Below are 71,102 nucleotides of genomic sequence, written 5' to 3' on the forward strand. Positions count from 1 at the left end.
ATTTAGGTGTTGATCCTTCACCTGAGCCTTTAGATGCTAATAAACGTAAGCATAGTCTTGTGCATCAATGTTGTGCTTGTCATATAATTAATCTGATTATTAAATCTAGAATAAAGAGGTTGAAACCTTACCTAGAAAATTTTAGAACTGTAATTAATTTCTTGAATTCCTCTAATAAAAGAATTGCTATGTTCAAAAACTACTGTACTGCTAAGGGTGTGAGACCTAGAAAGTTTGGCTTAGATATAGATGTTAGATAGAATGCTACTTATTTTATGCTGAAACACCTGGTTCCATATAGTGAAGTATTTTTGTGTTCATTAATTCAAATTATGGAACTACACTGTTGTCTTCAAATCACTAGTATATTACTAAGAAGATATTGGAGTTCCTAGAACTCTTTGATGACTACATGTTGTTTTATCTGGTATTTATTATCCCACCAGTCCACTTGTTCTACACCATGCTTTCGAGATTGCATCTCATTTGCATGCATGTGAAAGAGATCATAATCTTAGAAATATTGTGTACCCTATGAAGCTTAAATTCCTTAAATACTGGCAGGACATACCTCTGTTATACTCATATGCACTCATTCTTGATCCTATAGCTAAGATAAGAGGTTTTCATAGGGTTCTCTAATTACTTGCTGAAGCCACTGGTACTCAATATAATTCATACTATGCTGATGTGAAAACTAAATTATATAAATTATTTAACAAATATGAGAGCATGTTTGGTGCAGTTAGACCTCAAAGGGTTACACAGCCATCAAACCATACAGGCAAGAGAAAACATGCTTAGGGAAGAATCTTTGGAGGAATAAGTGTTGTTGGTCCTTCCCCTGCCACCACTTCATATTCTTCTACCTCTGCTGCTTCTGAACTCTTAGGCTATTTAGACAGTGACAATGTCACTTCTTATGAGGATGATTTTGACATACTTCTTTGGTGGCGTAACCACAAACTAACCTATCAAATCCTATCTATAATGGCCAAAGATATCATGTCAATTCTAGTGTCTACTTGTTCTTCAGAATCTTGTTTCAGCTTGTCAGACATGATTATTGAAGAACGGCGCCGACGCTTGTTACCTGAAACTGTTGAGATACTAACATGCTTGAAGGACTAGGAGTTAGGAGAAAAGAGGAAACAACATGCAGCTGCCGACAATAAAGAGCTTGAAGAATCATTCAAGAATTTGCATTTCGATGAAGTTGAAGGTGGTGGTGCTGCTAGTGGTGACTGAGAGCGAGACTAAGGTTGAGAGTGGACTTCTGCTTTGGTGTGAGTTGAGAGTGGACTTGTGTCGGTGTTTCGTACGAGCACCAGCAAGTAAATTTATAGTAATGCGCATTGGGCTCGGATGGTGCGCTAAAGGACACAAGATTTATACTGGTTCAGGCCGAATGTCCCTACGTCCAGTTTGTTGCTGCTCGTGTTATTAGCACCGTAAATGGTCTGTAGTAAGGGGTACAAATGATCAAGAGAGGGACTGGTCCCAAGTCTCTGATGGAAAGGTCAAAAGGAGGTCAAGAGCTTCGTAGCCGCTTGACTATATGTATGTGTGTGTTCTTGTATTGTTCGATCAAAAGTTCCCCCCTTTGATGGGAGAAGCGCATCCCCTTTTATAGATGAAGGGGCTGGCTTTACATGGATGAGGGCTTTACCTAATCTTGTGGCTCACGTCTATCCAGCCTCGTTTTTCATCCTGATGAGTGCGAAGGAAGATAAGTGCCTACAATACTGTCGATGTCTCTGTAGAATGTCAGGTTGATTACAGAACGCTGCCCTACATAGGGTATGGGCTGTAGTACAGTGGTTTTGACTTATTAGCCTCTCCCGCCCTTGCTCCGCATGCCTTCTGGTTTCTATGAGTCTTCGTCAGAGGGACGAGGGGTCAGGGTCCGGCGTAACGCTGTGGTCAAGGCCTTCTGACTTGGCGGATCTGAGGGGTTGGGAAGCGGGCGCCGCTCCCTCGGGTCCATAGCATGGTGACAGAATATCCGTCGTTCGCGGAGATAGCAAATCCTTCTCTGGAGCATAGTGATTGTCATATATCTTCGTCGGGTTCCGTGTTCTAGGGCTCAAGGCGGCGCCTACAACTCTATAGGGTGAGGAGCACGCACCTGTACAACCTTTCGGGCTCTGCGGCGCCCGGAAGGGTCTAAAGCACCTGTCCCATCATCCCCTGGCAGTACTTTTCCTACTAGGGCGCAGGGTATGGTCCTTGGAGCCATAGTTGACCTGAACGTCTTGTCTCGCCTTGTACTTATCATCTTGAGGGAACGAGGAGAAGTTGTCAGGTAAGATGAATCCAGTCTTTAGATATGGAGCAGGGTGAGGCTCGTTCCTTGCCGTCGGGCGAAACGAAGACCAATCCCTATCTCTTGGGCAAGACCGACCCTGCCCCTCCGAGGTTGGGTGAGGCGGAATCTACCCCTCAGCCCTCGGGCGAGACCGAGCCTGCCCTAAAGGTGTCGGGCGAGACGGAGATTAGCCCTGAGCCCTCGGGCGAGGCAGAGCCACCTCAAAGGCATCGGGCAAGACGGAGTCTATCCCTCGGCCCTTGGGCAAGACCAAGCCTGCCCCAAAGGCGTCGGGCGAGACGGAGACTAACCTTGAGCCCTCGGGCGAGGCAGGGCTATCTCAAAAGGCGTCGGGCGAGGCGGAACAAAACTCCTGTCATTCGAACAAGAGATGAAACGGCGCTCTCATGCGTCCAGAAGTTTTTAACGTTTGGTGGTTATTGGTTCCACCTTCTGGGGTACCCCGGTATTAGGTCCTCGATAGTAGCCCCTGAGCCTCTAGGTGATTCGGGTAGAACCGCCTAGAGGGTGTTTTTTGATTTCGTCAAAGTTACTTTGTCGAAGGGTGCGCGTGAGCGCACCCGATGGGTGTAGCCCCCGAGCCCCTGGGTGATTCGAGTAGAGTCGCCCAGGGGGTTGTATCGGTCCCTTCGCGGATAAGGCTGAAGGACTTAGTTTTTCGTCAAGTGGATGTTTTCCCGAGGGGATCGTGGCATCCCGTTCGTGGGGAACTTATTCAGGGCTGACCTATTTGGTGCTTGCGCCCTTGATTTCGGATCGTTCGTGGACCCTTCCTTAGTTGGGCTGGCCACCGAGCTTCTGGGCCCTAGGTGGGCCAAAGAGAAAAAAGGTCTTCGTGGCTTGCGTTTCCTAGGTGGGTAGAGAGTATGGATTCACCTGGGGAAGGCGAACCGTCCACCGTGATTTTTGGGGTGAGAGGATAGGGACTGCACACGCGTGTCCCGTGATGTGACGCGGCAGGGCGCGTGGCAGGCCTGGAGATCGAGGCGGACGGTTGCCCTTCTTGCGTCCGTCGCCCCTATAAAACCATGGGGTTCGCCCCCATGGTTCCGTATTTCGCTCCCTTGTCCCTACGTCTCGAAACACCCACCGCCAATCGCCCCAGCCTCCTGTGCCCGTGCCGCCACCGTCAGCTGGCTTGCATCCATGTCACAGCCACCATCAAGCTTATGCCTACCCCACAGTCACCGTCGAGCTCGCGCCCACCTTTCTCCTCAATTGCTTTGATGGAGTTGTGGGGCAGATCTAGCATCACCCCACGGTGTTTGGAGGGCCTCATCCATCGCGGCCTTCTCCGCTCGCTGTCCATCGTCCAGGAGTGGCTGCTACCTGGCGACAAGGGTGAGTCGGTGCCACTTGAAGGGTATGTTGTTTCTTTCGCCATCTTCCATGAGCGGGGATTCGCGGTACCCGTGCATAGATTTCTTCGGAGGCTGCTAGATTATTATGAGGTGGAGCTATAGCATCTAACTCCCAACGGGGTTCAACACATGGTGGCATTTGTTGCCCTGTGCGAGGGTTTCCTAGGGATCAATCCCCATTTTGATTTGTGGCGGTATTTCTTTAACATTAGTTTGTCGAAGAGGAAGATTGGGGGGAAAGATGTGAACACGCCAATGGGATGTGCCAGCATTCATCTGCGCCATACCTAGTCGAGGGGTTATCCATACATGCGTCTGGCAACATCCAACAAGGGATGGCACTCGTAGTGGTTTTATGTTAGGGACAATGCGAGTGCCACCCTTCTGAGGTACACTGGACGCCTTATTCAAGATGCTCCGGAGTCGTGGAGCTGGGGCATCTAGTCCAAAGACAAGAAACACCTCTCCGACCTTCTTTCCGCTCTTCAAGCCCTGAAGGATCGGGGCGTAAAGGGGACGGGGATTATCGGCGCCTATCATGCGAGGAGGGTGGCGCCGCTGATGGCGCGCGTGGTCCCCTTGCATCGGATGACGCCTGGAATGTCGTTCGAGGGGACGGTGCTTGTTGATGAGGCACTCCCTTTTTCAGAAGTGGAGCAGTGCATTAAGGAGGCGACGGAGTCGATGAAGGATTCCAAAGGCAGCGTCCTCGACATTGTGTATCCGGTGCCCGGACATCCTCCAATGTGGCCAGAACCTGGGTTCTTTGAATTCGTAAGCCCTCTTCTCCCGTGCACTTTTCTTTCTCCTGAATCTCCATTTTTAATACTTGCTTTTGTGATGTTGGGACCAGCCGAGGGGGCTAGTCTTCAAGGATAGTCCAGTTCCACTATCGAAGGACAAGGCCGTGGCGGCGGCGAATCGACTCGCGGCCGAGCGGGAAAAGAAAGCAAGGAAGGAGATGAAGAAGGCGAAACGACTAAAGCAGGAGGCACGGGATCGGGGGGAGGACGTGAGCAGTGAGGATGATGATGACGACGACGATGAGGTAGCCATCGGTGTGGATTGGGACGCCCTAGAGGACGAGGACACGCTGACAAGTGGCCACCCGTCCATGTAGGGACCCTTCCCGTTCCACGCGGAGGGAAGTGAATCGGTGAGGTCGGTGGAGGCCAGCGAGTCCGCCGCTTCGCACGGCGTGCTAGCCAAGGACCGATGGATGGAGGAAAGCGGGCCTGCCACTGTCGACCCCAAAGCAACAGGGGAGGGGAGTGGCTCTGGTGCCACGCCCCATGAGACGATGGAGGGGAGCGGCTCTAGTGCCATGCCCCACGAGGTGAGCCCCCCCAGCCTCGGAGCAAGGGGTAGGCTCAAAACGGTCCTGCCTAGATGAGTCGAGGCAGGGATCTGGGGATCCATCCCCAAAATGCTTCCGCCGGCCGAGGACGTCAACGTGAGCTGCTGATTCCCCTGTTTTCATCCTTTTTCCATTTCTATTTTGATCTAATGATTAATACCTTTGTGTAGGTTCTTGCGGACGGGTCACCCCCTGGGGCTGGCGCCCAAGAAGAGTCTCGCCATTCAAGTGGGACAGATGGCGTCGCCTGGCGTCACCCCTGTTTCGGGCAGTAGTGGTGCCGATGTTGGATCTGCGTTGGCCAACCCGACGGCATCTATGGTGGCACCCACGCCCACATAGGTTACTGAGCAGGCGGCCTCCTCCATGGCGGACATGGTATAGCCGGCCGAGGGCCGCATACCACCGGTGGAGGTGGTCGTGATCGCGCCAAGCCAAGATCAGTCGGGCATGGTCGTGGTGGCGCTTGAGGGCATAGTGCAATCTGCGCCATCGGGGGCCCAGACGGAGGAGGGTCCAGTCAGAGGGTCATCAAGTGTGGCGGTGGTGCCGCATAGGGTCAGGAGGGAGCCACCCCTGGCCCCTTTGTCGAGAGGAAGCCGCTCTCCTGCATGGGGGGAGCCGCCACTTCAGTGGATGGCCGCTCGGGACCCGACATCGGCTCTTTTCTCGCTCGATGATCATTCCGAGAGTATGGAGCGGGAGGGTCTTGACATCGGAATTTCGACCATGCTGAAGGCCCTAGACCAGGCTAGAGGAGCCCTGCGTGAAATCGTTGTTCCTACTACCTAGGTATTCGCTTGATTTTCTTCTTTCTCCGCATGTTTTTGTGTTTTCGCATTTCTGATTATAGTCTTCTTCCTCTTCAGGTTCTTGTTGCTTATAGCCAGAATAAATCCCGATTCCTCCACGAGCAGAAGGTGGACTGGGATCGCCTCTCTAAGGAGGCCTGACTGTGAGCAGACATGGCCACACAGCTTGCTACCGCCTAGGAGCGGGAGGCCCAGCTGCGAGCTGGATGGGGAGGAGATCGCTAGGCTCCAAAAGGAGCGAGACGAGCTGCTGCAGAGGAATGCCACGGCTAATGAGAAGGCCGACGAAGTCCTGAAGGAGCTGAAGATGGAGCGGGATCTCTGGTGGAAGGCTGAGAGTAGGGCCATGGCCCTTCAGTAGATGGTGGACGAGTACATCGAGGTGGTCTGCTCTCTCTAGGCGGAGCTCAGTGACGCGGTGAGCCAAAGGTTGAGCGCCGAAAACGTCTCCTTTAAGCTGGAAAAAGAGACTGCCTATGCACGAAGGGCCCTTTAGGTTGAGAGCGATGAGCATGATCTTCTACAAGCTACGGTCAGGGTGGTCCTTAATGCCCTAAAGGTGGTGGAGCCGGTGGAGACCAGTCCGCTCGTGGCTCATGCCGCAGGTATCATGGCTCGGGTAGGCCAGCTTGAGGAGAGTGCTTTTCACACCAGGATTACCCAGGCCTTCACCATTGCCCATGCCCATTACGAGAAGGAAATCAACCTAAAGTTGATGAGCGAAGGTTCCCCTCCACCTATGAGGATGATGAGCTGGAGGAAATGGAGAAGATGGTTGCTCCCCTTGCGAAAAACCTGGTGGATAATCTGAAAGAGATGGTTCTCCCTTCGCAGGAGTAGTTAGTCAAATAATTTTGAGAACAACTTATATGTAATATGTGGACAAGTGTCGGTATTTTTTGAGTCTGGACGTGGTTTCATGATTTTGCGTCGTAATTTCGTTTTGTTTGATTTTTTGCGATCTTACCAATCTGTTCCCCCAAATCTTGTCGCTGGTCTTTGATGCAAGGAGATTGTTTTGAAAGAAAGAAAGAAGGTAGCCGTACCTTAACCAGCCCCTGAGTAAGGTCCGACCCCCTACATTTGCTGGGGTCAGGGGTTACTGGAGATCGGAACTATGGTTTTGGAGATAGGGTCGACGAAGTCCTTGGATGATATTGCAATATTCCTCGCCCTGTCTTCCAACAGAAATCCCCAACTGGGGACTCTATGGGCTCGGCAAGGTGGTGCCTTGGAACCTGTGTCCCTGGATTGATTGGCTCAAGCCCGCGGGCCTTGTTAGGGTCTGATAGGGGTCGGCCGTAATTTGCGTGTTACCCCGTCCTCGATTTTCGCAATCAGAGGGGCTGAGTAAACGACACTTGCCTTGATGGCTCGAGTATCGCGCTCAACGAGCTCACTAACGGGTACGTTCGTGTGGAATCCGGGTCCATCATTTGCTGATGGAGTCAGCAGAGCCCTCTGGTGGCACTCCACAACTTCTTAACCTACCTCCCCGTAGATGCCCGAGCCGTTCGATAGGCTCAGGCGGCCCGATGGCCTCTCCTCGATGGAGATTCTGTGGGTTTGGCTCGATGTTAGAATCGAACAAGAAAAGGTCGAGACGTCCCTTTCCGCTTCTGAGCGGGGTTGGGCAGGGCCGCTAGGGCTTGTCTCGGTTATTTCTCCCTAGCTCTATTCGGCATGAGGCGGCCTCAAGCCCTTCGCGGGCCGACCTTCGAACCTCGGCCTATGGTCGCCTATATCGAATGAGGCGACGGCCGTTTCATGATGCGACACGAAGCGTTGGGATGTTTTGCATATGTATAATATAATCGAAATGAAGGCGGGGTCGGTAACGTTACCTTGGCGGTATGAGTGACGAAAAGCTCCTACCAGATGTGTCCGTGCGGGGTTCGGACCCTGATGTTCGCGATGAGGTTGGAGTAACCTGCATAAGAATCGCTATTCTTTGTTTTTCGTATCTCGGTGGCGGTCCGAGCCATTTAATTAACTTGGGCAACCTGACAGCTTCTCCTTTGGGGAAGATTCTATAAGCGGACCCCTCCGAACCCTTCTTGAGAAGGTAGACGTTGAAGCTGGAGATGCGAGGGGCGTTGAGCATGATTTTTCTAGCGAACAGAAACACCGTAGCTACCGAGGTGTAGAGTCTACTTGTTTGTCCAGTTTTACTCAAAGTTTTATGCCTGTATTTCACGTCCTTAGTTTCAAGCGTACGGAGGGGGTCGGGTGAGGAGGATGTCTAGATTGGTAGACATCCTCGGTAGCCCCCGAGTGATGTTCGTGTTCCCGCCGTTTGACGGGGTCGGAAGCTCGAGAATGAATTTTAATGCGTAAAGTAAGAAGGCTGAGATGCTTATCTTTCTTTGGACGTTCGTTCGCTGTCTCTTCTGGGCCCAATGGCCGGCCCAAGAGATCCAAAAGGTCATGTCGTCGGATTGTCCCGTGGTCCTGCATGGGGAGGCGAAGGGTTGTCTGCCTATGTGGGGGCCTTAATTGCTGCGTCCGGAGCAGGTCAGTGGCGGGCCATACCCACGTAGTGTTCAGTTTGACCAAGGGGGGATGCCTCGTCGACCGGGGCGCGTCCTGTCAGTTCCGGTGCGTCCCCTCAGGTATTAATCAGCATTGATTCCATATTTAAAGAGGGGAAGAGAGAGGGTTTTTCGTCCAACCTTTCCCCTTTCCTTAGCTACAGCGCCTCCTCTTTAAATAGGGAGGGGGAGGGGAGTTCTCGTCCCACCTCCTCTTCTGCCTCTGAGCCGCTATTTCTCCTTCTCCTTCCTTTCCACCAAATGCGTCCGTGCGTCGCGGCGGTTCCTGAGTGAGGAAGAGTAATGCCAGAGAGAGAGAAAACTCACAGATTCGCTCGTGAATCTGGAGCGTGATGTCGAGCCGGAGGTTATCTAGTGTAGATGAGATGGTACATGCCGCCCTTGCTGAGGAGTCGCTGCTGTCGAAGGAGAAGAGGCGCCGATGGGCGTCGTACGTCGTCGACTGCGCCATCGTCCGCTGTGCTCCTCCTTTGGCGGGAGGCGTTTCCTGCCCTTACGCCGTTGTCAGGGTTGTGGCTGGTGATGGTGGCATAGTCGCCGGATGCCCTGGTGGAGGCATCACTGTCGGGGTTGCGGCTGATGACGATGGCATAGTCCCCAGACACCCTAGCGGAGGCGTCACTGTCGGGGTTGCGGCTGACGATGATGGCGTAGTCCCCGGACGCCCCGGTGGAGGCGTTGCAGATGGCGCCGCCATCGAGGATCCTACGAAGCGGCGGGATATCGGGATGTCGCTGATGGAGAGCGTGGCGCGGCGACCGCAGTTAACGAGCTGGCCCATGTACATGCCCCGGGCGTCGCCGATGGAGAGCGTGGCACAGCGACCGTAGTAGACGAGCTGGTCCATGTACACGCCCTGGGCGTCGCCGATGGAGAGCGTGGCGCGGCGACTGTAGTAGTACTTGTAGTAGAGCTAAGCAGAGACTATAATTGAATAACTTTGTGGGGAAGCCCCCGAGTAAATAGTCCTCTGAATTTACAAGTATATTGTTCCTTTTTGTAATGAAATCGCTTTATAAGTGACGAATTTGTGCAAAAAATGAACAAATTTACATCTTTTGCTTATGGCAAGCAATTTTTTATCTTTCTCCTTTTTGTAGAAAAGATTTTAGTGCTTTCCGACCCCTCTCACGGCCTAAGTCATAATAAACTAGGAACGTGGGTGAACTAATTCTGATTGAGCTGGTGAGCAAAGAGGTTGTAGCCGCTGGATCGTGGGTGTCCCGTAGTCCTACCAGTCGTATTCAGAATTGGTTCCCAAAATCTTAGCCCTTAGGACTCGTTTATGAGAGGAATGGAAAACTTAGAGAATGTTTATAAATATAACACAGGAGGTTTTTGCAAGCGTAATACTTGTATTACATATGTCACATGTTATGATCACATGCCAGCCCCCGAGTGAGGTCTAACCCCTTGTGACTTGCAGGGGTCGGAAGTCACTAAGGATCGGGGTTTTGCTATGACAAAATATGATAAGGAAGAGTGTATGCTTATTTTAAGGATAGAAACGACGTAGCTGCTCAATGTTCTAGGCGTTGGTGAAGACCTCGCCGTTGATGGTTTTCAACCAGTAGGCGCCTAGGCGAAGTACTTCTGTGACGACGTAGGGCCCTTCCCAGGGCGGGGAGAGTTTGTGGTGGTCCTTGTTGCTCTGCACAAGACAGAGGACGAGGTCTTCGACGTTGAAGGCACCCCACACCCATCAGCTGTGGTACCGTCGCAACACCTGCTGGTACTTGGCCGAATGGAGGAGGGCAACATTGCGGGCTTCTTCTAGCTGGTCCATGGCATCTTGGTGGGATGCCTCGGCTCCCTGTTCATCGTATGCTCTGATTCTTGGTGCTCCATAGTCAAGGTCTGTTGGAAGAACGATCTCGGAACCATAGACCAGGAAGAAGGGTGTGTAGCCGGTGGCCTGGCTAGGAGTTGTCCTTAGGCTCCAGAGCATGGCCGGGAGCTCAGCGAGCCAGCGCGCGTCGAACTTATTCAACCGGTCAAAAATTTTGGGTTTGAGGCCTTGAAGGAGCATGCCGTTTGTGTGCTCGACCTGCCCGTTTGTCCGGGGGGGTGTGACGGCTGCCCAGTCGATTCGGATGTGTTGTTCATCACAGAATCGAATGAATTTCCTACCAGTGAACTACGTGCTGTTGTTTGTGATGATGGAGTTCAGTACTTCAAAGCGATGGGTGATGTCGAGGAAGAACAGCACCGCTTGCTTGGATTTGATCGTGGATATTGGTCGAGCTTCAATCCATTTTGTAAACTTGTCTATGGTGACAAGCAGGTGGGTGAAGCCCCCAGGCACCTTTTTGAGTGGACTAACCAGGTTGAGCCCCTAGACCGTGAAGGGCCACGTGATGGGGATCATCTAGAGAGCCTGGGCCGGGAGGTGTTTTTGTCGAGCGTAGTACTGGCACCCTTCGCAGGTGCATACAATTTGCTTGGCATCGGCTACTACGGTGGGCCAGTAGAAACCTTGTCAGAATGCATTCCCAACCAAAGTTCTTAGTGCGGCATGATGACTGCAGACTCCACCATGGATGTTGCCCAGCAGGAGTTTTCCCTGTTCGCCAGGGATATAGAGTTGCAGAATCCCGATGTGACTCTGTTTGTAGAGTTTGCCCTCTACAAGAACAAAGGACTTGGCATGTTGTGCGAGCCATCGGGCTTCTGTCTTGTCTACCAGTAGTATGTCGTGGAGGAGGTAGTCAAGGTAAAGCGTTCTCCAGTCATCGGGAGGGTCGGACTCCGCTGCTGGGTCCTCTTCAAGCTCCATGACCTCGAGGTCGGGCAGAGCAGTTGGAGGATCGGCCCCTGGGGTCGGACTAGATGGCCATCGTTGGCTTGTTCTGACCCCGTGTAGCGTACTGAGGGTTTTTGTTGGTCGCTGGCAAAGATGCCTGCCGGGACTGGCTCTCGGCCGGATGCTGCTTTCGCAAGCGTGTCAGCTGCTTCGTTGAGGCGCCTTGGGATGTGATTGAGTTCGAGGCCGTCGAACTTGTCCTCCAGCCATTGGACTTCTTGATAGTATGCGTCCATCTTAGCATCGTGGCAGCATGACTCTTTCATGACCTGGTTGACGACCAGCTGAGAGTCGCCCCTAACATCGAGGCGTCGAATGCCCAGCTCGATGGCGATTCGTAGGCCATTGACGAGCGCTTTGTATTCTACAGTATTGTTTGATGAGGGGAAATGGAGCCAAACTATGTACCTCATGTGGACCCCGAGGGGAGATACAAAAACTAGTCCTATCCCAGCGCCCTTCTTCATCAGCGATCCGTCGAAGTACATTGTCCAGTACTCTTGATCGATGGCCGCCGGTGGCATTTGAACCTCGGTCCACTCCGCGATGAAGTCAGTTAGTACCTGGGATTTGATCGTTGTTCGAGGGGTATAAGAGATGCCCTGATCCATCAGCTCGAGTGCCCACTTTGTGGTTCTTCCCATAGCGTCATGGCTATGGACGACCTCGCTGAGGGGGAACGACATCACTACTGTCACGGGGTGTGACTCGAAGTAGTGGCGTAGCTTCCTTTTGGTGATGAGGACGGTGTAGAGGAGTTTCTGGATTTGGGAGTAGCGGGTTTTGGAGTCGGATAACACCTCGCTGATGAAATATACAGGGCGCTGCACCTTGAAGGCGTGCCCCTCTTCCTCTCGTTCTACCACTAAGGTAGAGCTGACCACTTGGGTGGTGGCCGATATATACAGTAGGAGGGATTCTCCGTTGCATGGAGGAACTAGGACTGGAGGTTTAGTTAAAAATCGTTTAACCATGTCAAGCGCCTCCTGAGCCTCGGTTGTCCACTCAAAGCGGTCATATTTCTTCAGGAGTCGATAAAGGGGGAGTCCTTGTTTGCCGAGGCGTCAAATGAATCGGCTGAGGGTGGCAAGGCACCCTGTGATTCGCTGAACCCCCTTTATGTTTTAAATCGGGCCCATCCTTGTGATGGCTGATATTTTCTCTGGGTTAGCTTTGATGCCACGCTCAGAGATGATGAAGCCGAGCAGCATGCCCCTCGGGACCCTGAAAACATATTTTTCGGGATTGATTTTGATGCCATTTGCCTGGAGTTTCGCAAAGGTTTGCTCAAGGTCAGCGACAAGGTGGTCAGCTCATTTGGATTTGACTACGATGTCATCGACATAGGCCTCAACAGTTCACCCGATGAGGTCTCCGAAGCAATTGAGCATACAGTGCTGGTACGTTGCCCTAGCATTCTTTAGACCAAAAGGTATCAAAATGTAGCAAAACGATCCGAAGGGGGTGATAAAAGATGTCGCGAGCTGGTCAGACTCTTTCATCGCAATTTGGTGGTAACCGGAGTATGCGTCAAGGAAGCAGATGGTTTCGCACCCTGAGGTGGAATCGACTATTTAGTCTATTCATGGCAAAGGAAACGGATCCTTTGGACACGCTTTGTTGAGGCTGGTATAATCGACACACATTCTTCATTTCCCGCTCTTTTTTCGCATAAGAACGGGATTCACCAACCACTCTGGGTGGTATACTTCCTTAATGAATCCTATGGCCAGCAGTTTGGCTATCTCCTCGCCGATGGCCCTACGTTTCTCCTCATCGAAGCAGCGTAGGCGTTGCTTTATCGGCTTGGAGCCCGGGAGGATCTGGAGAGTATGCTCGGTGACCTCCCTCGGGATGCCCGGCATATCCGAGGGTTTCCACGCAAAGATGTCTTTGTTGTCGCGGAGGAAGTCGATAAGCGCGCTTTCCTATTTGGAGGAGAGCGTGGTCCCGATACGAACTTTTTGCCCTCGGAGCTGCTGGGGTCCAAGAGGACCTCCCTAGAGCCTTCTGCTGATTCGAATGACCCGATTGATTTCTTCGCGTTGGGTGCCTCTTCAACGACCTCTTCCCTGAGGTGGTGAGTTCTTCGGAGGTGATGACTGCGGATGCGTGTCCGCAGCATTCGACCTTGCACTCATAAGCGCGCTAGAAGGAGGTGCTGATGGTGATGACCCCGCGGGGGCCCGGCATCTTCAGCTTAAGGTACGCATAATTGGGGACGGCCATGAACTTCGCGTAGCATGGTCGTCCTAGAATGGCATGGAAAGTCCCCGGGAACCCCACTACGTCGAAGGTGAGGGTCTCAGTCCGGTAATTGGATCGATCCCCGAAAGTGACGGGCAGGTCAATCTGCCCTAGTGGCACAGCTTGCCTACCAGGCACGACACCATGGAAAGGCACTTAGATGGGGTGGAGGTTCGTTCGATCGATGCCCATCTCGTCGAGAGTCTTGGCGTACATGATGTTGAGGCCACTACCTCCGTCCATTAGTACTTTTGTGAGCTGCTTTGGTCCGACGATCGGATCGACGACAAGCGGGTACCTTCTCAGATGTGGGATGGCATCCGGATGGTCGGTCCGGTCGAAGGTTATGGCAGATTCCGACCATCAGAGGAAGGCTAGCATGGCCGGTCCGGCTGTATCGACTTCGCAGCGCACGAGCTTTTGGCGACGCTTGGAGTCGTAGACCGTCGATCCTCCGAAGATCATGAGGGTGCCGATCGGCATTGGGAAGGCATCGTCCTTCTCCTCTACATCGTCTGTGGTGGGGAACAGGCTCCTTCCCCTGCTCCCCTTTGTTAAGGCCCCTAGCCAAGTATTTGCGCATGATGCCGCAATCCTTATATAGATGCTTGGCTGGGAAGGCGTGGTTTGGGCATGGCCCCTCGAGCATTTTCTCGAAGTGGTTCGGAGTGCCCTCCGCGGGCTTTTGGCCACCTTTGCGGTTGGCAGCGGCCACGAGCAAGTTGTCGCGCCGTTGCTTCTTATTTTTCCTTTTGGCAGGACGGTTGGAGGCGCCTTCGCCAGCGTACTCATCCTGCCTCATCTTTCCGTTGGAGCGATCAAAGATGGCTCCGACCGCCTCCTCTCCAGAGGCATGACTGGTGGCGATGTCTAGAAGTTCCTTGGTAGTCTACGGGCCCCTACGTCCTAGCTTGTGGACCAAGGATTCACAGGTTGTTCTAGACAGAAAGGCTCCTATCACATCAGCGTTGGCGATGTTAGGGAGCTCGTTGCACTACCGAGAGAAGCACCGAATGTACTCGTGAAGGGTTTCATCGGCCTTCTGGCGGTAGTTCTTGAGGTCCCATGGGTTTCTAGGGCGTTTGTACGTGCCCTAGAAGTTGCCCACAAAGATCTTCATCAGATCCGCCCAACTCTGAATAGCATTGGATGGTAGGTGCTCCAGCCATGCTCGCGCCGAATCGGCCAAGAACAGCGGGATATTGCGAATAATGAAATTGTCATCACTCGCACCACCGACCTGACATGCAAGCCGATAGTCTTCGAGCCAAAGCCCAGGATTTGTTTCGTCAGAATATTTAGGGATGTTGGTAGGCGATCGATACCTTTGGGGGAACGCGGTGTTGAGGATGTGCCGACCAAAGGCCTGAGGACCTGGCAGGCCGAGGCTCGGGCTTCGGTCTTTGTTGCTGTCGTAGCGTCCGCCATGTCGGGGATGGTAGCCGCAGCATGCTGCTTCTCCATCGTCGCCATGGGCACGTTTCCAAGCGTCGATGATGTTGCGTATGTCATGGCCATGGCCAAGGCGTTGATGTACTGGGACGGCGGAGGGTTGCCTGCCGGCTGGCGGTGTTTGGTGAACGGACGCGTCCCTGTTGGGACGCACTGAGGGCGTGCGCTGGCTAGTGTCGGGTTCGTGTCGCTGAGACAATGAACTTTCCACCTGCTACGCCGTCGCATGCTCAAGCAACATGCGAATCTCCCTATGGGCCCGGCGATCTTCGGCTATCGCGGCCTCCGAAAGGCCATGCAGCAAGGCGGTTGCTGCGGTGATGTTCTTGCTGGCTCAGGCAAAGTGAGGAAGGGTTCCATCATCGGTGAGGATCCTTTGGTGTACGGCACGGGCCGTGGCACGCGCACGCCCCCTGTTTTTGCGGCATTCAATCTCACGATTGATGTCCGCGTACTCCTAGACGAGCCCTTGCCCGGCCTCATTGATCTCTTGCTGACGGGCCCTCAGCTGTTGCATCCTGAGGCGAGATGGGGCTGTTGTCTCTTCCTCGGATCTGCCGTCAGGGTTGTTCGTAGGGGTGACCTCTTCCCTTGAGACACTTTCGACGTGACCCTCGGGGGTCTGCGTCATGAAGCATTCCCGGGAAGGGTGGTGGCTCCCCCTACTGGAATCCGAGCTGGAGAACGATCCTGGCTCCTTGTTGAGGAGCCCGTAGAGGGTCTCCGTATCATGCTCAATCGCCCTCACGAACTCGATGTCTGTGGGTGACTGAACTACACGTAGTGCTAGAAGGTGGCCAACGGTTGCCGTAGCGTTGCGGAGACCGAACGGAAATGCTGTCGGGGCGCTCCGTACGGGACCTTTCGGACATAGGGTGACGTTGTGCGAGGCCTCCCTTGATGACTGGGGTCCTAGGGAGTTGCTCGACGGGGCCTCAAGCCTAAGACGACTGGGGTCAATGGAAGAGAGAGACCGAGCCACTGTGTGAGTCAGCGCCAGCTCTCCTTCTAGTGTGATGATGAAATCTAGATCACCAAAACACACGTGTGCGCCCGGGGCCCAGCTGATTATGTGGGTGGTCATCCGAGGCCTTTTCTAGAACGCGCAAAGCCCCCTACCTGGTGCGCTAACTGTCGGTGTTTCGTTCGAGCACTGATAAGTAAATTTATAGTAATGCGCGTTGGACTCAGATGGTGTGCTAAAGGACACAAGATTTATACTGGTTCGGGCCGAATGTCTCTACGTCTAGTTTGTTGCTGCTCGTGTTATTAGCACCATAAACGGTCTATAGTAAGGGGTACAAACGATCGAGAGAGGGACTGGTCCCAAGTCTCTGATGGAAGGGTCGAAAGGAGGTCAAGAGCTTCATAGCCGCTTGACTGTGTGTATGTGTGTGTTCTTGTATTGTTTGGTCAAAAGTTCCCCCCTTTGATGGGAGAAGCACATCCCCTTTTATAGATGAAGGGGCTGGCTTTGCAAGGATGAGGGCTTTACCTAATCTTGTGGCTCACGTCTACCCGGCCTCGTTTTTCATCCTGATGAGTGCGAAGGAAGATAAGTGCCTACAATACTATTGATGTCTCTGTAGAATGTCAAGTTGATTATAGAACGCTGCCCTGCGCAGGGTATGGGCTGTAGTACAGTGGTTTTGAATTATTAGCCTCTCTCGGCCTTGCTCCGCACGCCTTCTGGTTCCTGTGAGTCTTCGTCGGAGGGACGAGGGGTCGGGGTCCGGCGTAACGCCGTGGTCAAGGCCTTCTGACTTGGTGGACTTGAGGGGTCGGGAAGCGGGCGCCGCTCCCTCGGGTCCATAGCGTGGTGACGGAATATCTGTCGTTCGCGGAGATAACAAATCCTTCTCTAGAGCGTAGTGATTGTCGTATATCTTCGTCGGGTTCCGCGTCCCAGGGCTGAAGGCGGCGCCTACAACTCTATAGGGCGAGGAGCACGCACCTGTACAACCTTTCGGGCTCTGCGGCACCCGGAAGGGTCTAAAGCACCTGTCCCGTCATCCCCTGGTAGTACTTTTCCTGCCAGGGCACAGGGTATGGTCCTTGGAGCCATGGTTGACCCGAATATCTTGTCTCGCCCTGTACCTATCATTTTGAGGGAACGAGGAGAAGTTGTCAGGTAAGATAAATCCAGTCTTTAGATATGGAGCAGGGTGAGACTCGTTCTTTGCCGTCTAGCGAAACGGAGACCAATCCTTATCTCTTGGGCAAGACCGACCCTGCCCCTCCGGGGTCGGGCGAGGCGGAATCTACCCCTCAGCCCTCGGGCAAGACCGAGCCCGCCCTAAAGGCGTCGGGCGAGACGGAGATTAGCCCTGAGCCCTCGGGCGAGGCAGAGCCACCTCAAAGGTGTCGGGGAGACAGAGTCTATCCCTCGGCCCTCGGGCGAGACCGAGCCTGCCCCAAAGGCGTCGGCGCGAGACGGAGACTAACCCTGAGCCCTCGGGCGAGGCAGGGCTATCTCAAAAGGCGTCGGGCGAGGCGGAACCAAACTCCTGTCATTCGAACAAGAGATGAAACGACGCTCTCATGCGTCCAGAAGTTTTTAACGTTTGGTGGTTATTGGTTCCACCTTCTGTAGTATCCCGGTATTAGGTCCCCGACAACTTGTCAGTTGTCACTTACTTCTGTATCATTTGCATTTGAACAATGGTCTGTAATAACTTAATACAATTTATGAGCTGGTTGCACTTTTTTTTTCTAGAGTTTCTCACAAGGGTGGGCTTTATTTAGAAAGGTTTTCAATGAGGCAGCATTGCACAAACAACTAATTTTGTTATCTAAGTCTTCTATTATATAAGTCATTCTATGATATGTTCTTCTGTGAAACTGTGTTGATACTAGATAAGTTATTCAGTGAGTGTTGATTGAAATTTGAAATGTTCAAGTATTCGAGGACATGGGTTTTCTAAGATGTTTTATGTGAACCGGACCGTGGGCTGGCATGGCCCACCAATTTTGCCGTGCCTAACGGGCCGGCACAGCACGAAAAAGGCCCATAATACTGTGTCTGGGCCGAAGATCAGACGCACGTGCCTAATAAGGATGGCCCGTAGGGTACGGCATGTCTTGTCGGCCTGACACTCATCGGACTGTGCCGGCCGTGCCGGGCCGGGCCGGCACGTTGCCCATCTATACTCCAATGTAAATGGAGAAGGGATGTACCAGAGCCGGTCCGAATAAGCCGGAAGCGGGAACTCTGCCAAACTGGCGCTACAGAAGGCTTCTGCTCCGACGCGGCGCCACGGACCGCGGCAATGGAGTCCGACACCGAGCGAGACGTCCTCAACCTCCCCCCGTCCCTAACCCTAGCGGCCACCACCAGCAACCGCTTCGGCTAGTCAAGTCCACGGCGTTCAAGCGGGAGGAGCGCCGCAAGCGCAAGGACCGCAAGCGGCAGGAGCGCCTCGCTGACGAGCTCGCGCGGTGGCAACCTCTCGGCACCCCGCCGCCCCTCCCGGCCGCCACCGGATCCATGCCCCCCTCCAGAGCGCAGCCCGATACGCCTTGGCCGTGTGACCCGCCGCCGCCTCCGGACCCGGCGGAAACCGACTCCTGGAGCTGGGGCCCGCCCGCCATACCCTCGCCGCCGCCGCCACAGCCCACAGTCGAAGTGGCGGCCGCGGTCCCCTTGCACCCTCAGGCCGTCGCCGTAAGGTCCTGCCGCGCGTTCTTCGCATCGCAGATCGAAGATGACGACGAGGAGGAGAACGGGGGCAATGCGGCTCGATTCTTCAGCGAGCTGCTGGGCAGTGATACGGCGCTGAGGGGTTTCTACGAGGCGGAGCGGGACAAGGGGCAGTTCCTGTGCCTGGTGTGCGAGGGGAGCGGCGCCAGGGTGGGCAAGAGGTTTGCTGGATGCGCCGCGCTCGTGCAGCACGCCGGGTCGATCGCCCGGACCAAGAGGAGGCTGGCGCACCGCGCGTTCGCCGACGCCGTCGGCCTGCTGCTCGGATGGGGCGCAGGCCGGATCGCTCCTCCGCCGGTAAGCATCATGTTCCCTCGTGGTCCCGCCCCGCGCCCTTGGATATGTGCTCGTGTGCCACCAGTCTGCCCTATTGCTGAATGATTCGGTGTTAATTTTCTGAAATGCAGGCAGACTCTGACAGCGATGGCGCTTCTGATCAAGTTGATCACGTAGAAATGGAGCTGTCTTGACTCCTGATGACTGCAGTCTACTGCAACAAGCTTTGTTGTTTTCTGTTAACTACGCGTTGTTAGAGTGGAGACTGATCGGGATGGAAACGGTGTGTAGCATGGTTCAATCATCTTGACCTCAATAATCATCACATTGCTGCATATCTGATACTATCTCGACCGGATGGGTTGCTGGTTTGCTCCTAATCTATTTTGGTGTCCGGTTACGCTTGATACTTTCCGAAGCAGCAGGAACTCAGTGTCCACTTTATTATTCTTAGATTGCTAGTTTGCATTGTTAGAACTTTGTGAATTCTCATCAGCTTGAAAATGTATTTGCGTCTTTCGAAACAAATATGATCTATATTTGATATGGTTGATGGGTTGGCTAGGATAAGGCTCGGCCTCAAGAAGAGGCGAAGCGAACGGGGCCTATGCTACTAACCTGCAACAAAGTAATTCTTTCGCCACTTGTGGACGCCGCTTGTTCTCCTTGCTCTTTCATGGTACAGTGTTTTTCTCTCGCAACAAAACAGCATCAGCCGTCTTATCAGCCGCAGAAACCATCAGCCGAATAGGGCGAATATATACAAAGAATTTGTGACGCGCTTTCAAATGCCAACATCTGATTAAATAAACCTCAATATTCAGATCACTCTCTTGTCACAAGAGATGAACATGTTTGTCAAATAAAATGATGGAGAGGGTGGGAAATGATCACGGTCACTGTTTCCCTTTTCTCAGGAATGAGAAGATATGTACATGTTGATGGCCATCCCAGGGGGAATCAGAGGTCCTATAAAATACAGATACCTATTTCACGTGCCAGCTTTGGAGCCAAAACTGGCGAGGCAGATTGCAAATGCTTGGAATGCGGACAGAGGCTGCCGATAGTCCATCGTGAAAACATCATCCTCGATCTTTCCACACTGAAGTATAACAGTTTCATCATCCTGAATGCCCCATGGCTGCCCGGTGCCCGCTGGAGCAATAAGCTGGAAGTTCTTCACAGAGGCAACCATAACCCGACCATGAAAATCCAAACACCAGCACTGCAGATCCTCATGCCAACGTGGTGCTTTATTGTACAGAACCAATGAACTAGGGGTGCAGAGTTGCTTTGCCTCGTGCGGATCTATTGCAGTGTCCTCATTTACAGGGCACTGGATACTGCAGTGTATTCTTCTCGGTCCTCTTGATTTGAGAAGATTGTATTCATAGGTCTCTTCTCCGGTTTCAACATTGCCAGTGGAAACGGGCGGGTTTATCTGCTTCCTTGCAAGCCAGGGTCTGTATCTGCTGATTGGCACCTTAGCACCTTCATATTGTAGCTGCAGATCATAAATAGTGAACTTTGTTCTCGTGAAGTCAGACCTACAAGCACAGGTTGCTCTATCAATGAAGAATTTGGACAGTTTGATATGAAATCAAATTTTCCTATGCCGTAAGAGATATTTACATGTACTTTCTTTTAGTGTACACTGGACCTATCTTCACCCATGACTGATATTATGTTTGGGGTCATTTAGACAAAATGGAGTTGCATGCATCAAAAGGACCATGCTAAAAGTACATATGGCGGTTGGCGGATAAATTTGTAACTGAGGCAATTAGTAGCACTTACCTATGAAATGCATGGCGTGTCATATTTTTTCACACATAAAGGAACACTAGTGGAAATGCACGTGGGACATACACGTGTTTGATAAACAAATTCCCTTAGTGATGGTTGAATATTGGAAAAAAATATTTAGAAGATAGTTCCTATATAATATAAAAGACATTTTTATTAATAGTATATAAAGCCACATTTCAATCCATATCATAATTATAGAAGAAAAATGCCACATTGATATGATAGAATTAACCCAATAGTACATCTGGGCATGGTTTTTCAATGCTATGAAAATGAAATTAGATGGCTAGAACTATGAGAATATAGATATAAAGTTGAAAACTGTTTCTTGAAAATTGAAATATTTCACCAATGTTGCAGCAGTCAGAAGCCATTGAAATATTAGATTTAGGCCTCACTTTAGCTTTCCGACATGGCTTCCATGAGAGAGATCCTTGCGAATAAAGATAATATATTCCATACGGTATGCACACCTGTTCTTATGAGCTGCCAACAGAAACTTCCCTTGACCTGTTAATGCTGCTAAACGAAAATGTCAGCAAAAACATAGTACTACAGAGGTAGAGCCTAGAGGTGTCAATTTTTTTTTTTAAAAAAATGTATAGACACCTTACTATTGTGTGTATACAAATTTAGTTACTAGTGATATCAATAGATGAAATGGCTAAGAACCTAAACATGTAGGTTGAATTCACTGTGCAACAGTGCATCGTGTTGAATTTTATTTGTAACAACTAAGCTTTTGTCAGTCCTCATTGGCTCATTGCATCCTTACCAAAAGATAAAAATAGTTATAATCTTCTTAATTTGAAAAGAGGATGTACAGAACCCTTTGAAATTTATATCAACATGGAGGACCATGATCTAAGTGACTACTCCTTTTCTTATCTATGTAACAGTCTACCAGATCCTAAGTGAATACCGTTCCAATGCGACATGAAACCAACTAACCTTGTGTTAAGCTGAGATAAAGGTGAAAAGTCGAGTTTTTCTTGTTCCTCTTGATGAAACACTGTATCGGCGCTTCCTTAGGTCCAGGCTGTACAAAATCAGACGCATCCACCAAGTAACATAGAACATAATAATTCAAATATTAGTACATTCTCTTCAAAAAAAAATAGTACATTCTTCTAGGTGCTGTGGTAAACCAGCAAGAAGCCAAGAACTACCTAAACTGAATTTTATAACCAGCAGTTGCATCCTTCTACCCTAGTTGACTAATGTATTGCAAGTAATACTTCAGAAATAGTATAAGTTTATTAAACAAGAAACCATCTAGTTTTTTTGTCCATACAAATAAAAAGTGCTCCCTATCCCAAATTTAGGTCGTTTGAGGATTCTATCTGGTCATACTTTTTAAATTTGGACCATCAATATGAAAAGTTACATATATTCAAACACATGCTTCACATTACCAAATTCATCATCGAAAATGTTTTCATAATATAACTTTTCGCTATTTAACTGTACTGTATATTCTAACAGAAGTTGCGAGTCAAAGCTGTCATAACGGTGACATCTGGAATCAGAATATCAGTGTGGGCAATCAGCTCTATAAAAGGTATGAACACCTTAATCATGTGGCGATGTGTCAAAGAAATTGAAAGGTAGAGGAATCGCATCCATTAGAAGATATTTGGGCACTACGAGCATGCCCCTGACTACCGAGAGCAATGCCTCACTTTTTTTGTTTAAGGCAAAATAATTAAAGCAACAGATGCGGCACCAGAATCGCATGCTCCACACTCCACTCCACCAGCCTTTTCCATTTCTTTTAAAAGCGAAACAATCGTTGACTGACGACGCAGCTCCAATCAAGACAATGAAGATGGTATACGGTCAGGATTCGGTGGGGCCTCACCTGCTTGAGCGAGGAGAGGAAGGTGATTCCCCCGCACCGGAGCGGCGGCCGCACCAGGGCGACGGCCGCCTCGCGCCACCGGCGGCACACGGAGGCGAACACCACCACGTCGCGCCGATGTGGCCACCTCTCGGCGCCGGCGTCTACGCGCCGAAGGATGTCGTCGAGCAGCTCGGGCACCAGCGCCGACCACGTCCCCACGTCGCCCTCCTCCCCTTCATCATCCTGCTCCGCGGAGACCTCCGGCGAGACCCTCGCGTTGCCACCAGAGAGCGGACGCGCGGGCTCCGAGCAGGAGGCGCCGGGGGCGGCCCTGGAGGCGCGGCGCCGGGTTTGCATCATGGTTCAATGAGAAAATTGCATATCTAGGACTCTACTCGTCGTGCATAGTAGTTATAGAACTCGTTACTTCTTATAAATAACTCTCGAAACGTTGGACTCTTGATTTTCATGATTTCGTAGTTTTAGAACTTCAATAGTTGATTTCATAAAAATAACTCTTAAAACATTGGACTCTTGATTTTCATGACATTATGTGTATTTTTTTCTTTTTTTTATCTTTATACATGTATTTGCCGAGACCGTTTGATGGCTGAGACCGCTCCTTCTGTTTGTTCCTGTCGTACGTACGTCCATACTTGATGGCCGAGACTGCTGCCTGGGCAGGCTTCCTGGCCGCCGCCGCCCTTGCAGGCAGGCAGGCTGGCCGCCGTCGTCCTTGCTGCCTAGGTTGCCTGGAAGCCGCCGCCGTATAGATTTTTTGCTAAAATTTCTGGACATAGCAGTGCCCGGCGGTGGAGCTTCGCCATCCATGGAGCCCTCAGGCACGACCACGTCGTCAACGGCCGCTGCCAGCCCTTGAGCGATCGGCGCGGGCAGGCCTCGGGTGTCCGTCAGGGCCAGGTCATCTCGGGCGCGCGTGGCTAGCCCTGCCTGGCCTTCGGCGGCCACGGCCAGGGGAAGCGAAGGGCCGGCCATGGCGTCGGGAGGCTGGTCCTCCATAACCGTTGCGTCGGGAGCCTGACCCTCCATGGTCGCGGCGTCGGCAGGTTGTCCCTTGGCGATGGGAGGCTGGGCCTCCATGGCTGCTACCGCGGCGTTGGGATCACGGTTGGTAGAAACGTCGCGGCGTCGGGCGACGGCGATACGAACAGACGAAGGGTTAGGGCTTCTCAACGTCGGGCGGCTACGAAATGTCGGGCGGCTCGGACTTCCCTTTTCCAGGTACGTACGGTGCCAAATACATATATATGTGCAAGAAAAGCAAGAAAATACATATAATGTCATGAAAATCAAGAGTCCAATCTTTGGAGGGTTATTTTTACGAAGTCGACGATTAAAGTTCTAAAGCTACGAAGCACGACGATTAGATCGTCAAATATGCAATTTTCTCAGGTTCAAGAGTCGCCAGCGGGGATGGGAAAGAATGGAAAGCAGTAAAGGTGGAGTACACGAAACACGAATCAGGAGTGGGGATAGCGGAAACAAATGGACTGATGAGATGAAAGATTCTGTGGCGCCGCTAATATACCTTTTTTTTCGTTAATTAAATGTAGCGCACGTCGCTCGTCACGGCGCAGTAACGCCGGCCGCACACCGCACAATGCCTGTGGGCTGTGGCGTCCGCATCCCTCGGCATGCCTAGCCGCCTAGCCGTGCAGCCACCGCTGTACATGTATTTTATACCGATTCTTTGATCAATATTCAATACAGAAGTGTGTTGAGTCCCATCTTGTTTCAAGTACACGAATGCCCTTTTCGGTCCTTTTGAGCCGGTCACTTCAACCCAGGCGCTCAAATCAATCCATTTATGAAACTAGGGAAAATTTCATCAAGCCAGCAGACTAACACTCTGTATAGTCATCTATACCATTAAAAATTATAACTTCCTTTAATTACCATTTATTTATACTCTTTTATTTATGTTTTAAGGGTAAGGTTGTCTTTTTCGCTTTCACTTAACAGCTAAATTGATAATCTCCTACGACTAAAAAGAACAAAGCGTGGACACTTTTTGGTGCAACATTCGTCCATCGTCCTGCCTGCCGCCCCGCCCGTGCGATCTTTCTCCGCACCCCCTACGCCCATCTCCCTTCCAACTAAAGAAACGTCGCTCAGAAAACAAAACCTGCTCCCGTGGCCTCGCCGCCGCCGCGCCCCCATCGCGCCCACCCTGCGCCCGTGCCCGCTCGCAGCAGGTCGCGCCGCTGCCGCCCGCGCCCGCCACAGGTGCGACAAAAAAGCCACCGCGCGGCTGGCCCTGCTCCCCACGACCATGGTGGCGGCGCCCTTCCCCACCCCTCCAGACGGCGGCCACTGCGCCCCTTCCCCATCCCAACGGCCTTGCGTGCGTGGGTGTCGGTGACGGGCAGTCGCCCTCAGGCTCTGGATCCGTGCATGGCGGACACGACGGTGGCGGATTCCCTCGGCTACGTCCGCGTCGTCACCGCTTAATTAATCGCCCCATGAGGCCCTCGTCGCGCTTGTCCTCTCGCTGCCGTGTCGCGTTCGCCGTCGTCTCGCTGCGCCTCAGCACAGCAGCAGCCGGTGTGCCAGATCCGGTGCCACGTCGCGTGAGCCGATCGGAAGCCCGTTCCCTGTTGCACCAGAGCTCGGATTCAATGAATCGAGCGGCACGGCCAGGCGCGCGCATTCGGTCTCTGAGTCGCTGGGGCCTCGCTGTGCCGTCGCCTCGCCATCGTCGCCGCCCGCTCGAGCTTCCCGCGCCGGACCGCGCTTCTGCCCCCCCAGTGGTTCCCCGAGTCACGTACACGGTGGCACCCCCTCTGCTCTATTCGCTTCTTGCCGTCTCCTAGGTGAAGCAAGACCATCCCTCTCCTGTCTGTTGCTCCTATTGCGGTTTCCTTTGTGTTCCTCTTCTGATCTGTGCTGCAGGTTGATGGATTCATTCCATTTGTACAAGGAAAGCCAGGTGCTTACTCTTAATCTCCATTCACATCTATCCATCTATTACTCACTACTGCACATATCAATATATCTATTTATTTCCCTGCATTGGGAACACCTGTGTAACTTTGATTTATAGAGCTGCTCTTCATTTTCATGGCAGTACGCGTTATTTCCCCACTAATCCTCATCCCCATCCCCATCTCCATATTGTTCAGCATATCAGTAGATCTATGAGTGGGTAGCGCTAAATCTCCTTTGTCCTTTGCCGCTTGAGTTACTTATTTAATTAATGCACTTGGCAAAACTCATCTTCGCATCCATGGATGAAATAATTCTGTCTTTAATTAATCATGGATATGCAAGTTCCTTTCAGTTATCATTCTATCCCATGCGTTTTCCACCTTCACAGTGTTAGCTTGGTTGCGCTGCAGTTGCCATAGCAATGAGCCACAAAGTTTTGCCTTACATTTATTTCCTTCAATGTGTAGGTTTCGATGGGCATGGTTATAAAATAGTTGCATTTGTTCTAATGTAGATGGTTGTCGGCTTTTTGAAAGAAAAAAAAGGTATGCTTAGTTTCTGGGCCATCTTCCCATAATTATGGAGTTATAATCTATTTCTTTTAGTGACATACTTCTTATATTAATACTTGGAGTGCAATATAGACATGTATCTACGTGTACTCTAAATTATACCACCTCTAGAATACAAGCTTTTGAGTGCTATATACATTTACAATGTTATCCTGCAATTTCCATGTAGAGTCCATTCCAATTTAGTTAGGATTGTAAAAGATATCAGCAGAGTTGAACCTTGCATATGATATCTAACTTACATCCTGGATTGTAAAATAGATATGGAGGAGTACTTGGCGCGGGAAGACTGTGCCACGCAAATGAAATACTCCTCCTTCCTGCCTCAAAATCACAAGAAAATCACTATAAATTCTAGAAGCTGGCACAACATATCGCGCTATTTGGATGATTTCAGGACCTACTATTGGCTATCAAAAGTTTGTGCAGGTTGAGAGCTTCTCAATGGTCACTGAGTTTCTATATCGACTTGATTAAAAAAATATAGGTAAAAGACGATATTCAACAGGCTATTAAAGGTCTTGTCAGCAAATTCTAGAAGTTGTCTAGACTACATATTAAGGAAGATGCATAAGTAACAATTGCAATTATAGGTTCCTCAGTTGTTTGCTTACTGAATATGCCTTTACCATGTGCGTCGTCCTCTTTATGAACTTTTATTTAACCTTGTCTATTGATATATGCCCTCGCTAAAGAATATGTTCTTGGCATGTGTACATGTGACAATGAGATGTCCCGTGTAATATATTATGTCCATATTAGATTATTATATTATTAGTTGTTTTATGTAGTATGAATTCTCAGCTCTTTCAATACTGAATATTATCTATACAATTTCTCTTATTTTCTTATGTTCATTCATTTCTTTAAAATATTTGATTTATTGCAGGAAAATGCAGACCCATAGTCAACTCTCAATGACAAGTACCATGTATTATCTTCAATTCAATTCTGTTTTAACCATAGTCCTATATATGGATCACAAATTTATAAATTTTATATACGATGGTAGCGAATAGTATTAAAAGTTTTAATATTATTTTAATGAAATTCCACTGCTTGTATTGTCATTGTTATATTACAGGTTGCTGTGAGAAAGTAGTAATTGACAAGGACGATGTTGCCAAAGGGCTTCACGAGCTTGTCACCCACTACAGCATAGCCAAGCTTGTAGTGGGAGCAGCAGTAGATGAATACTACTCAAAGTATGTGTCACAATCTTGTATGCCACACTCTGTTTGTTTGTGCTGCTAGGCTCCAGATTCGCCATGATCCACCATTGCGGCAGCCTCATCTAGGCGTCGTCCAGGCAAAGCCCCATGTGAGACGTAGTACCAAATTTTCCCTTTTCTCCTTCTCCTAATCCATCTCCAAAATATTGGATTAGCGTATTCTAGATCCGCCTCATAGTCTGCCACCACAGATTTGATTGCCATATGTTAATAAATTGGATTAGCGTATTTTAGAGCCTCATAATATGCCACCACAAATTTGATTGTCATATGTTAGGGTCAGTCTGGCTCTGGGATTGATTTGTCATGTCCTATTTGGGGGCTACGACCATTGTACTAGACCCAGTGCATCCTTGCAAGGGTCCTCTGCATTGCTAGACATATAATGAGGTGACCATCCAATGTGAGGTCATGCTTACAATCTATGGAATTCGGTATGCCAAAAATTTTGGTTTACCGCCTCATTTTACCTCTGTGGTAGTAGCACTAAAGTAACGACGTTGTTTTTTTTACCAAATGAAATAGTCTACATGATTACATTTCACACATGATTTGCATCCAAAGATGATAGGTGTCTATGCATGTTACTCTTGATTTCCTTCGCCTTACACACCTATACCACAAAAAAGACTAAATTGAGCCATGCAATTTTAGCTCTCTGTGCTTAGTCGATCCTAAATATTGTTCGAACGATGCGCCTTACCTTCAGGCGCCTTAAATTGTCATGGTGTTTCTCATATTGCTAAACTAATTTTATGATACCTCATAACTGCCATCATATTTTACCAATTTGCGGCTACGGATTCCAGCGTTTAACTATTAACAAGTGTTTCTTCTATTGTACATCTTTGATGACCAGTACCATGACATGGGGATATATTTTAATCCCTTTGACCCTACAAGAGTTCTGTTTGTAAACTAAAGCTAGATGGTTTTAGTTGCCTGTTTCCTTTTTTTTTGCATTTCCTACCCTTTGCGATAATGGAAAATTGTAGTAATATATTTGCTTATGCACATAATATGTTTCTGGCATGTACCCCTACTATTAATTGGTTCTAATTTGGAAAGCACTTTACATATCTTTCTCCTCTGCCAGGGATCAGATATTTCATCTCTTGTGCAATGCTTTGCCCTTTATCTGACTTCCTTCCCTGTCCTTTGTAGGCATTAGATGCCATTTCCCTTTTTGTTTACAAAAATCCAAGTTCATTTTGATCCTACCCTTATATTATGCAGCATATTATGATATATTTCTGTTTCCATACAAAATCAGATCAAGACTGATTATGCTCAGGTACGCCATCTTTATCATTATATTGTCTGCCGCTGCCCTGCAATTCTAAAATTATTTTCCCCGGATTCAATCTGGTATATTACAGGAATTTGTAAACCTCATTTGCCTTCCTGATTATTTAGTGGACATGTTCAGATTTTTTGCCAGCCTATATAACATGGGAGTCAATATGCTAATATAATTGGTAAACTACGTTATTATGATCTATCCTTTTCCTTCAGCTCAGTTCATGAAGGTATTTGGTTTCCTTTCTGATTTTTTTTCTCATTACGATTGTGATTCGCCTGTTTATACATGGAATTATTCAGTTCAAGGGACATGGTTGCTTCAATCCTCTAAAGAATGTCCTTATTCAGTGTTCTGTCTGATTCCCTGAGAGTTGGAATTCTTAATTACCTGATCTAGACAGAGATCCATCTTGCGACATCAATCTACATGCCTGCAGGACTAGATGATCCAAACGAACCGTGGCATTTCGTATATCTTTTGCTAACTTGCTTTAGAGTTAGGTATTGGAAACTAAACAACAACCAGAAAATATTTTCCTTTCATTGTTTTCTGTATCAGGCAAATTTGTCCTTAGTTTTCTATTGAAGACTATTTTTAAATGACACCTTTTTGTTTATTGTGTGTATATTTAGTCTGTTCCTTCAATTAAGATATAGAGCATTGCCAAAATTTTATATAAGAGACTTTGCTTCTTCAGCCTGGGCACTGTGTCATATTTGCTTGCCCTTCTTAACATGTTTGCCTTAACTAATGGTGCATACCAATCTTTCCCAAAAGTCAACTTGGTTAGTTCTTTGATGCCCTGAGGTTGATTCCTATAGAACTGGTGATTCCTTTGTAGTTAGTAGTGTAAATTTGCTCTATTTTAGTGCTTCCATCATATTTGGATGTGATTATTTATAAGCTTCCATAAGGCCTATGGTACTAAAAAACAAGAGTAAATTGCACCCTGGGTACTTAAACTATTGGGGCATTACCATCTAGGTACTCGAACTGAAAAAGCTAACACCTGGGTACTTAAACTATGGGGGCATTACCATCTGGGTACTCGAACTAAAAAACCTCCCACTTGGGTACTTAAACTATTGGGCCATATCATCTGGGTACCGTCGCCGCCGCTGCAGAGTGAACAGGAGTGCGGGAAAATGAATTTTGATTCTTTTTTCTTTTTCTGAAAATGGATGAATAGTGCTGGAATTTGTTATTTTTGTAAAAAAATAATTAGAGCTCCAAACATTCTAAAAATTTTTGTGTATCCTCTATATGATGTACTCTACCTAGGAAAAATATGAAACTTGGAAAATGAATAGTTTTTGTATGTTTAAAAATTACCTCTTTTAATTAATAAATGAACTTCCATAAATTTTATAATTAAAATAAATAAATGTCAAAAAGAGGCGGCCTAACTGTGTGCGAGCGAGCAGGCGAGCACAGGTAGGCCGCCTCTTTTTGGATATTTATTTATTTTAATTATAAAATTTATGGAAGTTCATTTATTAATTAAAAGAGGTAATTTTTAAACATACAACAACTATTTATTTTCCAAGTTTCATATTTTTTTCTAGGTAGAGTACATCATATAGAGGCTACACAAAAATTTTTAGAATGTTTGGAGCTCTAATTATTTTTTTACAAAAATAACAAATTCCAGCACTATTCATCCATTTTCAGAAAAAGAAAAAGAATCAAAATTCATTTTCCCGCGCTCCTGTTCACTCTACAGCGGCGGCGACGGTACCCAGATGATATGGCCCAATAGTTTAAGTACCCAAGTGGGAGGTTTTTTAGTTCGAGTACCCAGATGGTAATGCCCCCATAGTTTAAGTACCCAGGTGTTAGCTTTTTCAGTTCGAGTAACTAGATGGTAATGCCCCAATAGTTTAAGTACCCAGGGTGCAATTTACTCAAAAAACAATATGGTGCTAATAACAGGTGCAAGTTTTCCTATGCCTTCTGAATGGTTCCCTATGCTATTGCATTGCTCAATAAGATGTTGTAGCTTCGCTGAAATTAACAGGTTCACAGATTAAAAAAAACAGGGACAAGGGTGCAACGGTACATTCATAAGTATGTCTAAGGTATTTTGCTATTTTCTTGCTTGTAAGCTGTTCTTGATTAGTGCTATGTGCTATGGACAGTACCATCACAGGCTGTGAGCTCGAATTTGTTCAGGTCGATTTATGCTATGGGCAGTACAATCACAGGTTGTGAGTTAGAGTTTGTGATAATACGAGAACTTGCCTGAATCCAGATATGGAAGCGTGATACCTCACTCTCCCCTGAATCGGCATTTGTAAGTATTGCTCATTAGAGTTCATAGCTCAGTTTAGTGTTTAGTGCTTGAATTTACCTTTTCTCACACAATGTCGGATGCTTTTGTCACTGATATGGGAGGATCTGCATAAATTCCTGCCAGAATACATGAATTGGGAGGAACTGCATAAATTCCCACCATCTATTAACCTGCATTGGAGAAGGAGGCCTCACTGGACTAGGAGAAGTACATGAAGGTGAACAGCAACATTCTCGGAGGTACAGATCTCAGTTTTCACTTGTGATAATGTAAAGTTACATGTTTATTGTGATAATCTGATGGTCCTTTCACCACTCCTGATTTTAGACAATACATTGGAATTTTGTTAGATGATCTTGCTCCATTTCTATGATATTAGAAAAGTAAAAATGGCATGCTGTCTGTGAAGTTTGTTGCATCCTAGAGTTAAAGCATTAGGCTAGAAAGACGGTCTAAAATAATCATTGATGTGATTTTTGTATGACTAAATCTAGGAAATCTTATCACAAAATAGAATAATGGATTTAGTGGACCAATTTTCATTGCTTGGTAGATTCAATTCTAATTTAGCAGTGTGCTATTGTATATTGAGTTAGCAAGCCCTAGATATGCATATTCACATCTATAAACCATTTTGCTCTTGCAGAAGTTGAGCGCCTTGATAATTCGCCGTTCAGATATTTTCTTGGAGAACTATATGGTGACAATGCACTAAGAACCATGCTCCCCTTTGGTCTGCCTAGCCCCGCCTGTGATGCTAATGTGCCGTCAAGTGGGCCCCCTTGTGTGACGCATTGTGGACTACTCCCTTGCACAACCGGTAACCGCGCTGCAGCCGCCTCTCTCTTCCTCCTGTAGTCCTGTTGCTCCCCTCTCGCAGCTGAAGTACCGGTACCAATCAAGAAGCAATTCAACATTAGATTCCTATACTTCAAATTTGAGATTTTGTTTCTGTATATCACGGAAAGGTCTGTAAAGTAGAGTGTGTAAGCCTATGACGCCGCGCTTTCCGTGACTGTTAATTTCATAAACTTTGTTTTTTAGATTAACTGTAACTTTAACATTGATATTTAATTTTTACAGTATCGTTATCTTATCGTGCGATCCATGTGTTTTTAGTATAAAATGTTAGATATCCCGTAGCAATGCACAGACACGCTACCTATAGTACAAAAGGGAAAAAAGAATCAGAATTAATGGCAGAATGTATAATTTTGGATGGCATGTAAGGGGTAGATATAGCTTTGAGCCTTCGATGATATATAGGAATTTTCTCAAGAAAATACTCTTCGTTGCCCTTGCAGCATTCCTGTGGGCTGTACGGCGCTCCACGCTCGGGAGTCGGGAAACATTTGCAATGATACCTTGTTAGCGTAGTGGTTGTTGAAACGACAGGCCCTTACGGTTTTAGTCACACCATTTTATCTCTTGAGGCTCCAAACAAAAGGTCTAGAGTGTTATATAAAGTTTAGACCATCTCATAAAACTTTAGACCACAAAAGTGAGTTAAAATGTCTAAAATTTTTAGTCCTTAACTTTAGCTTGTAAACTTTAGAATAGAGAATACAAGATCTTTTTTATTACTATGATTTTCTTGTGAAATTGAAACAATTCCCGTGAAATATATGTAGATCCTCATGAATTTTTTTGCATTTGAAATGAGCTCTAAAAGGTCAATAGGACTAAATTGTTGCTTTATTATTTCCTATTACCTCTCTCTAAAAAAAATGTCCTTATAATTTGTTCTAAGTTAAACGTTTTCAGTTTTATTAAATTTACACAGAAGATTGTCAGTATTTTTCTTTTGTGTTTTTTTTTTTTTTCTTGACAGGTCTGATTTCATGGTTGATTTCTGGGCCCAGCCTGAAAAATCGGAGCGAGCTAAGCTGTCAAGGCCAGTCTGCCAACAAACTGCACTGGTCCAAGAACCCCATCACGCACAGGCGCAAGCCAATCAGTGCAGTCCTTCGACTGTTTATGAGCCGCGGTACAGTGTTTTTCTTAACGAACAGCCGAACATTTATTATCGTCAGACCCGGTCATTCGGAAACGCATGGCGCCGCGCCGATCCTATGGTTGGATACACTACTAGCTCTGCAGCGACAACTCTTCTCCACTACCCAATCAGTGTAGGGGGTGATTGGTTGCTTCTGTGCTGGGAGCTGAGATAGAGAGCTGATTTAGGACGGTGAGATGTATGTTTAAACTGTGTATCCAGTTGTGTTTGGTTGTCTTTGTTATTGGTCCAGTACGAGATAAAATCTTGTTTTGTTACATGCATACACGAGAGTTTTAAGTGTATGACATATGGGTCTCTGTATTATGGGTGCATCACGTCGTCCTGTATCTAAAGGGAAATGAGAATTGAGAAAGACGGATTTATATGGGACGAGGAGTGAAGATGAATGAGACAAGGCATAAAAAGAATGCGAGGCATCGAGCGGTGGTGCTGGGATGAGGCTCAGCCAGACTTCCTGGGTGCAACCAATCACCCCGTAGTGTATGCGAGCCGTCGAATCTTGATCCTGGAACGCAAAATGCGTGCACGCACCTCGAGCTCGAATATCCCTAAAAAAAAAACTGGTGTGGGACTTTGGATGAGCAGCTCCAACTATTGGCGGTTAAGCTAGCTCTACGAATTTTTTTTCATATTTAATAGAAGAGAGAGAAAAACTAGCTCTTAATAAGAGCTAAGCTCTTATACCTATTCTAAAGTTATATAAAAGTGTCATGTGTAACTATCTAAGTTAAAAAATTATGTGCTAAAACTTAGTACAAGTTGGCTTAAAACTACTAAGGTAGTGTTTGGATTACTAGTCTTAGGACTAAAGTTTAGGCCCCGTTCACGTGCCTTTAAATCTAGCTTGATCCGTTTCTTTTTTTCATTCGAAACAATGTTGTTCTCTCACAAAGCATTACTCCAAATCATCCAAATTTCTTCAGAATTCCTCCAAGCGAACAGGCCCTTAGTCCCTAAAGTTTAGCCCCTGCTGGGCTGTTTGGATCTATAGGCTAAACTTTAGTCCTCTAATCTATAATGATTGATTTATGTTTAGTTATCCATGTACAGTCATGCATGCGAGCGGCATGAGGTATGGGGCGTCCAATGCCCGCCCCGAGGGAGTTTAGCTCAGTTTGGGGCTTCTTTAGGACCAAAAGATTTTAGCTCAGTTTTTAACTATTTACTCATTTTTAGCACTCCTGTTTTGATCTCCATAAAAAAACTAAAAATACTGGGCTAAAATTTTGCCACGACATCCCAGGCCTAACTCGCTCCAGCTATCGCGCGTGCCCGAAGAGCGTGGAAGGCGGGCCGTTTCGTCTCGGACTTTTGGCCTTTCGGTGTTTGGCACGAATGCACGATGGCAGGCGCGGTGTCCACCGCCTATATGATTCTGTTCTACGAATACACCGCGCTGGACTGCGCGTGGTTCATGCTAGCATGCCGAGAATGTGTTTTGTGACTTGTGAGAGATCCTGTCACATGCTAAATTCAATATACATAAATATAATTTTACTATTTAAATTCATTGATAACCAAAGTGAAAATAAAATAAAAAATACACTTCTAATAATCTCTAATATTGAAGTGAACTAAATTATAATATACTCCCTCTATCCCAATATATAAAATGTAATGGTTCAAAGACCAAGGAACACATTTAATTCTCTCTATCAACACTAGTACTACTAGCATCTATGTACACGTCTCTAGAGTAAGCACACCTTATATTATGGGATATGGATAAAAAATGGTTACGCCTTATATATTTTGGCCCATAGGAAGTAATATTTAATTAAATGATAGGTCAAGTGAAGAAATTCAACTAAAATGATAGATGTTGTTAAAAAAATTAAAAATGATAGGCAACAAATAACCATTTTGCTTTATCAATGTCTTTGTAATTACAAAATTATTACAAAATGTCACAAAATTATAAATTATATAGAGCAATTTATATCAGTAAATAAATAAATAAATAAATAACTGAAAGTATTAAATAATTTACAACAACAAATACATTAGGTCAACTAAATTAACTAATAATACTAAAAATTACCCACCTGGTATCTGAAAAACAAATACGAATATCTATATTACAAAGTTTAGTAGATTCCAATGTCAGACAATTCGAATATTTATTTTCATTTTTCTAGACAGTAGACACAAAGCTACTCCTACTGTGTTTGCGCAAACGAGCCACTGCACGCGCACGCAGGAACGACCGTACCTGCACTGGACTCGCCGGAAGCTCTCGGTGCACAAGGATGCACCGCCGCCGCCGTCATCGGATACAGATGCAGATAGAGATCCACATCAGATGGGCTCTACACGCACGCATGCATCTTCACGATATCGAAGCCTCGTTCAGTCGTTCTCCGTCGTCCCGGTTTACACATACCGCAGCGCAGAAACAATCAAGCAAAATCCGACGAACCATAGAGACGGATCAAGTCACAGGACCTGCCGAAAACTGAAACGAGGGAAAAGGTCAAAAGAGGCATGTGTACTACAAGAGTACAACAGCATATATAGTGGGAACACATAGGCCATGTGCTTACTCTCTCGTCAATAAGTCCAGTCTCCAGTCCCGGTCTCACTGCACAGAGACGAGTCGTGCTACCGGCACTGGATCGCCGGGCAGGAGGCGGACCTCGCCGAGCTGGAGGCGGCGTCGGCCAATGCCGCCGCGGCCCGGGCGACGGACGCCGAGCTGCGGGCCGTGGTGGAGCGGTGCATGCTCGGGTACCAGGACTACGCCACCCGCAGGCGCGCGCTGTCGCGGGAGGACGGCGCCGCCTTCTTCGCCCCGCCCTGGTGCACCGCCTTCGAGAACTCCGTGCTCTGGCTCGGGGGCTGCCGCCCTTCGCTCACCGTCCGCCTGCTCTACAACCTCTCCGGGGAAGGCCTGGAGGCGCAGGTGGAGGAGCTGCTGGGCGGCCTCCGCCACGGCATCATCCCGACGGGAGCGGAGGGGATCACGTCCACGCAGCTGCTGCTCATCAACGACCTCCACAGCCGGACGGTGCACCAGGAGAACGCCCTGTCGGATCGCCTCGCCACCCTGCAGGAGGACGTCGCCGACCGCCCGCTCCTGCCCATCGTGAAGCAGCGCGGCGAGCTCGCCTCGGCGGCGGCACGGCACGGCGCTCGCGCTGCCCGAGGAACCTGCGACGGCGCGGTACGGCGGCTAGGGGCGCCCGGGCCAGGAGGAGGCGCGGACGCCGAGGCGGTGGACGCGGCGCTGGACAGCTACGAGGCCGCGCTGTCGCGGCTGCTGGTGGAGGCCGACGAGCTGATGATGGCGACGGCGCGGGCGCTGGCGACGGAGATCCTGACGCCGCGGCAAGCGGTGGAGATGCTGGCGGCAGGCAAGCACCTGCACCTCTCCGTCCGCGACTGGACCCGCCGTAGGGAAGGAGCAGCTGGCGCACAGCAACAGCTTAACGGGCCGAGCGCCGGGATGGCCGACAGCACATCCGCCGCCGTCCGCCGGAACCCATGAAAGGCTTGCCATTCCTCACCCTTTGCCTGCAGCTAGCATCCCGTTCCCGTGTGTAGCGTGGACACCATCTCTCTAGTACCACCTGTATGTCTTTCTATAGACGGATCGATCACCGTAGTGCATTTCATGCCGTCCATTAATATGTACAAAGCTGGTGCATGCTTTTTTTTTTTGTTCTAAGAACCTAAATTAACCGCCGCAACTAAATATCCTATCTGTTATCTGTGTGCTAGCATGAGTAGCTGATCTCTCTTCTTCGTTTTGCCATTACCGTTTCTGCGTCTTTCGCGAACCACACACTGTCACACTCTTTATATACACGGCGTGTTTCCTTTCTTCATAGAAGAAGCCGTGGACGTCTCATCTTCTCTGTGTTTTTTTTACTCTTTGTTAATGGCTGCCACCTGCCTGCCTAGCGAGTGTGCGGCGTTGGCCTTTGAGGCACCGCACCGGCGCTCACCTTTCCCGTCCCTTTTCTGTATCCGGCGTAGCTACAGTGCTGCACGAGGCGGACGGGGCCGGGGATGGGTCCGGGCCGCGGCGGGACGTGAACACCCAGCGGCCAGCGCGCACGATGAGGCCTGGACACGCCGGAGGGGGCTCCGGGTCGTGTCTCGCGTCGCCTTCAGTGCCCCGTCATCACCGCCGAGCCCGGCGAAACGAGGCAGACTGGCGCACAGGCCAGCATGGTCATGGACCATCGCTCGGCGCTCTGCGTCATGCCGTTTGGCCGTGGACGGCGTGGCCGGCCAACGCATGGGCGATAGCCGAGACTACCGGGCCAGCCGCCAGCTTTCTGCAAAGCGCGCTTGCATGCGTGACGCGTGGAGCGTGCATCGTGACTCATGTAACTTTACTTTTGTTTGCGCTCTGGCTAATTTATTGGCCCTCTGTGAGACTGTGACCATCTTGACAGCAGTGAGGCAGAGCAGGCGAGCAAATGATCCTCGAGTGGTGTCAATAGGGACGATTGATGAGATGTGCAACGCAGGCATTTCACATTTTCACCGTCCGTAAATAAAGTCAGGCCCACGCGGCCTTGCTTTCTGGAAACAAGATTTTTCTGACGGTGGAATAGTTATTTTAGTGAGCTATTTGGGATTCTACAGGTAGCCCTGATCAGCACACTGCTTAGACGAAAACAATCTCGACGCCTTTCATCAACGCCACTGCAAACCCTTACACATCGCACAAGCAATAAAACTCATATAAACTGGAGGATATCATGTACCTACACCAGTATAAATATGTCCTGTGTGTAACCCATTTGATATGTCGTTCATGGTTTGTAGTTTACAAGTCGGAGGCAAGAAAACACCGATACCGTCTATTGAGCGGTGCTAGAAAGTGCAACACCTTGTTGACATGCAAGCTTTTCTTCCTAACTCATGCCAAGGATGCTAGTTCAACTATTAGTTTGGTGGGCATAAGGGTTGGGTGCCAAGGTATTGAAAACCAGCCAGATAGGCGGTGCTAAAAAGGGAAACTTCTCATTGATGTCCAAGCTTTCTTCCCAACTCATGCCACAAGAGACTAGTCTAGCCAGTGTGATGTTCGTCACAAGGGTGCAGAGGACCTGCTAGATTGGGAAGTGGTAAAAGTGAAACTCCTAATTGATTTGCAAGAATTTCTTCTCAACTCATATCACATGAAGTGGTCCGACATGCGTGACGATGGACACGAGGTGTTGGCATCAAGGATCTAAGAACCTGATGGATGGGACAGTGCTACAATGCATAACTCCTGGTTGAACTTATTACAAGCGAGGCTTTGTCTATCCAACGTGATAGTGGGCACGAGGGTTGAGTGACAGTACATCGTGAATATGTCAAATGTGCAATACTAAGTGAATAATTTGGTTTATGTGCATGTATTTCTTCCCAACTCATGCCACAAGTCTAGTTTATGTGCGATGCATAAGTCGCAAGTCCGGTGAGTAGGATGATGAGCATGAGGTTTAGGCGTCAATGCGCTAGGAACCATCCAGATTGTCGTTGCTAGAAAGTAAAACTCTTACTTGACGTTGAAGCATTTATTTGCATCATGTCATTGAAGGATAATCAAGACAGTGTGATGGTGGGGACAAGGTTTAGTCATCCATGTGCCAAGAACTTGTCGTATTTAGTCATCCATGCGCCAAGAACTTATCGTATTTAGTCATCCATGCGCCAAGAACTTGTCGTATTTAGTCATCCATGCGCCAAGAACTTATCGTATTTAGTCATCCATGCGCCAAGAACTTGTCGTATTTAGTCATCCATGCGCCAAGAACTTGTCGTATTTAGTCATCCATGTGCCAAGAACTTGTCGTATTGACAGTATTGTCATGTGTTGCTAACGTGTCTATCTGGCTGACACACTCCATCCTTGATCCATTCATCGTCCGTGGTCGCGCTCGCCCACGGCACCTATGTCGCGCTTATCGATTAGACGATCACTACTGTTGCCTGTGCTCGAGATCTAGGGGTGAGAGAGGGAGGGGTATGGCCAGTGCATGGACTCGAGATCTGCTAGACACTAGCCTCAAGATCTGCCAGACCTGCCTAGTCCGCTTGCGTGGGGGTGGAGGGATGACCATGAGTGGGTGAGAGGATGGTGGCTGGGAGAGGGGGCTTTGGTTGAGAGGGTGTTGAAGTTAGGGTTGTCTTTAAAGTGGGCGGGCTAGGCATCATGCCTTTTACACTAGTACAAACATTTTCACCAATGGTCCGTCGAACGAATAGGAACCGTTGGTGAACATGGCCCCTGTTTTTACCGTCGATTGTGTCACAAACCACCGGTGAAAACCGTTTTGTCTACGAGATCTATTATGAACCAGTAATGATATATTATTATTAATGTCTTGTCACTACTAGAGGGCCGTGCTTAATTCCTCCTATGTTGATCCTTCTAACAAAGTGGCAAATCATTTGTCACTCATCCTAAATAGTGGTAATATGTTAAATATTATGTTTTTTGTAAACCGTTAGTATCGAACCACCAATGATATATTATTACAAATGTTTTGCCACTTTTAGAGGGTCATGCTTAATCCCTCACGCATTGGCCCCTCTCACAAAGTGGCAAATCATTTGCCACTCACCCTCAATAGTGGCAATAGGTTAAATACTTTGTTTTTAGTGAACCCTTAGTATCAAAATGTCGCTGCAAAAATCTTTTATGCAGCAGTGGCAACTCAGGAACGTTGATTAGTAGCCTGCCTCGGCGCGAGCACCGGCACAGGAGCCGGAGGCGGCGAATCACCGCCCTGCCACGACCACACGATGTCACCTAACGACGGCTTCAGTTCCTGCTTGTAGAATTCACGGAACTCGAGCGAGTCACCGCCGGTCTTCCTCATCTCCACCACGTGCACCGATGGCGCCACCTCGAAGATCTCTGCCTCGATGGCGAGTGCACCTCTCCGACAGTCTTGGTTGCCCTCCATCTCGATTCTGCCCCCTTTGTTTAGCTTGACGCTGAGCTTCCACGTCTCAGCAATCTCCTCCAGCTTGGACACGATCGCCGCCGTGGTTTCTTTAGAAGAGAACCGTGCCTCCAACCTGTGCTCCTCATCGAACATCTTGGACAGGTCCAACCCGCTCGATCGTGAGATGATGTCAAAGGCGTTCATACTTGAAGGCCTCACGACGACGGTCGGCGAAGACATCGTCACCTTGGTCCGCTTCCTCTTCCGGGTGTCCTCATTGTCGTTGTCGCCGTCCTCACGCTGGTGGTGGCACTTGTAGGCTTCCTTGCCTAGCACCTCGGAGGTCTCGCTCAAGACGTTGGACTTGCCGGTGCGAGGGCAGAGTCCTTTCTGGAACCAGGGATTAGCCGTGATCTTGGAGATGGTGATCCTGGTCTTGGGGTTGGGGTCTAGCAGCCTGGCAAGAAGCTTGCGCGCATCGACGGAGAACCACGGCGGGCACTTGTAGTTGCTCTGTGTGATCTTCCGGTACAACAACATCAGGTTGGTGTCATTGAACGGAAGGTAGCCTGCCAGGAGCACAAAAAGGATCACGCCGCATGACCAGATGTCCGCCTTCGCACCGTCGTAGCCACTCTTCAAGAGAACCTGATGATTAATGGTAAACATGAAAACGCGTTGCACTTTTGTCAGCCTGTACCACTTATTGAAGAGAGAGGCATGCTATTAAGCTTCATGCACATGCACGCATGTTGTATCGGGTCCTGATAACCTCGGGGGCGACGTACGCCGGCGTGCCGCACGCTGTGTGCAAGAGGCCGTCACCGCGCAAGCGGGCGCCGCTGTCCTGCAGCGCACTGAGCCCAAAGTCGGAGACCTTGAGGTTGCCACGCACGTCAAGGAGCAGGTTCTCGGGCTTGAGGTCGCGGTGGTAGACACCGCGGCTGTGGCAGAACTCGACGGCCGTGATCAGCTGCTGGAAGTATCGGCGCGCCACCGGCTCTGGAAACCGTGTGCTCTGGGATAGGCGCGCGAAGAGGTCCCCGCCGCTGGCGTACTCCATGACGAAGTAGATCCTGGACCGCGTGGCCATCACCTCGTGGAGGCGGACGACGTTCGGGTGGCGCACGCGCCGCATCACGTCCACCTCGGTCTTCACTTTCTCTGCCATGCCGGAGCGGTGCACGGCATCCTTGTCCATCACCTTGACGGCCACGACCTCGCCGGTGGCCACCTTATGGGCCTTGTACACCTTGGCAAAGGTGCCGCAGCCGAGGAGGCGGCCCAGCCTGTACCGGCCCATGATTAACCGGGAGTCTTGGTTCTTCTCCATGGCCATGGGAAGCAAAGGAGGTTCTTGGTGTCAACATGGGTGAAGGTCCGGCCGGGCAAACGGCCGGACCGAGTCTGTATCGTCCCTCTGAGCAGCGGTTGAGATGGTGGACGACCATTGGCAGGAGAGGTCGGGGTCTGATATGTTCGGTGAGGTCTGAGGCTAGGAGGTGCTAGGCGATTACTGTCCAGTGGTGTTGGAGGGGAGGAAATGAGGAGTCCCGTTTCACTAATTTTAGAAGAGAGAAACTCTGTCGGAGGCGATGGTTGGGAGGGAAGTTCTTAACCTACCAGCCCGTGTTTGACGATTTCTTCTCTTAATGAGAAAGCTGACTAAACCTCATTCACTTTTTTCTTTTCTAATTTTAGAAGGTTGTTGGGGTCTCGGAGACTCAGTGGATTGATCATGGACTAAATTAGGAACTTTAGCTTTAAAGCAAAGAGAATAACAACAATTTCTAAGAGCATCTTGAAGAGACTCCTTATATCTTTCCTAATTTATAGGAATAGAGACATTTTAGTGAAAAAATACTCTCCAATAGCCTCTTCAATTGGATATCTAAATATAAACATCCTCTATTTTAGATTTCTCGCTAGCTGAAAATGGAGAGTGAGAATGGCTTTCTAGACTAGACTGTGCACACGATATAGAAAAGTTATTGGAGAGTACAAATATATAGAAAACGACTTTTACTTAAATGAGAGCATAATTTAAAAAGGCTCTTGGAGATGCTCTAACAAGGATAAAGTTCTGCGAGGAGCTCAAGAGTTAGTCCTTTACATCCTGAAAGTATTAAGAGGATGAGGCCACTTAATCTATACCTAATAATAAAAGAGACAATATTTTTTCTCTGATCTTTTTTTTTTTGTCCATCCTTCCTAACTAACTCCGTGAATGTGGACCTTTGTTAGGCTATGTACAACCTGTTTTATATGACATACTGGACACATGTTCTTAACGTAACCTAGATAGTTAGAAATTCTAATCCTAATCTAAACAGATCTCTCGATCTTGAGTACGCTAAATAGAAATCCTAAGCCAAATAGAAAAAGATATAAATAGAAATTAGGCCGATCCCGTGTGCAGCGCCGCCACCGCTCAGATGTAGCACTTTGTCGCCGTCTTTCCTCCGTATCGCGTATACCAGTCCGACGCCAAGACAAACAAGGTGCGGCTCCCCTCCGCGACGGCCTGTTAAAGAGTCGGAGACAGAGTCTATGGCGACGAAGAAGCCAAGGACGGACATTACCGATGATATCAGACCAAATCGAATCAAATTTGCTGTAGTCCGTTGATCTGTTGTTTGATATGGTGTATCCGTGTGCAACCGAATCCATGCACCATAAATAGTAATCCCTATCCTCAGACCAAGCAAAGAATATCAACATGCACAACGCAGAAAAAGAGAAGGGGACTAGGCCGTTCGACCTACCCAGAAGCCGATTTATTCGACTTCTTTTTTTCATCCGGAACTGTATTTTTTCTCATAACAATTCAGCCAGAACAATATTTTTTAGTCAGTTTCAGCTAAAATTCAGTAAGCCGAACGGAGAAGCTATAAATCGAATAAAAAAATGGTCTAGGATTTTTCTGTCCAGTATATAAAATGTGGCTACTGCTTGCAACCCGCGTAAATCACAAAAATTCATAGAGATGGCCGGTCCTTCTCCAAGGAAAACCCCATGCCGGCCTCACTCTATTCACGAGGCGGAGCAGCATCTGATAAATCGCGGGGGCATTTGGGAATCAATATAAAGCTCTGTCTCCTCATCGGCATGGATAGGGCCCAACTCAGGCCGTCGCTCGCTGCGACACTGCCCCTCTCCAGCAGCTCTCATCGACGCACGATGAGATCTCCAAGTGAGAGATTCATCAGAGAGAAGAAAGAAGGGAGAGAGGGTTGGAATCAACAGTGAGAGCGGGCTAGCGGCTGAACACGGGAAAGGGGAAGACCGGAAGACCATAAAAATAAATGGAGACAAGTATGAAACAGACGGCTGGGATCACCTGAAATGTGTTTGATTGGTTGTGGGGATGAAAACGGATCGGATACGAACGGATATCACTCATATTATATTTGTTTTCATATTTCTGTTCGGATTCGGATTCGGACACGGATAGCATTCGGATACATATACGAATACGGATTGACTCGGTTACGGATACGAATAATGAGTATCGAATACGGTATGAATCGGATTCGGAGAAGGTCGGATACAAATATCTATTCGGATATTGAGTAAAAGCAGTATATATATCATACGTGAGCAAACCATTACGCCACTCTATGAGTCCATAATCCATCTAGATTAAGCCGAAAGACTAAAGAGTAAAGCAACAAATAAGATAAAGATACAGATTGTCTCAAACGTTCGAACACCAAGTTTTTTCAGCTCATCAAGATCTACAATCCTTATATAGGCTATTTTTTTATTTGAGAAAGTTTGAACAAAATATAGTTCAAATTTCACAAGTGTGTGACATAGTTTTAGAAAGTCTATATGAGATTCAAGAATTTGTGACTAGTGTTTGATAAAACTTTCTCAAATGGGAAAATAAGCTATGTAACAATTGTAGATCTTGCTGAGATGATCAAACTTGGTATTCAGAGTTTTTTCATCTGAGGTCATTTAGTGTTTCATTAGAGCAAGTTTGACCAAGTCAAATTTGGTCAAATGAAAAAACAACACTTTGACTCTAGTATTATGAACTCTAAATGACTTCAACCAAGTTTGTTCAACTCATCAAGATCTACAATTATTGTTTTGGTCAACTTTCCATTTGAGATAGTTTGGATGGTTCAAATTTGTGATTTTTAAATTTCGACACCTACAGACTAGTTTTCGGAACCCTAGATTGTCTCAAATTGAAAAGTTTTGAATACCAAGTTTGTTCAGATCATCAAGATATACAATCCTTATATAGGTCATTTTTTTCATTTAAGAAAGTTTGAACAAAATATAGTTCAAATTTTACAAGTGTGTGACAGTTTTAGAAAGTCTATATGAGATTCAAGAATTTGTGACTAGTGTTTAATAAAACTTTCTCAAATGGGAAAATGAGCTATGTAACAATTGTAGATCTTGCTGAGATGATAAAACTTGGTATTCAGAGTTTTTTCATCTGAGGTCATTTAGTGTCTCATTTGAGCAAGTTTGATGGTCAAATGAAAAAACAACACTTTGACTCTAGTATTATAAACTCTAAATGACTTCAAATTGAAAAGTTTTGAATACCAAGTTTGTTCAACTCATCAATATCTACAATTGTTGTTTTGGTCAACTTTCCATTTGAGATAGTTTGGATGGTTCAAATTTATGATTTTTAAATTTTGACACCTACAAACTAGTTTTCGGAACCCTAAATTGTCTCAAATTGAAAAGTTTTGAATACCAAGTTTGTTCAGATCATCAAGATCTACAATCCTTATATAGTTCATTTTTTCATTTGAGAAAGTTTGAACAAAATGTAGTTCAAATTTCACAAGTGTGTGACATAGTTTTAGAAAGTCTATATGAGATTCAAGAATTTGTGACTAGTGTTTGATAAAACTTTCTCAAATGGGAAAATAAGCTATGTAACAATTGTAGATCTTGCTGAGATGATCAAACTTGGTATTCGGAGTTTTTTCATCTGAGGTCATTTAGTGTCTCATTTGAGCAAGTTTGACCAAGTCAAATTTGGTCAAATGAAAAAACAACACTTTGACTCTAGTATTATGAATTCTAAATGACTTCAAATTGAAAAGTTTTGAATACCAAGTTTGTTCAACTCATTAAGATCTACAATTGTTGTTTTGGTCAACTTTCCATTTGAAATAGTTTGGATGGTTCAAATTTATGATTTTTAAATTTCGACGCCTACAAACTAGTTTTTGGAACCCTAGATTGTCTCAAATTGAAAAGTTTTGAATACCAAGTTTGTTCATCTCATCACGATATACAATCCTTATATAGGCCATTTTTTCATTTGAGAAAGTTTGAACAAAATGTAGTTCAAATTTCATAAGTGTGTGACATAGTTTTAGAAAGTCTATATGAGATTTAAGAATTTGTGACTAGTGTTTGATAAAACTTTCTCAAATGGGAAAATAAGCTATGTAACAATTGTAGATCTTGCTGAGATGATCAAACTTGGTATTCCGAGTTTTTTCATCTGAGGTCATTTAGTGTCTCATTTGAGCAAGTTTGACCAAGTCAAATTTGGTCAAATGAAAAAACAACACTTTGACTCTATTATTATGAACTCTAAATGACTTCAAATTGAAAAGTTTTGAATACTAAGTTTGTTCAACTCATCAAGATCTACAATTGTTGTTTTGGTCAACTTTCTATTTGAGATAGTTTGGACGGTTCAAATTTGTGATTTTTAAATTTCTCCATCTCGTTTGAATAATATCCGGATAATATCCGTTTGGAATATCCGGATATATCCGATACTTAATCGAATTATCTGATATCCGCCGGATATCGATGATATTACATCCATATTTGATATCCGCCTAAGATATCCGTTTTATTATCCGTATCCGAAAAAATACGGATATCCGAGTAACTATCCAGATAAGTGTTCATATTTGTTCGGTCGAATGGACGGTCGAATAAATATCCGTACCGTTTTCATCCATATGTGACGATGTGTTGGGATCTGTTCCTCCACTGGCATCTATAGCCGTGACGAGGTGCCATGGGCTCAGGTGTGGGCAGCACATCCGAAGCAGGCCATGCTGAGCAGTGAGCAGGAGTATACATACTCCTGTAGTACGTTGCTTTTCAAGCGTTCATCCGTGGAAGGATGGTGACTACATTAGCTTCTTGACCATTTAAAACGTTGGTTTTTGTTTGAAACTACTAAAATCCATACACACCGAAAGGATCTAAACAATACTTAGAGGGAGGATGAATAGGCACATCTAAAAATTTCTACGTAATCTCAAAGTCAAATATCTATGACAGTCGGAAGTCCCGACAGTTAGGGCCAGAACTTCCTGACGCACACGGCCGGGAGTTCTGGCACCTACGAGAATTACGCTACAAGTACTAAAACAAACTTTGAGTGAAAGATATCCTACAACCCCACTCACTAGTGGTAAGGTGAAGTGTTGGGGTTGCTTCTTTGACGTTGAAAGGTCACCACTTTATAGATTGAGTCCAAACCCTAAGAGGAGAGTTGGGAAGGAAGATAAACCAACTAGAACAAATATGATAGCACAAATCACAACAACAACAAGCACGCGGGACACAAGAATTTATCCTGAGGTTCGACAACCCCACAAAGGAGCCACTACGTCCTCGTTGTTGAGATGACCACAAAGGTCGGAGTCTCTTCCACCTCGTTGTCTTTCTCAAAGCAACCACAAAGGTCACTCGAGCTTTTCACTAAGAAATCAAGGATAATACAAACTTCTAAAGGCTCTTCCACAAGGTGGAAGCTATTGGGCGACGCCTAGCCGGCTAGGGTTCTAAGAACCCAAGAGTAATAGACGCAAATTCAACCGGCTTGACAAAGAAATCAAGTCCTCAAGCTTGCCAAAGTGATTCTCTCACTCAATCCACTCTCCTTTCACTCAAAACACTAGGGGAATCGAAGATTGGACCAAAGAGAAAAGGAGATGGGTGCCTTGAATGCTTGGGAGCTGTTTTGGACGAAGGTTGATGAGCAATGAATGAGAGGTTCTCAGTTAGAAGAGAGGAGAGAGCTATTTATACTCAAAGGCAAATCCAACCGTTGAGATCTGAAAGTGCATTTGCCCCCTATGTGGGTTTTGGTGTATTGATAACATCTAAATTGGGACTAATGAGATCTTAATGAGATATATTGCAGCTTGAGTCACTTGAAAGCTTTAAAAGAGTTGATCTAAGATAAAATGGTATCCCTCAATTCTTCAAGTGCAAAAAACGGACGAACCTAAAGCGCTCTACAAAGCCTTTTTATTTTGTTTTGGGTTTAGATATGCCGTACTATAAAGAGTGCTGCAAGTTTAGGTGGTCTGAGGAAGATAGAGTGCTCAAGCATAAAAATAAAATCAAAAGAGAGACACAAAATCACCTCACGAACACTTGGACATAGTTTATGGACTTTTTGGTAGTTGGAAGTTCCAGCGTGAGGCGGAAGTTCTGGCTATCGGAAGTTCCGACGTTTGGTGCTAGAAGTATCAGTGCTTGCTGACTTAGCCGTAGCCTGCCTACGCATTGTTGCCCGTCAGAAGTCCCGATGGGAGTCAGGAGTTCCGGGTGCCAGAAGTTCCAGCTCCCTCCGGAAGTCCCGACACTTCATGACTTAGCCGCCTGCGTAGCTTCGCCCGTCGAAAGTCCCGACGGGAGTCAAGAGTTCTGGGTGCCAGAAGTCTCGGCTCTAGCTGGAAGTCCTGACGCCTTCGGACTTTATCGCTTGGCTCATCATGTCTGTTGGGAGTCCTAACAGAAGTCAGAAGTCCCGGCTGCCGGAAGTTCCAGCGACCGTCGGTAGTTTCAACGACATGCGAGCAAGCCTAGTGGACTGTCTATGTGAATAGTGTTTTTGCATTGGGCTAGAAGTTCCGACGATCTGTGTTGGAACTTCTGACTCAGATTTGAATGGTTGGATTTGCCCTTGAGTATAAATAGCTCTGTTCTCTCCTCTAACAAAGGACCACTCATTCTGTAAATATAGCTTATTTTTCAAAAATACTATCATCGATTTTCCTGCCAGGGAAGTCAATGAGGATTTTCAAAGTCTAGTCTAGGTATAACACTATAGGGGAGATATACTTTCCTCTCAGAGAGGGAAGTATATCGATATTGAAAGAGAGATAGCCTTACCTCTTAGGGAGGGTAGGGTATCGGAGTATTCCCCCCTAGTGAGGGCGGTTAGGGGGTGAGTAGGCCAAGGGGAAGTACGTTTAATATCTTCTCTTTTCTTACTAGTGACATATCTCAATGGAAATGATAATTGAAATCACAATAATGTCCCAAAATAAACATATCATGATCATTGGACGGGCTATGATTGCTTATTCGAATACATCTTGGGTAAGTGTCGAAAGACTGGCATACACATACCTATACGTCAATAGCTAGGGAAGATGGAACCAGACTAATGTCATTAGATATGACCTTTCGGGATAAATAAAATTGGTCAGTCACATTCCATCAACCTTAAACTTTACTTTGAAAATCCTCTCATCGACTTCCCTGGTAGGAAAATCGATGATAGTATTTTTGAAAAATAAGCTATATTGACATAAGGGAGCGGCGCCCCACACTCCCTTCCTAAGCATAGCATAGTGATAGATGTTCTTTCCGATAGAAAGGTTATCTAGCACGAAGCGAAGCGTTATAGGTGTTCAAGCGAAACAAGGTAGTAACGACTCTTTCCTAGGAGGGAAGAGGAGTGTATACCAAAGTGTAGCGAGTTAGATGAATGGAGTGAGCTATAATTGACCATAGGGAGATTATAGCAAACGGAGTGAGTCTATGCGCGTGCATGCATAAATAGATCGCACGCGCATACACACGTATGTGTACACACAGACATTTCTTTGAAGAAGAAATTGAGCCAATAAAGTCCTATATAAACATGTGATATATTGCATGTTTATATTGCCCCTAATGGTATGACACCAGGAGGCCCAAAAAACATGATTTCGGACCGATAGGACACATTTAAGATAGTTTTCGTGTTATACCATATGCCATATCTAGGGATCTGATACCCTTTCCTCCCAACACTGTTCTTGATGTGAATCCCCAGGTATGGCCCATCATGGCCACGGGTTACATCAACGCATGCCAGCCTCTTCTCTGGCCTCAGAGTTTTGACTTAGGCCCATACGCTTGGACCTAGAGTGGTTGGCGGCGGTATGGGTCCCCGTCGGACGAGATGAAACCCGCATCCTCAAGGTCGGGCGAGATGGAGCCCGCAACCTAGGGCGAGACAAAAATCACATCCTTGGGGTTAGGCAAGATGGAGCCCACACCTAAGGGGTCGGGCGAGATGGAGCCCATGGCCTCGAGGTTGGGCAAGACGGAGCCCACGGCCTCGAGGTTAGGCGAGATGGAGCCCATGGCCTCGAGGTTGGGCGAGATGGAGCCTATAGCCTTGGGCGAGATGAAACCCGCATCCTTGGGGTCGGGCGAGATGGAGCCCATGGCCTTGAGGTCAGGCGAGATGGAGCCCATGGCCTTAGGTCGAGCGAGACCTTTTAATATGTCTTGAGCCATCTGGGGAAGTCAGCGTGGGCGCTAACTTCCTTGCTTTGGGTATCCCTAATATCGATACCCGACAGTAGCCCCTGAGCCTATGGAGGAGAAGAATACTCCTTTGGAGGCTTTTTCGGATGGGAGGACTCTAAGGGCCTTGGCCTTCTTTTTGTAGCCCATGGCGTGTCCTAGTAGGACAGTGATTACCTTTAGTCGTGATCGATCTTTTTGGGGGTATGTAACCATAGGATTTGGGAGGTCAGAAAGATTTTCCTTGATTCTAGTCCCCTAGGATCCGATCAGTCCGCCATTGTACTATGACCGCACATTTGGTCTCCTTATGAGTCCAATTTCCCTCGAGCCCCCGCGCATAGTAGGGGTCTAGTCGAGGGTTGGCTCGTCTTTATGATCGTCATCCCTCAAGCATTTTTTGATAAAATGGAGGGGTTAAGCCATGCCACATTTTCCTCGATGGACGAGACATGGTGCTCGGTGAGCTATTAACAGGCTAGTTTGAGTGGGGCCCTGGCTTCCTATTTGCTGGGGTCTAGCATGGGTTAGCTGGTGACCGACTCTAGACTCTTGGTGGCCAATCCATATAGTTCTTGGGTCCGTTCAGCCGGTCCTAAGGGCTCGTTGCCTTTCTGCGAGGAAAAACTATGGATTGGGAACCGACCAAAACTTGAACATGGGCCAAGATGCCCACGATGCTTGTGTGCCTAGGTACTGGCCGCTAGTGGGCCCATCCCTGTCCACCCCTCGCTCTAAGGGTTCCCTGGAGCGGCTGTGAACCCATCGGTGGGCTAGCCTTCAAACTTCTGGTCCTGAATGGGCAGTAGGAGCATTTTTAGCTCTGTATCCCTCCTTACCTATAACGGTTCTTGGCCCATCAACCAAGCAAACCATCATTTGGCATGTCCTTTGAGGGCGCTGAAAGCTCTAGTTTGGTTTTGGTTAATTGATGAAACCCTAAGTGCTAACCTAGTTTATCAAAGTGATTATGAGATAGGTAGCACTACTCCAAGTGATGAAGCAATGACGAAGATCATGACAATGGTGATAGCATGGTGATGATCAAACGCTTGAACTTGGAAAAGAAGAAAGAGAAAAATAAAAGGCTCAAGGCAAAGGTATAAAATGTAGGAGCCATTTTGTTTTAGTGATCAAGACACTTAGTGAGTGTGATTATATTTAGGATAGATAGCCGTACTATTAAGAGGAGTGAAACTCGTATCAGAATGCGGTTATCAAAGTGCCACTAGATGCTCTAACTCATTGCATATGCATTTAGGATCTAGTGGAGTGCTAACACCCTTAATAATATTTGTGAAAATATGCTAACACATGTGCACAAGATGCTCTAACTCATTACATGCGCTTTCGGGAAAATGAAATGTCTATTTTCTATTACGCCGGATGCAAAATTCTTGGTGGTTGGCACACTTGAGAAAGGGTGAAGAAGTTAGAGTTGAAATGGAGTTGGTCGAAATGATGCTGGCGTCGGTCTACTGACCGGACGCTGGGTCACTCAGCGACCGGACGCTGAAAGGCTGCATCCGGTCGAGCTGGCAGAGAGGTCGCCAGTTTCGGTGTTACACCGGACGCTGGACCTAAGATGCACCGGACGCCGGTTTCTGCGTCCGGTCAAACTGACGGGTCTACACAGTCGCTGGGGTTGAGCACCGGACGCTGGTCTGCGTCCGGTCAAGGTGGACCGGACGCGTCCGGTCGAAAAAACATGCCTCGGGGAGCTTACTGGAAACGACCGGACGCTGGGGCTTTAGCGTCCGGTCAGTTTTGACCGGAGCGTCCGGTCAGTTTTGTAGCCGTTGAAATCTGACGAACAGTGTTTGAAGCTGGTGACGCGTGGCGTCCATCGGGCGACCGGACGCTGAGGGCCAGCGTCCGGTCAGTATGACCGGAGCGTCCGGTCAGAGCGCGTTTTGCCCAGTGAAGGGGTATAACGGCTCTATTTGATGGGGGCTCTATTTATAGCCCCATGGCTGGCTCAAAGGATAACTCTTGCACATTTTCATTGACATAGCAACCTTGTGAGCTTAGCCAAAGTCCTCCCACTCATCTCCATCATTGATCCATCATCATTGTGAGATTGGGAGAGAATCCAAGTGCATTGCTTGAGTGATTGCATCTAGAGGCACTTGGTATTCGTGTTGCGCTGCGGATTTCGCTTGTTTCTCTTGGTGGTTGCCACCACCTAGACGGTTGGAGCAGCGGTGGAGGATCGGCACGAGTTGGTGATTGTTCGTGGCCGTCTCCGGTGATTGTAAGGGGAGTTGTACCTTCCCCGGTGGAGTGCCGAAAGGTAACTCTAGTAAATTGCTCGTGTCATTGAGTTACCTCACTTGTGGGTCGGTTCTTACGGTGTCCAATTGTGTGGACGAGGTTTGTGAAACACCTCTTAGCCGCCGAACCACCAAGTGTTGGTCGACACAACGGGGACGTAGCGTGTTGGCAAGCACGTGAACCTCGGGAGAAAATCGATTGTCTCTCTTCTTTGGCATTCTCCCGGTGATTGGCTATATATTCATCTTGTGATTGGTTCATCCCCTACACGTCGGTATAATCACTCTACTCACTCAATTACATTCTTGCAAACTAGTTGATACAAGCTCTTTAGTGTAATTAGAATTGAGAGCTTGCTTTATTATTTACATTCATCTAGTTGAGCTCTTTAGAGTAGCAAGGTTGAGAGCTCTTAGTGAGTAATTACATAGCAAGTTTGTGTGCCTAAGTATTCATTGCAACTAGAATTGTTGGATAGGTGGCTTGCAACCCTTGTAGAGCTAGAGCAAGTTTGCATTATGCTATTTGTCATACTAATCAAATTGCTCTAGTTGATTTGTAGATTTTTAAATAGGCTATTCACCCTCCCCTCTAGCCATATTAGGACCTTTCAGGCGCGACTAGAGATAACATGCGCACGATCTTCGAAGGAAGGTGACATGACACGGCGCAGCGGGCGCATGAACCTAGGCGGATGGTTCACCTTCTCACCCAGCTCTATCCTATAAATAGCGGCCTCCCCCTTTATATTTCTACACACCAAAACCATAGCCTTACCTTCTCCATTTCTCCGCTGCTGCCATTCGGATCTGTCGTGCCTAGTAATCTATCGCCGGAGCTCTAGATCTATAGCTTACGCTTCTCTATTGCCGCCTTTGCTTCTCCGCAGCCACCTCCATCCTCCATGGATTCATGGTACCACTCTAATGTTACCCATGAGTGTATGGAGGGCCTCATCAAGCATGGTCTTCTTCATAGGAGGACCGATGCGGTGGAGTGGCATGTGCCCGCCCGTGAGGATGCGTCGGCGCCGCCCGATGGCTACATCGTCTCCTTCACGCCCTTCCACGAGCGTGGACTCGTGGTTCCTTCCCACCCGTTCTTCCGGGGTCTATTGTACCACTATTAGATCGTGCTACAACACTTGAACCCCAATAGGATCTAGCACATCATGCCCTTCATCGTGACATGCGAGGGATACCTAGGGATCGAGCCCCACTTTGAGCTGTGGAGATATTTCTTCTCCATCTCCTTGATCAATAAGAAGGAGAAAGGCCGAGAGACCCCATTACCAATGGGATGCATGGGCATCCACCTCTAGGGGCAGCGGGCGGAAGAGTACATGCCCTGATAGCTCTCTAGAACCAACAAGGGGTGGCACTCGCATTGGTTCTACCTGAAGAATGACCCTGACTCTCCCTTGTCTATCTTCTCTGGGCGCCTGGTCAAAGAGGTACCGCCGTCATGGCTGTGGGGGTCACCCATCAAGGAGAAGAAGAGGATGCGCGACCTCCTCAAGGCCATTACGTTCCTGAAGACCCACGGCCTCTACGGGGTTGGCGTCATCGGGGGTATAATGTGAGGGGGGTGGCACTGCTGATGGCGCGCGTCCTCCCGCTGTATGGGATGATGCCCAATGTGTAGCTCTTTGGGACAACGCTCACCTAGTGGCTGCTCCACAAAAGTGAGGTCATGCAGCGCATCAAGGAGGCCATGGGAGAGGCCAACGCCATGTTCCCAATCCCAGGGCATCCCGTGATGCGACCGGATGCGGGCTTCATCAAGCTGCTAGCGCGGTTAGTCTTCTGGGACTCTGTGGCACCACTGCTTGAGCACATGACCATGAGGGTGGTGAACCGTGCCATGAATGAACAAAGGAAGAAGAAGAAGGACGACGAGGAGAAGAAATGACGGTCAAAGCAGTGAGCGAAGTTAAAGTGAGGGAAACATCAAGGCTCGTCGAGAGAAGAGGAGGAAGAAGAAGAGGAGGAGGAGGTGGAGGATGATGGCTCTAGGTTGTCCATCCCATGGGATGATCTAGCCATCAAGGATGAGGACTCGCCTTCATCGCAGGTGGGGCCCTTCCTATGGCATGCCATGGGGCAGGAGGGGGAGGACACGCCCCTGGAGCTAGCGGAATCAAACCACCCCACCCCATCCGATCCTTTGACGGTGGCCTCAGAACCGGTGGAATTAGGCCACCTTGCCTTGTCTAGGCCTTCGACGGTGGCCCCAGAGCCGGTGAAATCAGATCGTCCTGCTCCATCCGGACTGTTTATGGTGACCCCAAAGCCGGTGGAAATAGGTCACCCCGCTCCGTCCGAGCCCTCGGCGGTGCCTCCAGAGTCAGCGGGAGGCGGCCGTTCTAATTCGTCCGAGCCCTCCGAGCCGAGGGAGGGCTCCAAGCGGTAATGTGCCGACGAGGAGTAGCCAAGGTCGAGCAAGCCAGCCCCAAAACATCTGCGCATGATGGCATCAGGGTGAGTCAAGAGTTTTTTTGTCTTTTTGTCTTAACAAATTTTTGCCATGAACTGACCGCCGTGTCCCTTACAGCGGTGGAGGACATGGGACTCTCCTATGGCTCACTCCAAAAAAGATCCTCCTCCAGCAAATGCGCCAGGAGCCGGCTGGTACCGCACCGGTGGTAAGCGTGAGTGGTGTTGGGTTTGCCATGGTGTCGACCGGGGAGGCGCAGCCAATGGCTACGTCCATGGGAGAGCAGGTGGAGGAGGGCGCATCCAGGGCGCCGGTGGTGGGCGCGGTGCGGTCGATTGTGTCCTCGACGTCATAGGTGGAGGTGGCACGGCTGGAGCCATCATCCATGTAGGTGGTTGTGTCCATGGTGGGTCAGACGGAAGGGGGCACACCTGAGGCATCCTTCATGGATGTGGTGACAGCACATGCCTCTGTGTCCGCGTCACCCTCCCCCTCTATCGCTAGAGAAGCCGCTCTAGAGGAGCTACCGCCGCAAGAGAGGTTGGTGCCCCTTGAGGTCAGTGTGGGGATGTCCTGGTCTCTCATCTAGGTGGCTGCCCTCGGTGATGCAGCAGAGGGGAGGGAATGGAGGAGTGTCCACATAGAGGTTGGGGACGTGGTTTGTGCCCTGACCACCATGCTGAGCTCGATGCGTGACATTGTCACCCTGGTTGGCTAGGAATGATATGATCATGCTTTCGACCCTCATGTTCTCTTTCCACGCCTCTAAGTCTTTTCTTCTATGTAGATCCTTATGGTCCGTAGCCAGGAGAAGTCCTAGTTCCTTGCCGAGGAGACACGACAGAATGAGGGGCTGGCCGCACAGCTCGCTGTCGCCCGTTGGGAGGTGGCTTAGCTTGCCCCTGTCACTTAGGAGGTTGCTGACCTCTGAGTCAGGGAAAAGGATGCTCGCGACGATGTGGCAGAACCTCCTAAATTATAGGACCCATATGCACTTGTCACTGTCCATTGACCTTTGACAACTATGCATATGTTTCTAGTAACTTAAGAAGTCTGTCGGGTGTCCTCGGGGAACCCCGAATCATCCACAATTTCTGAGCAGGATCACATTACAGAGTCATTGCAGTATTACAACATTTATTCAAATATCAATACCAGAGTAAAAACAACAGAAGTCTTATGATAACTTAGTTTACAAACCAGTTGTTTCAAATCTTACAAACTAAGTTTGATAATTATTACAAACCGTAGTAGTAGTGGAGTGGCATTATAATATAATACAAAACACACAATGAAACTGCCCTGCCCAAGGGCCACACATTTACTTCTCATCGTCATCATAAGGAACAACTGTCATGCAGCACGATCCAAAATAGATCTGCTCATGAGGCTCACCTACAACAAGGGTCAATGAACCCTGAGTACAAAAGTACTCAATAAGACTTAACCGAAATAAAACTAATAGAATTCAGGAATGCCGGCTCATGGGATTCAAGGTATGGCTTTAGCAATAATCAAAGTTCTTTTGCATAAAAGTTCTTTAACAAAGTTCTTTACTTCAAAGGTAAAACTTTATAAGTACCACATATGAATCTGCCATGATCCGTAATGAGATCATGAACTTCATATCAATCTCTTTCGTAAACCTTTCTCAAGTTCCAGTTATTAATCTATGATGATGAACAGTGAGTTGAGTCTCCATAACCGAGGAGCAACGACGATTCGAACCGATTAAAAACCCAGCTGGGAATTCCAGACCACACGACATATGTAGATCCCTGACCTCCATATACCAACCTACCCTCGGATCCTCTAAACAAGAACGGGTCCGCGCCACCCGAGAATACAGTACTGCACCAATCCAGCCCATTGCCACGTGGGTACACGCTATTCCCGCCATCTCTCCGCTCCCAGTGCGCGAGTAGCCATTCTCATAATAGAATAGCCGAGTAAAGGCTTACCAGAGTATGTGGTTAGTACTACAAATTCTCACCTCATGCAATTCAACAACGGACGTGCCTTAATCGACATAGGCGGAAAGAACCCGCTCACAAGACCTCCATGTCTTGTGGCTCACACGCACCGAGTCCACCCGGTCTAGATTTATTACTCCACATTCCCATATCACATGATAACATGAGTTAACCAAAATTACGTTTAAAGTTCATAGGTGACAGGTAATCACCCGACTTTCATCGTTCTAAGCATAGCTAAGCAAAACTAGGCATATACGAATTTAAAACTGGTAATATGGTAAATATGGAATAACAAGGTTGGTAATGCACCAATTTGTTTTTCACTTGACTCCTAATCACTTAATGCAGTAACGAGAAGCAAAAGCGAAATCAATTTGTAAAATACAAGGTAGGGTTGTATGCATCCGGGGCTTGCCTTCGTTGACGGAAAAGTCCGGTTCCTACGACGTTTCACAAGTATTCGATCCGACCTCAATAGACAGATTAACCTCCTCAACAACTTGATTAACTACCACGTGTTCACCTTCGTTCACTACACGTAATAACAATGCCATGTTTAACATGATGCGGAATACGAAACATGATGCTCGATGATGAATGCAAGAATTAACAATTTAAATACAACTTTCCTTCGCGGTACAGTTGGAAGTCAAACAAACTAAATCTTTTTCGTAACACATACATCAATTGTCAAGGATCATTATCAACAAATGACCCAAGATCATCACTCAATCCAAAATTTCAAACAAAACCTAAATCATTAAAGGTTACTATTTGCTTTTATGAATTAATTATTTAATTCAAAATTATGAAATAAATCAACTTATTCTAATTGAGCTCAAAATTTTAGTATATGTTTATTACATGATAAGTAAGTGGCAAAACAAATTTCATAATTTTTGGACAATTAAATAAGCCTAGAAAAATCATGGAAATTCTTTTATTAATTAATTGAGCAATTTTCATCACATTCAAAAATTACTTAAAAACATTATTTCATATTTTTATTAAATACTATACATCATATAGAAGTCACACAAAAATTTTCATAATTTTTGGAGCTCTAAATAAATCTACACAAAAATAACAAAGTACATCACTATTCATTTAAATCTGAAAATAGAAAAATTCCATTTGAACGTTGAGTCACTGACAACCCAACCGCACCTGTCATCCCTAACCTCGTGCGCTGACCACGGCAACGACGGCGCTGACTGGCGATATCTCGTCGATGGCGAGACCTACGGCGATGGCCAAAACACCAAAACACTCCCCTCGACTAGGCGCATCATTCTAGGGTACAAGCTAGACTAGCTACGAACTGGACCGAGCACTACGCCAGCCATGGCGGCCACGATGGCGTGGCTACGCTACGCTGGCGATGTGAGACATGTAAAGCTTAAACAGATGGCCTAGGAAGCATCAGCAGCTCACCCCAAACGCGACTGAGTAGAGCATAAGGCTGGAGGAGCAACGGAGAGGTGGGTCGACGTTCTGAGCAAGCACGACAGAGCAGATCGTCGTCGGTGGTGATGTTCCAGGAGCTGTGGTGGTCAAAATGAGAAATCAATGGGTCATGGAGTACCACAGCATCGTGGCGAAGCTGAAACAAGACTCAGCAGGGGCAGAGGCTCACCGTAACATGCTGGCCACGGCGAGGCACGCTCGACGGAGATGCTGCCGGCCGTGGGGAAGAAAGACGACGCGCGGTGAAATTTGGCAAAGTCAAACGACTATGACCGGTTGGATGGGTGCGCAAGGAAGAGGCGAAGCTGTTGAGCACTTTACTGTGATGACACAGGCGCTGGTTCGACGGTGAGGGCTCAACGGAGCTGCGGCAATGGCGCTGGGAAAACAGAGGAAGGGAAACGGTGAAGAACGGCGACGGCTTAGGCCTTAAGGAGCGGCCAGAAGCGTAAGGAAGCTATGCAGGAGCCTTTCCCATACCAGCGCGAAGCCAAGGACGTCCACGCGTGCATCTGGAAGCGAACCGAAGGTCGCCGGCGGTGTAGCTACGGCGGTGAACATTGTTCATAGTATTTACAAGTTTGCCATTCGCCAAAATTCACAAATTACTCTCAAATTTTCACAACAACTCAAAAATCTCCAAAAACAAAAGTTGTCCAAAATCAAAAGTTCTACAACTTTGCTTTTATAACCAACTCCTAATTCGGTCTAGATTTTGAAATGAACTTTTGAATTTGAATAGGGAAATTTAACGAATTACGCCTTTTCGAATTACTCCAAATTTTTCAAAACAACTTGAAAAACTCCAAAGACAAACTTTGTATAACTTGTCAAGCTCTACACTTTTGCTTTTGGGCTCAACCCCAAAATATGCTTAGATTTTGAAATGGATTTTTAGGGTAGTGTTTAAATACTGAAAATCAGGGTTTTCTGGAAAATTCAAATCCAAACCAGATTTTGACTTGATTCAAACAATTCAATTCAACACTCATAACACAAATGTAAAATTGTTTTAGTGAATGCATATCAAAGTTTGCAATTTGACCAAATGCCTTGCAATGCATATGATGACATGTCATGTTTTTAATATTTAAACACCCGGGGTGTTACAGACGACGCCCATGAGGACGAGGAGAAGCTCACGGCCCTGATCGAGAGGGTGCGCATGGACGCCGTCGAGGCCAAACGGCTACAAAAGGAGTGAGATGATTTTTTCTAGGCCATAGAGGAGCTCCGCATGGGGATTGACTGGCTCACCAGGAGCACGCCGACGCTCAGCTACGGATTGACCAACTCGAGGATGAGCTTTAGGGGGAGAGGGACCTAAAGGTTGCAGCCGAGGGCATGTCTACCATGCTTGCCATAGAGGTCGATCAGTGCCAAGAAGAGGTCTGGTGCCTAGAGGCCAAGGTGACCCAGCAGCGCGATGAGGTGCGTAGGCTTTGGGCGGACGTGAATGGTAAGTCTCTGGTTTCCCTTATTTTCTTTCTCCCTAGAATCTATGGTAAGCCTTTTGACATGGTCAGTATGTGACTTGGGCAGGTCTCGATGACAAGCTCAGGGCGGAGGTGGTGAAGAGCCATGGCCTGGAGAAGGAGCTCCGTGAGGTGAAGGACACACTCTAGAAGGAGAGCGACAAACACGACAACCTACGCATCACCATCCAGCTAGTCTGCAACGAGTTTGAGCTGGCCCCAGAGCAGGAGACAAGCTCACTCGTGGTTTGCACCACCCAGATTATGGACTAGGTACGTGATATAGCAAGGGGTGAACTATGCTTTAGCGTTCACCGATCATTCGTGATCGCCCATTCCCATTATGAGAACATCGATCTGGTGATAATGAGCCAAGGCTTCATGCCCGTCTATATCGACGCTGAGCTAGACGACATCGAGAAGGAGGTGGCCCCCCTAGCGCATGGCCTTTCTACCAAGATAGAAGATGAAATCATCCCCTTGAGGGGTTAGTTTAGTCAGATAGGTTAGGCAACGCATTTGTAATAAGCGGACAAGTTCAAACCCTTTTGTTTCATTTAAACATGCTTGTTCTTTTGTTTTGATTGAATAAATTTGTTTTTTCTCCCTTTTTATGTGTAAAAAGTCTTAATGCGTTCTGACCCTTACTGTTGTTAAGACTGTAGAGCTTGAGGTGTGGACAAAAATTCTAATCACACTAGTAAGCAAGAGTGCCGTAGCCACTGGGGCGTTGGTTTCTTGCAGTCCGACCAGTTTTACTCAGCGTCCGTTTTTGCAAACCTTGCCTCTAGGTTTTTAACGTGAGAAAGGATCGGGCACGGTGACTATTTTAGAAAGTTGATATATATACCCTTATTAGCCCCCGAGTGAGGCCCGGCCCCTAGCCGATCGAGGAGATGATAGTGAAACTAGTAAGAGGAAGCGTTTTTTGTTTTAGAAACATTATTCTTAGTTTTTATATGTACCCCTCTCTAGGATCCGAGCCATCGTCCTATGACCGTGCATTAGGTCTCCTTGTGAGTCCAACTTCCCTAGAGCCCCGACGCGTTGTAGGGGTCTGGTTGAGGGGTTAGCCCATCTTTGTGATCGTCATCCCTCAAGCATTTTTTTGATAAAACGGAGGTGCTGAGCCATGCCACATTTTTCCTTGATGGACAAAACATGGTGCTTGGTGAGCTATTAACAGGCTAGTCCAAGTGGGGCCCTAGCTTCCCATTCATGGGGGTCCAGTATGGGTTAGCTACTGACCGACTCTAGATTCTTAGTGGATAATCCATATAGTTCTCGAGTTCATTCGACCAGTCCCAAGGGCTCGTTGCCTTTCTTTGAGGAAAAACCATGGACTAGGAACCGACCAAGACTCAAACATGGGCCGGGATGCCCACGGCTCTCGTGCATCTAGGTACTAGCCGCTAGTGGGCCCATCCCTTTCTACCCCTCACTCTAAGGGTACCCTAGAGCGGCTATGAAACCGTTGGAGGGCCAGCCTTCGAACTTCTGAGCCTGAATGGGCCATAGGAGCATTTGAGCTTCGTATCCCTCCTTACCTATGATGGTTCTCACACCTATCTACACCAACGCTGAGCTAGATGACATCGAGAAGGAGGTGGCCCCTCTAGCATAGGATGGGATCATCCCCCTAAGAAATTAATTAGGTAGATAAGCCAGACGGTGAACTTCTAATAAGTGGACAAGCTCTTAAATTTTGTTATGGCCAAATAGATTTTTAGCTCTTCTTCCCTTTTTGTATAAAAAGGTTAATGCGTTTTGACCCTTTCCATCGTTAAGGCTGTAAAGCTCGGGGTGCAGGTGAAAAAACTCTGATCACACTGCTGTGCAAAAACATTGTAGTTGTTGGGGCGTAGGTTTTTTGCAGTCCGACCAGTTTTACTTAGCGTTTGTTTCTGCACCCCTTGCTTCTAGATCTTAACATGAGAAAGGGTCAGGCACAAAGAATGTCTATCGGGTAGATATACTCTTTAATGCATTCTAACTCTTTCCATAGTTAAGGCTAAAAAGATCGGGGTGCGGGCAAAAAACTCTGATTACACCGGTGAGCAAAAATGCCATAGCCGTTGGGGCGTAGGAGTCTTGTGATCCGACCAGTTTTACTCAGCATTTGTTTCCACAACCCTTGCTTCTAGATCTTAACGTGAAAAAGGGTTAGACATAGAGAATGTCTACCAGATAGATATGCTCTTATCAGCCCCTGAGTGAGGCCCGACACCTTGTCGTTACTGGGGTTGGGTGTCACTAAAGATCGAGAAGTCGATAGCGAAACCGATAAGAGAAAGTGTGCGTAGATTAAGGGCAAAAGCGACGTAGCTGTTCGATGTTCCAGGCATTGACGAAGACTTCACCGTCGATGGTCTTGAGCTTATAGGTGCCTGGTCGAAGCACCTCCACGACGATGTATGGTCCCTCCCATGGTGGAGAGAGCTTGTGACGGTTCTTGTTGCTCTAGATGAGGCAGTGCACAAGGTCCCCGATGTTGAAGGCCTGACCCTACACTCGACGACTGTGGTACTGGCGCAATGCTTGCTGGTACTTGGCTAAGCGAAGGAGGGCAACGTCCCGCACTTCATCTAGCTAGTCCATGGCATCCTCGAGGGATGCCTTGGCTCCCTATTTGTCATACGCCTTGACCCTCTGCCTTCCATTATCGAGGTCGGTCGAGAGGATAGCCTTAGATCCGTAGACAATAAAGAATGGTGTGTAGTCGGTGGCCCAGCTAGGGGTTGTCCTCAGGCTCTAGAGCACCGCAGGAAGCTCTACAACCCATCATCTGCCAAACTTGTTTAATCAGTTGAAGATCCTATGCTTGAGGCCTTGTAGGACCATGCCGTTCGTGCGCTCGACCTGCCCGTTTGTGTGGGAGTGCGCCATAGTGGCCCAATCGACGCAAATGTGGTATTCATCACAGAATTGGAGGAACTTTTTCCCGATGAACTACGTGCCATTGTCCATGATAATGGAGTTCGGGACTCCAAAGCGATGGAGGATGTCAAGGAAGAATAGCACGGCTTGCTTGGACTTGATCGTGGATATTGGTCGAGCCTCTATCCACTTTGTAAACTTGTCTACAGCGACAAGCAAGTGCGTATAGCCGCCAGGCGCCCTCTTGAGAGGTCCGACCAGATCGAGCCCCTAGACCATGAATAGCCACGTGATGGGGATTGTTTGGAGTGCTTGGGCCGGCAGGTGAGTTTATCGAGCATTGTATTGACACCCTTCATAGGTGCGCACAATCTGTTCAGCGTTGGCTACTACGGTCGGCCAGTAGAAGCATTGTCAGAACGCATTTCTGACCAGGGTCCTAGGTGCGGCATGGTGCCCGGAGACCCCACCATCGATATCACTCAGCAACTACTTCCCTTGTTCGACGGGGATGCAGTGCTGTAGGATCTCGGTGTGGCTTTTCCCATAGAGCTCGCCCTCAATAATGACAAAGGATGTTGGGTTCATAAACACGGGGCCCCTCGGGGACCAGCTTCTACGCCAAGACTCGGTCTAAGAGTCTAAAAACAACAGGGCAAAGGAACAGTCCAGCAACTGATCGCAATACTAGGCCCAAGAAGAGCAACGCCCGCTCCTCAGCTACTTCGGCCCACCTATCCGACCGGAGCACTCAATTCAGGCTTCAGCCACCTCTGGATGGCCTCTCCGATCAGAAGGCCTGCACCGAGCCTACTTCCGACTCCGACCCCATGTCTCTCCGGCCAGGAGCTCATAGGAGCCCTACTTTCGACTCTGATCCTGCGACCAGGGCTTGTGGGAGCCCTACTCACCGCCCTTCTCTGATCGGCGCACTCAAAGCCGACTGGAGCCATCCGACTAGGGGCACCCCATTCGGAGGGCACCAAAAGACGTACAGAGAAAGGCAAGGCAGGCTCACAAGTCAAAACTACTGTACCAGGGACCATACTGAAAGGTCCTTGTTTGGTTTTGGTAATTGAGTGACAACTTAGGTGGACTAATTGTGTTTATGTGAGATACACAGGTGATTAGTCCACAGGTACATGTGTGTGAGCAACATATGCCATAAAGGTGAAAATGGCTTGGAGATGTTGCAAAGCTCACACATGTGATGATGAAGGAGCTTAAATGCACATGAGACATGACATTGAGTCATGTGATCAAGGTGGAGAAGATCAAGACAAGACTTGGCTTGATGGACCGGCTGCAAGCGTGAAGGGCAAGTCGAAGGCTTTGGAGTGATGGACCGCGTGGCGGTGAAGCTTGAGCAAGACTTGGCGCCGATGGACGATGGCAACGGTGAAGAGCAAGTAGAGTCAAGATCGATGAACCAATATGATCATGTGATGATATAGAGTGGATCATATCATTGTTGATCGTGTTGGTGCATGTGTTGCATCGACATTGGAGGAGATGGAATGGAATGCGCAAGGCAAAGGTATAACCTAGGGCAGTTCATTTCACCGGTCATAGGTGTGTAGAGAAGTTTATGACCGGGTTTAGGATAGATGGCCGTACTATCAAGAGGGGCAAACTTGTTTACATATCGGTCATCTAGTGCCACTCGAGTGATCTAACTTTGCATTGTCGCTAGGATCGAGTGGCGTGGCAAGTTGAGTGGCTAACATCCTTTGGGAAATGATTGTGAAAAGCTAACACACATACACATTGTGGTGTACACTTGGTGGTGTTGGCACATTTACAAAGGAGGTGGATTCGGCGCTTTCGGGAAAATGGAATGTCTATTTTCTATTGTGCCGGATGCAAATTCTTGTGGTTAGCACACTTGAGCAAGGGTGAAGAAAATAGAGAAGATGCTGGCGTCGGTCAACTGACCGGACGCTGGATCTGAATGCACTGGACGCTGGCAGGCTGCGTCCGGTCGCACTATCGTGGAGTGTAGCAGTAGCTGGAGAGTGACCGGACGCTGGCTGCGTCCGATCGCGTTCGACCGGACGCGTCCGGTCATGCTCGGGAGCTTACTGGAAATGACCGGACGCTGAGGGTCCAGCGTCCGGTCAGTTGAGTGCTGCTGCGTCCGGTCAGGTCAAGTGACCGTTGGAACCGGGACACGTGGTCGTCTATGGGCGACCGGACGCTGAGGTCCAGCGTCCGGTCAACACGACCGGAGCGTCCGGTCGGCCCGACCGTTGCCCAGTGAAGGGGTAACGGCTAGTTTAGCCCTTGGGGCTATAAATAGAAGTGGCCCTCGGCCATGGCTGGGGGTGAGCACCTTGGGGGACTTTGTGTCCATGCTTGAGAGTGCTTAGGAGCCCTCCATCACACATATATTTGATAGTGATCATTCGATTGTGTGAGTGAGCGATTCTAGTGCGATTGCATTGTGAGGTTGCATCGAGTGGCACTAGGTGATCGAGTTGCAAGCCGGTGGTGCTTGTTACTCTTGGAGGTTGCCACCTCCTAGACGGCTTGGTGGTGGTCTCCGTCGAAGCGCGCAAGAAGCTTGTGCGGCGCTCCGGAGAAGTGCTTGTGAGGGGCATTGTGCTCGCCCCGCGGGAGCCGCGAAGAGCAACTCTAGTAAAGCGTGTCATTGAGCTACCCTCACTCAAGGGGTAGGTTCTTACGGCGCCCGACGTGCGGGCTTAGCGGGTGATGCTAATTAGCCGTCGAACCACCAAGTGAGCGGTCGACACAACGGGGACTAGCGTGTTGGCAAACACGTGAACCTCGGGAGAAAAATCATCGTGTCAACCTTGTTCTTCCCGTTGGTTTGCATCCCCGTTACACAAGCTTGCGTTTACATTCATATACATTAAGCTTGTGTTGTTGCTCTTGTAATTAGATAGCTTGTGTAGCTTGCTAATTACCTTCTTGCTTGTGTAGCATAGAAGTAGCTCCCTTGCGTGGCTAATTTGGTTTTAGTAACCTTGTTAGTTACATTGCTTAGTTTGTGTAGCTAAGTATTTGCGCTCTCTAATTAGGCATTGGTTGCCTTGTTATTGAGCATTGCTAGTGAGCATCGTTAGCTTTGTGCTTTTGCTTACTAGCATGTGTAGGAGCTCCCTTGTCGCTTAAAGTACTAGTGGCCTAGGTTTGTGTAACCTTGCTCCTAGAATTGTTTAGGAGAGCTCTAGCTAGCCCGGCACCTTTGTTGCATAATTGTTATCTTTGCAAGGTGCTAGTGAACATATATAGTGGGGTGTAGTCTTGGCTAAACCGTTAGTTTAAATTCCGCATTTGTATCGGTTAGCCGACGCGATTAAGTTTTAGAAAAGACTATTCACCCCCCCTCTAGTCGCCATCTCGACCCTTCACATACCCTACACGAAATAGTACTCTACAGCCACCCTGACACAAATAGTATTGTAGGCGCCGACATCTCCCCCTATGGTATTGTAGGGGCCACTAAAACTCCCATACGGTAAGCCCCCGCGTGTCTCTAGACATCGATCGTAGTATGGGCACTAGGATTTGCCGTACTGGGTGAACATAGCGTGGCTCCTCACATGCCACTAGGCATCAAATAATATTTACAGGTACTGGCATCCATCCTTCCTAAAGAAGATAGCCCGACCTTCCATGCGTATCTGATATTCTACAGCGACATCAACAGTGTTGGGGGCACCTACCATTATCCAATCTTCATCAGCGTGGGATGCGCTCCCTCCAAACAAGGGGAGGTCGACTTCTTCAAGTTCAGACTCACTAGATTGATAGTTGACAAACCCTCAAGCACACGCTCGAATACCTAGCTCGTAGCAAAGTTCCTGTCACTCTCGGCCCTTCCGGTTGGAGCCAATCGGACCTCTTATACACCCCATCTTTCTCCCTCTTGTTTGTAACCCCACTACAAACTTTGAGCACCTGGGCTCAGGAATAAAGTCACCGACCGACCCTGATTAGACATAGGGCATGTTGCCCAAACTAGTATAGATCCTGTGTCATTGAGTGCTAGGACACCTCTGATCACAACGTACAGCAAAACTACAAATATTTACTAGTTGGTCATTTTCTGCACCGATAAAGGACTTGGCACGAAATGCAAGCAACCGAGCCTCCATTTTGTCTGTCGACAGCGCCTCATGGAGGATGTAGTCAAGGTAAGGCATCCTCCATTTAGCTAGAGGGTCGGGCTCTATCACTGGATCTTCGTCAAGCTCCATGACTTTGGTTTCAGATGGAGTCATCGGCTGGTTAGCCCCCGAGCCTAGGGCAGGCGGCCCATCACCGATCTATTTTGGCTCTTCATAGCAGACCAAGGGCTTGTACGGATCGCTGGTGAAGACACCCGTCGACACCGGCTCTCGGCCAGACGCCATTTTTGCCAGGATGTTGGCTGCCTCATTGAGATGCCTCGGGATGTGATTGAGCTCAAGACCATTGAACTTGTCCTCTAGCTGGTGGACTTATCGACAATACACAGCCATCTTGGCATCGTGACCGCTTAATTCCTTCATGACTTGGTCGATGACCAGCTGGGAATCGCCCTAGACATCAAGCCATCGGATACTCAACTCGATGGCGATGTGTAGGCCGTTGATGAGTGCCTCATACTTGGCCATATTATTGGAGTAGGTGAAATGGATGCAAACCATGTACCTAATGCATACCCCAAGGGGTGAAACAAAGACCAACCTCGCGCTGGTGCCTTTCTTCATCAGTGATACATCAAAGTACATTGTCCTATACTATTGGTCGACGACTGCTGGTGGCATTTGGATCTCGGTCCACTCTACAACAAAATCAGCCAGCACTTGGGACTTGATGGTTGTCTGAGGGGCATATGAAATGCCTTGACCCATCAGCTCGAGTGCCCACTTCATGATTCTTCCTGTGGCATCTAGGTTTTGGATAGCCTCACCGTGAGGGAAGGACATCACGACCATCATCGGATGTGACTCGAACTAGTGACACAACTTCCTCTTGGCGATAAGGATGGCATATAGGAGTTTCTAGATTTAGGGGTAGCGAGTCTTGGAATCAGACAAGACCTCGCTAATGAAGTACATGAGACGCTGCACTTTGAGGGTGTGTCCCTCTTCTTCTTGCTCTACCACTAGGGCGGTGCTGACCACTTGTGTGTTGACCACAATGTAGAGCAGAAGCAGTTCCATGTTGGTTGGGGGGACTAGGATTGGGGCCTTCGTTAGGAGCTGCTTGACCTTGTCAAGTGCCTCCTAGGCCTTAGGTGTCCATTTGAAGCGGTTAGCCTTCTTTAGAAGCTAATAGAGGGGGAGACCTTGTTCGCCGAGGCATGAGATAAATTGGCTGAGCGTAGTGAGGCACCCTAAAACTCATTGTACCCCCTTTATATTCTAGATCAGGCCCATCCTCATGATGATCGAGATCTTCTCTGGGTTGGTTTCAATGTCGCGCTTGGAGAAGATAAAACCCAGTAGCATACCCCTTGGGACCCCAAAAATGCACTTCTCGGGGTTGAGTTTGATACCGTTTGCTCAGAGTTTCGTGAAGGTCTACTGTAGGTCATCTATGACCTGGTCAGTCCATTTGGATTTGACCATGATGTCATCGATGTAGGCCTTGACGGTCTGCCCAATCAGATCCCTGAAACATTTGAGCATGCAACGTTGGTACATAGCCCCCGTGTTCTTTAGACCGAATGGCATTATGACGTAGGAGAATGATCCGAATGGGGTGATGAAAGATGTCACGAGCTGATCGGACTCTTTCATCATGATTTGATGGTACCCAGAGTATGCATCAAGGAAGCAAAGAGTTTCACACCCTGAGGTCGAGTCGACTACTTGGTTTATGCATGGCAAAGGAAATAGATCCTTTGGACACGCTTTGTTGAGACCCGTGTAGTCAACACACATTTTCCATTTCCCACTCTTTTTTTGTACAAGAATGGGATTGGCTAACCACTCAAGGTGGTATACTTCCTTGATAAACCCGGCCGCCAAAAGCTTCACAATCTGCTCACCGATGGCCTAACATTTCTCCTCATCGAAGCGACGCAGGCGCTGCTTCACTGGCTTGGAGCCTGGCCTAATCTTCAAGGCATGCTCAGTGACTTCTTTCAGAATGCCTGGCATGTCTAAGGGTCTCTATGCAAAGATGTCTTTATTGGCGTAGAGGAAGTCGGCGAGCGCGCTTTCCTATTTGGAAGAAAGCAGGGTGCCGATGCGCACCACTTTGCTCTTAGAGCCGCTGGGGTCTATGAGGAACTCCTTAGCACCCTCTATAGGCTCAAAAGATCTAGCCGACCGCTTGGGGTCAGGCGCTTCTTCAATGACCTTCTCCCTGATGGCCGCAAGCTCTTTGGAGGCGATAATTGCCGCAGCATGTTCGTAGCACTTGACCTCGCACTTGTAGGCACGCTGGAAGGAGGTGCCGATGGTGATGTCCCCGCATGGACCTAGCATCTTCAACTTCAGGTAGGTGTAGTTGGGGATAGCCATGAACTTCGCATAGCATGGACGTCCTAGGATGGCGTGGTAGGTCCCGTGGAACCCGACCACCTCAAAGGTAAGGGTCTCTATCCTATAATTGGTCAGATTCCTAAAGGTGATGGGCAGATCGATCTGCCCAAGTGGCACGGCCTGCTTTCTAGGCATGATGCCATGGAAAGGCACCATGGTTGGCTAGATGCGTGATTGGTCTATGCTCATGGCATTAAGCATTTTAGCGTACATAATGTTGAGTCCGCTACCTCCATCCATCAACACCTTGGTGAGCCCCTTCGTGTCGATGATCGGGTTGACCTTGAGAGGGTATCCTATTGGCTACGGGACGCTTTCTGGGTCACTTTGTGCCATTGATCAGGTTGACCATGAGATGGTACCTTCCCAGCTATGGGACACTTTCCGAATGGTCGGTCCAATCAAAGGTTATGGCGGACTCCGACCATCGAAGGAAGGAAGATGTGGCCGACTCGGCCATATAGACTTCACGACGTGCAAGCTTCTGGCGACGCTTGGAGTCATAGGCTGCCGACCCTCTGAAGATCATGAGGTAGCCATCCAGCATCAAAAATCCATTGTCCGTCCCCTCAGCGTCATCTGCGGCCAACTTGGGCTCTTCCTATGCTCCCCCTTGTTGGAGCCTCTGGACAAGAATCGCTTCATGAGGATGTAGTCCTTGTATAGGTGCTTGATGAGGAAGGCATGGTTCGGGCATGGCCCTTCGAGCAGCTTCTCAAAGTGGTCCGGGGTACCCTCAGTGGGCTTTCAACCCCCTGTGCGGTCGGCAGTGGCCATGAGCGAGCCCTCATGCCACTGCTTGTTCTTCTTCTTATTGGGGTGGTTGGAGGCACCTTTGCCGGTGTCCTCGTCCCACTTTGCCTTGCCCTTGGGGTGGTCAAAAATTGCCCCGATCGCCTCCTTGCCCAATGCGTGGCTAGTGGCGATGTCGAGGAGCTCCTTGGTGGTTTATGGGCCCTTACATCCCAACTTGTGAACCAGAGACTCATAGGTGGTCCTAGAAGGAAAGCTCCTATAATGTCGGCATCGGCGACGTCGGGCAGTTCATTGCACTGTTGGAAGAAGCACCAGATGTACCCATGAAGAGTTTCTCTGGACTTCTGTTGGCAGTTTTTGAGATCCCATGGGTTCTTAGGACACGCGTATGTGCCCTGAAAGTTTCCCACGAAGATCTCTTTTAGATCCGCCCAACTTTAGATTTGGTTGGGCGGAAGGTGTTTCGACCAAGTTCGCGCTGAATTGGCTAGGAACAAAGGAAGGTTGTGGATAATGAAATTATCACTATCTGCTCCGCTGGCTTGGCAAGCAAACCGATAATCCTTGAGCCACAGTCTGGGGTTTGTTTCCCTGGAGTATTTTGGGACGTTGGTCGGCGGTCGATACCACGGTGGGAAGACGGCGTTGAGGATGTGTCCGTGTGGGTGGTATGACCTCAGATACCCATGGCAGACCACATGGGTTGCGCCCTTAGGGGCGGCCCAGCCCACAAGACAAAGCCTTGCAGGGCACGACTCTGGTCGGCGCCTTCTGCAAGGCATCTGGAAGATATCCTAAAGATACTACGAGATCTGTTAGGATATGTACAATCTCAAGATTCCTGTAATCAGTTATTGCTTTCCGGTTATCTCTCAGATCTAACTGACTTGTAACCCTACTCCCCGGACTATATAAGGCGGGTAGGGACCCCCTCCAAACTCACACAATATCATACGATAACTAATACAAACCAACAGACCATAGGAGTAGGGTATTATGTCATACTGATGGCCTAAACCTGTCTAACTCATGTGTCTTTGTTGCCTTCTTGTTCTTGATCTCACGCTCCCTTGCCGATCAATCTACCTTCGTGGGATACCCCTCGGAGGACTGTCGACGATATTTGGTCAACAGTTGGCACGCCAGGTAGGGGTGTGCGTGTTGTTTCCTTGTCAAACAAGATGGTTTTTTCCATAGGCTCTTCATCCCTTCCACAGCTTGGCCAGATCTTCATGGTCGAATCCATCTTGTGGGTCATCAACGCTGACGGAGTCGAAGAGCTCCTCGAGCCGGTGCAGATCGGTTCTACGCCGACCACCCTCGCACCCGCAACTGTAGATCCGATCTTGGAACTACTTCTGAGGTTGCTTTCATCAACGACCCGCCGCTCGCTTCCTCGCTACCAGAGGAGGCAGGTCAACAATGATGATCTGATCAAATCCATCGATCGGGTCGGTCTAAAGCTCGCCGATTGCCTCTCCATCGCTGAATTGGCCCTAGACACTTTGGTTCAGCGCTAACCACCCATCGATCCAAATCTATCAGAGGCTGCTCGGAAAACTCTAGGAGTTGTGGCTCTGCCCTTTGGGCTCACCAACATCGCCGCTACTTACCAAGACGCCCTGAGGGGAAAATTCGCCGACCAGCTCACCGTCCAGCCTCCGCCAGCCATCAACATGCTACACATAGGCCGGTGCCTTGGGGCATCCCTCTAGACCATCCCAGAGGAAAATCCGAGCTCTGAGTCTTAGGGCTCTACGGAGACCCTCGCCGAAACCTTCACCAAGCAACTCCTTCTCCCACCCTTCTAGGGTCACACGATCATCAACATCAGCGTCGACAGCCCTCCTCAGAATGGCGAAACCGAGGAGGAACGTGTCGCTCATGAGAACCGAAACATCAACCATGCGCAACATCGAGAAAATGAGGCAGCTATTGCGAGGGCCGAGGCTGCTCGAAATAATCGGCTTGACTCACAAGGAAGGCCAC

At 48.2% G+C, this 71,102-nt stretch overlaps 3 protein-coding genes and 1 pseudogene across 3 annotated transcripts; 2 read left to right on the forward strand and 2 right to left on the reverse strand.

Annotated features, from left to right (window-relative positions):
* Positions 1-18,182: 18,182 nt before the first annotated feature.
* LOC136453022 (uncharacterized) lies at positions 18,183-19,222 on the forward strand (annotated as a pseudogene).
* A 560-nt stretch (positions 19,223-19,782) lies between these two features.
* LOC136453023 (tubby-like F-box protein 9) lies at positions 19,783-23,345 on the reverse strand. The gene is made up of 4 exons (XM_066453600.1): positions 22,560-23,345; positions 21,650-21,737; positions 21,097-21,217; positions 19,783-20,436 (listed from the first exon to the last, which is right to left on the reverse strand). Exons 1-4 carry the CDS (start codon positions 22,899-22,901, stop codon positions 19,881-19,883), a joined length of 1,107 nt encoding a protein of 368 aa, XP_066309697.1. The 5' UTR covers positions 22,902-23,345; the 3' UTR covers positions 19,783-19,880.
* Positions 23,346-34,252: 10,907 nt separating this feature from the next.
* LOC136455115 (protein DOG1-like 2) lies at positions 34,253-36,502 on the forward strand. The gene is made up of 3 exons (XM_066455267.1): positions 34,253-34,343; positions 35,049-35,392; positions 35,474-36,502. Exons 1-3 carry the CDS (start codon positions 34,253-34,255, stop codon positions 36,395-36,397), a joined length of 1,359 nt encoding a protein of 452 aa, XP_066311364.1. The 3' UTR covers positions 36,398-36,502.
* A 2,859-nt stretch (positions 36,503-39,361) lies between these two features.
* Positions 39,362-41,267, reverse strand: LOC136453024 (CBL-interacting protein kinase 30-like). Its single transcript, XM_066453601.1, has 2 exons — positions 40,579-41,267; positions 39,362-40,454 (listed from the first exon to the last, which is right to left on the reverse strand). The coding sequence occupies exons 1-2, from the start codon at positions 41,143-41,145 to the stop codon at positions 39,573-39,575; spliced, it is 1,449 nt and encodes a 482-aa protein (XP_066309698.1). The 5' UTR covers positions 41,146-41,267; the 3' UTR covers positions 39,362-39,572.
* Positions 41,268-71,102: the final 29,835 nt, after the last annotated feature.

The sequence above is a fragment of the Miscanthus floridulus genome, chromosome 5, assembly GCF_019320115.1.
Source record: "Miscanthus floridulus cultivar M001 chromosome 5, ASM1932011v1, whole genome shotgun sequence".
Lineage (NCBI taxonomy): Eukaryota > Viridiplantae > Streptophyta > Magnoliopsida > Poales > Poaceae > Miscanthus > Miscanthus floridulus.

What these genes read in the sequence shown, in the direction of transcription:
- LOC136453023 (XM_066453600.1), bottom strand. Translation starts at nt 22,901, where the DNA reads ATGATGCAAACCCGGCGCCGCGCCTCCAGGGCCGCCCCCGGCGCCTCC. An exon ending in TTATCTCAGCTTAACACAAG is followed by an intron (nt 21,218 to 21,649) that starts GTTAGTTGGTTT and finishes TTCGTTTAGCAG; the next exon opens with CATTAACAGGTCAAGGGAAG. An exon ending in AGCCATGTCGGAAAGCTAAA is followed by an intron (nt 20,437 to 21,096) that starts GTGAGGCCTAAA and finishes CTGTGCTTGTAG; the next exon opens with GTCTGACTTCACGAGAACAA.
- LOC136455115 (XM_066455267.1), top strand. Translation starts at nt 34,253, where the DNA reads ATGGCAGGCGCGGTGTCCACCGCCTATATGATTCTGTTCTACGAATAC. An exon ending in CATGCTAGCATGCCGAGAAT is followed by an intron (nt 34,344 to 35,048) that starts GTGTTTTGTGAC and finishes TCATTTTTCTAG; the next exon opens with ACAGTAGACACAAAGCTACT. An exon ending in GAGGGAAAAGGTCAAAAGAG is followed by an intron (nt 35,393 to 35,473) that starts GCATGTGTACTA and finishes CAATAAGTCCAG; the next exon opens with TCTCCAGTCCCGGTCTCACT.
- LOC136453024 (XM_066453601.1), bottom strand. Translation starts at nt 41,145, where the DNA reads ATGGCCATGGAGAAGAACCAAGACTCCCGGTTAATCATGGGCCGGTAC. An exon ending in CGGCGTACGTCGCCCCCGAG is followed by an intron (nt 40,455 to 40,578) that starts GTTATCAGGACC and finishes ATTAATCATCAG; the next exon opens with GTTCTCTTGAAGAGTGGCTA.